We start from the raw sequence: 71,798 nt of genomic DNA on the forward strand, positions 1-71,798 counted from the left end.
TCCTGGTTGCCCCCGACGACCAACATCTGGATGGTTTTAACCACCAGAGGGAGGTGGTTGCCCCCGACGACCAACATCTGGATAGTTTTAACCACCGGAGGGAGGTGGTCGCCCCTGACGACCGACATCTGGATGGTTTTAACCACCAGAGGGAGGTGGTTGCCCCCGACGACCAACATCTGGATGGTTTTAACCACCAGAGGGAGGTGGTTGCCCCCGACGACCAACATCTGGATGGTTTTAACCACCAGAGGGAGGTGGTCGCCCCTGACGACCGACATCTGGATGGTTTTAACCACCAGAGGGAGGTGGTTGCCCCCGACGACCAACATCTGGATGGTTTTAACCACCAGAGGGAGGTGGTCGCCCCTGACGACCGACATCTGGATAGTTTTAACCACCGGAGGGAGGTGGTCGCCCCTGACGACCAACATCCGGATGGTTTTAACCACCAGAGGGAGGTGGTCGCCCCTGACGACCAGACCAGAACATTTAGATAAAATAATAAAATCAGATGAAACTGAGTTGAGTCTTTTATCAGATAAACATGATGAAACCAGCCAGTGGCCAGACCATAATAATCCAACCAAGGTTTCCTGTTCTCCTGATCAAACTGTTAAAGAAGCTTCAGCTGGAGGTCAGAGGTCAAAGGTCCTTGTTTTAAATCCATGTGAACTACTGTCGACCATCAAATAGGACCACAATGGAAACAAACCTTTGGGCTTTATTGTGTTTTTAATCCTTTTGAACACTTGTTGTAATGTTGTTCAATAAAGTTTTATATTGTTCAATAAAGTTTTATATTGTTCAATAACGTTTCAGTCAGTCAATCAATCAAAGACTCTGTCACACTGCAGCTTCTCCTCCTCCTCTTCCTCTTCTCTTCTCCTCCTCCTCTTCTCTTCTCCTCCTCCTCCATGTTGGTTGGTCTATCTTATTGACTGTGTTCTGGCCAACAGACAGCAGTAATATTAGGTATATATATATATTATAATATTATATTAGGTATATATACATAAGGTATTATGGTCTGGAGGCAGCAGCACCCTCTGTTGGCAAGAAACTGAACTTCTGTTGAACTTCGACTCCAAACTGAGGGTCGAGAGTCGATGTCGTTGCAGTTTCTCTCCGTTGGTTCGACTCGTTTCTCTGAACTCTTGAGTTTAACTCTGGTCAAACAGTTCAGAAGCTTCTTCTCTCTCCAGAAACACTAACTAAACTCCGTCCTCACATCAACAGTCAGTTTACCCAGAATGCACCGTGTCTCAGTCTGAGTCCAGAGCTTCATCACTATAGTTACTATGGTTACTATGGTTACTGGACCAGTTTACTGTCTAGATACAGATACAACTGTGTTTAAAACTGGATTTTTCACTGGACCGGCTCACCTCCTACTTCACCAACAGACAACAGCTCGTCTCGCTCTCTGGCCACACATCTCCCGTACTGCACCCCGACTCTGGAACTCTCTCCCCCCATCTGTCCGCGACTCACCCTCACTCCCCACATTCAAGTCCCGTTTAAAAACACCTCTTCTCCCAAGCCTACGACCTCCCCTACCCATAGCCGGTCTCTCCATCACCTCGCTCATCACTGTGTACTGTCTCTCCCTCGTCTCCCCCTGTACGTCTCTACCCTGTTTCTTTTGTGTCTTTGTAAGTGTCTTTGGGTTATTGAAAAGCGCTATATAAATTAAATGAATTATTATTATTATTATTATTATTTTACAGTGAGAGCCTACAGGGAACACAAACTACTGTTATTCACATGTAAAGTCTATACAGTCAAAAGACGATGTAAACATCATCATACACTGTTATATAAACATAAACAAAAACAAGGAAGATGAAGTAGCTACAGTCTGTAAATAAATACTACGTGGTTGTCATGGTTTTATGTTCTAGACCAGCGGTACTCAATAGGCGGCCCGCCGAACCTTCCAATCAGACCCGCGACTGAGTTCTACTAGTTTACACTGTATACTGTATTTCTCGGGCTCCGTGCGCCTGTAAGTCAAAGCGCTGGGACATGGAGACACGTGCGGAGCGTTTGTGTGTGCCTGTGAGGCGCTGCACTGGGATACAGAAACGCCGACGAAACCGGGCTGGACTGCAGGGTTTTCCCTGCCTGTCTGCAGAGACCGTGGGTGATTTTCACCACCGTCTTGGTTCAACTGTGTGTGCATCATGCATGGGGGGCCGTTCAGATGAAGCGTCTTTTGCGCGCGCTCAAACCCATTCAATGTAGCCGCGCGTCATGCACGTTCACAACTCAACAGCCGTAGCTGCGCGCATTTGATGAGACGCAATTGTTTTTTCGTGCACGTCAGCGGTGCACAGCTGCACGACCTGCTTCTCCCCCGCTGTTGTGTCCCGGTTCCCTCGGCCTGTGTCTCTCCTACTGTTTCCCACTGAGCTCTGCCTCGTTTGAAAGGTGAAGGAAGCCCGTGTGTGGAAAGACGTCGCCTCCGAGATGTAGAATGTGTGTTATAGAAGAGAAACACACATTTCAGGACCAATGACTTGTATCCTCAGAACAGAGTCAGACATGTCCTGTGATGGTCAGGTCATATTTAAGCTGAAAATCACAGGGCATGTCTGAGGATACAAGTCAGCAGTGTAAAGCTCCAGCATGATATGTAAATGATGATATGATAATGTCAAGATTTTTCATTTTATATCATACAAAACACCATGAAGTGTATAAATAAAAATTATGTGCTTACAAGTAAAATAAAAATAAATTATTAGACGAAAAAGGTGAATTTAATTTCAATCTAGGCCTATTTGAATGTGCGGCCCCCAAGGTGTCTGTTAAGAAAATTTCTGGCCCTTCGACAAATGTATTTGAGTACCCCTGCTCTAGACTCATTTAGACTCTGAACTGTTTCTTCATGTGATGGATGAAATGAAGCCACGTGTTGTAGAGAAAACAACCGTCAGTTTAGATCAATAAGATCAGCAGCTGCAATGTATTCTCTATTATTATTATTATTATTATTATTATTAGTAGTAGTAGTAGTAGTAGTAGTAGTACAATGATGATCATGAACTTCAGAACAAACTCAACATTTGATTCAGAAATAGTTTTTAATCAGGTTTGACATTAGACACAGTTTGTAAAGAACAGACTAAAGTCAGATGTACTGCAGTATCAGTATATAGTACTCTACTCTGCAGTACTCTGCAGTACTGTGAAGTACTATGCAGTAGTTATGAAGTACAGAGCGCGTATCCTTCAGCTCGTCTGGAGATTTCTTTTCTTAGTGAATCGACGGTTTCCAACAACTCAGAGACTTCGGCTGATTTCTCCTCGTTCCTCTGGATGAGAAGCTGAATCCTCTGCTGCACCTCTACACACACACACACACACAGAGATACACACACACACATACACACACACAGAGATACACACACACACACACACACACACACACACACACACAACCAAGATGAGTTCCAACACAGCCAACAGACCAAACCCAACAGCTTCAGAAGGTCTAGTATTGTAGATATTATGTGTGAATGTTTGTGGCCAGTTTGTCTGAAATAATGGAGTTATAGTTACTATGTGTGAATGTTTATGGTTCGTGTGCAGTAATAATCAGTCAGGATGCGGCTGTGTAAAACCTGCAGTGTTTGAGTGAGACCGGCAACAAAAACGTGAATATGGATGATAGAATATTTAGTTGCTATAATATGTGGTATGTGGTAATATCTGATGCAATACACCTGGCACTTTAAACTGATGTGCACTTTAGGGCACCGTGCAACACAACTTGGTACCCATGATGCACTGCTGCACTTTTGCACCTGTCACTTTATCTCTTAGACTGTTTAGATTCCACTACTGGTCTGATTATCTGACCTGTTTGTTATCTTGTTGTCTGCTTTGTCATGTCGCGTATATAACTGTGTTCTCCTGTCACTGGACTGTTTTTATGTTCTGGGACTCTGGATGGAAATGAGCAGCTGCTGCTATAATCTGGCACATTGACATGTTTTTATATGTTCATTGATGTCACTGTCCCACTCAAATAAACACATAAAGTAAAGTAAAGTAAAGATTGAGATGGGAGCGTGTCCTTGGCTCTGACCTTGGATCTTCTTGAGTTTGTCCTCCACTCGTCTCTTCGTCTCCTCTGCCTCCTTCACGATGCGTCTCAGTTTGTCTTCAGCTTCGCTCTGCTGCGTCTGACTCGACTGGTTCTGCTTCAACTCCTCAAACAGCCTCATCACCTCGTTCAGCTCCTGTTAGAGAAACAAACCTTTGTGATTCTCCGTCTGTGTGTTTGATCGGTGTCTCTAACTGGGTTTCCATCCAGATGTATCGGATTTAAGAGCAGATTTTGTGAAAATGTGCAAAAAGCAAATGCGAATTTATGCCCGTTTCCATTCGTTAGTGTTTTGCGATTAGGAGGAGTGCGCCGTGAGATTACGTCAAAAGAGAATGTGAATGTATCCATGACAACAGCTGACACTCAGCTGACACTCAACATCATGGACAATTTACGTACTTTCCGGACTATAGACGCACCTGTATAAGCCGCACCAGCTACATTTTACAGTAAAAGGAAATACTGTACATATAGGCTGCACTTGAATCTAAGCGTCAGGTTTTCATGTTGTAACATGAGATGTTTCCACAGAAAGACAGTAGAACTGTGACAGTCTGTTGTGGTTAAGCTCCTCTCCTCCATGTGCATCTGTTGACAACGAAGCCGGTGAAACATCAATAAATGGAGCGGTGGAAAACGTTACATAACGATGTTATGACGTGTGTTTGTGTCGTCTGAACCGTCATGAACAAAATATTACTGGTTACGGAGCGTTTGTGTTGCGCTGCAGAGAGGAGAGCTGGGAGACCGGGGCGTCGCTGGGTGAAGTCCAGCAGCTTCACCACAAACTCTGCCTCAATTCACATCATCTGTTTCCATCACAATAAGTCGCATTTTCATTTAATCGATACGCTGACATCCATCCCCCCAAAGCGTAAAAACTTTTATGTTCATTTACTGCCTTTTTTCAAATTTCTGGCGTTTCCATCCAAGTATTAATTGCAATTTTTGAAAATGCGAATAAAAAAAGGTGGATGGAAACGCAACTTGTGTCAGTAGTTGTGATGTGAGTCGTCTCACCGTTCCCATGTCCGTAGCGTTGAGCGCCGACTGCGCTGCTTCCCGGGCGTCTCGGGCCATCACTCGGTTCGCTTCACTCTTGTTCTTCAGAGCTTCAACCTGGTTCTTCAGGTCTTCGGCTCGAGGACTCTGCAGCTTCGTCTCCACGTCGTCCAGTTTCTCTCTGATCTGGAACATGAGGACGACAGAGCTGAGCTGAGCTGAGTGTAATGGTCTCCAATGGTCTGTAATGGTCTCCAATGGTCTGTAATGGTCTGTAATGGTCTGTAATGGTCTCCAATGGTCTGTAATGGTCTGTAATGGTCTGTAATGGTCTCCAATGGTCTGTAATGGTCTCCAATGGTCTGTAATGGTCTCCAATGGTCTGTAATGGTCTGTAATGGTCTGTAATGGTCTGTAATGGTCTCCAATGGTCTGTAATGGTCTCCAATGGTCTGTAATGGTCTCCAATGGTCTGTAATGGTCTGTAGTGGTCTGTGCTGGTCTGTACTGGTCGGTACTGGTCTGTACTGGTCTCTGACTGAACTGACTGAGACATGTGAAGACGTTTATTTACTTGGAGGATTTTCTCTTTGCTCGAGTCTCCGTCCTGACTTGCAGCTTCCAGGTCGTTGTTGGCTTTGTCCTGAAGTCGCTCTGCTTCGTAAATGTCTCTGCTGATCTCAGACACGTCGATGTCCTTCGTCCGCCGCCTACAACACAAACAACATGTCAACACTTTACTGTAATAGGTATTCACATAACACTGTCATAACCATGACATAACAGCTGTCATAAACATCAATGAATACTTCTGACAGCTGTGGTTAAGTGTCATTCGGTAAGTTATGTCACTTTTGATGCAAAGTTGACATTGTTTGAGATGTTTTTGTTCTGACAACTTGACATCATTTTTTAAAGTTTGTCCATTAGGTCTGCTATGACAGTTTAAATTGTCTTTATGTCAAGTTCTCATAACAAAAACATCTCAAACAATGTCAACTTTGCATCAAAAGTGACATAACTTACCGAATGACACTTAACCACAGCTGTCAGAAGTATTCATTGATGGTTATGACAGTTTCATGTCAATCTGATGAATACCTATTACAGTAAAGTGTTACCAAACAGACATGTCAACATGCAGAGCAGCACTACGGCCACCATGGTTTGATTCAGGTTTAGTGTTAGTTAGTTAGTTCAATAGTGAGTGAGTGAGTGAGTTAGTTAGTGAGTTAGTTAGTTAGTTAGTTAGTTAGTGAGTGAGTGAGTGAGTTAGTTAGTTAGTTAGTTAGTTAGTTAGTTAGTTAGTTCGTTAGTTCGTTCGTTCGTTCGTTCGTTCGTTCGTTAGTTAGTTCAATAGTGAGTTAGTTAGTTAGTTAGTTAGTTGGTTAGTCTTTATCTGACTGACTTGAGGTCCTCAGCTTCCTGCAGCAGCCGCTCCGAGACCTCGGTCTGCTCCTCCAGGTTCTTCAGGTCGTCATGGAAACGCGTGGCGTTGGACAGCAGGTTATTGATCTCGTCGATCATGGTCTGGATCTGCTCAGGAGACTGAGGCAGCCGGATGCTCAGCACGGCTCGGGACATCTTCTCTATGTCTTCTGGAGGAACCATCTCATCTGTCAGGAAGAAACAGATTCAAATGTTGATGCTGAAACTCTCCAGAGTCGAGTCTTTACTTCATCTAAGGCCCTGTTTCCATGGCAACGCTCGCGGATGAAAACGGCAAAATAGCACCAAAAATGGAGGATTGGGTCGAGGTAACGCTCAATATTTATAGAATGGAGAAGCTGACTTTCTCAACAAGACTAAAAACAGAGACTACTGGGAAAACTGGGTTAATGTTGTGTCTCCACTGAGAACAGACTTTGTGCAGTAAGGACAATGTGTATGGTAGATTACTGATCCCCTTGGTTCAGGCTACAACTTTGTTCATTGTTCATATGTTTTTTTGACACTTTCTTTTTATTGTTTTTCTTTAGCATTGCATAAACATTATACAACAACAATACAAACAAATAAAAATAAAATAAAATAAAAATAAAATATTGTTCATATGTTTATTATATTGTTTACCCTCTAACAGGAGAAAAGGGACGATGGAAGAGAGATGTGAAAATAAGGACAGGAGTGAAAAAGTGTTTCTTTTATTTCTTCAGATTTACTCTACGGTAACTTTCTGTGAGAATGTATGTTTATATGTCTCTGCTCCCTGGCGGAGAAGTTGTTGTATACTGTTGGAAAATTCTATATGTGAAATGTTAAATATTGATATGTGGAATCAATAAAAAACGTTAATAAAAAAAAAAAGAAAACGGCAAAATACTTCATGGGATGTGCCTTTAGTTTAGACGACGACGGCGTTTTTGGGGCTTGAAAACACTAAAAAGTGAAACCACCTCTCTACTCACCTATCAGGTAAATGGTCTGTATAAAGGTGTATAAAGTATAAAGGACCAGAGTTTCTCACCTATCAGGTATTATGGTCTGTATAAAGTATAAAGTTTCTCTACTAACCTATCAGATAGTCTTTGACCTGCTTGATGAGCTCTCTGGTTCTGTTCTTCTCCCTCTCGAAGGCGGCCATGTTGCCGTTGATCCGGTCCTGCAGGTCTTTGGCCTGGTCTTTGGTTTCCTGAGCCGCTTGTTTGGCAGAGTTGATCTGATGCAGAATAAACACAACAACATTAAAATGTGTCAGCGTTTTAGTTCCTACTAAACTAACTAACTACTAACTACATCAGTGGAATCACACAGAAATACAAATCACGTTCTGATTCCCCTTGATCCCCGGGAAGTTCATCTGTACCAACAGAACCGGTACCAACCGGTCCGGTGTGAACCTGCCTTGTTGGTGGACTCCTCCAGCCTGGATGGGAACGTGGCCAGCTGCTCTCTGGTCTTCCTCACTATAACTAACTAACTAACTAACTAACTAACTAACTAACCAGTCAGTGTGAACCTGCCTTGTTCATGGACTCCTCCAGTCTGGATGGGAACGTGGCCAGCTGCTCTCTGGTCTTCCTCACTATAACTAACTAACTAACTAACTAACTAACTAACTAACCAGTCAGTGTGAACCTGCCTTGTTGACGGACTCCTCCAGTCTGGATGGGAACGTGGCCAGCTGCTCTCTGGTCTTCTCAGCTGTTCCTGCAGCTTCCTGACTGGAGGGAACTGCTCCATCACAGGACGGACCTCCACACTTCCTGGTTCCCTGATCCAGAACACACAGCGCTCCACCGCATCCAGAGCAGTCGTCTAGACCCGGTTCACCACAGACCTGCAACACAACACAACATCCGAACACGGCTCTCACATGTTATATCACTATTATAAAATGTAAAGGTGAAATCCAGCGATCTGATTGGTTGTTAACTGTGGTATAATGAGCAGTTACCACAGCTACTATTCTAAAGCCTTATCACAGCGTAGGCTATCACTCCGCCTCAGGCACGTATGACTGGTATGAATGGAAGTTGTTGTCATGTATCCATGACAACGGACTGTTGCAGTCCGTAGCAACAGACAGTCGATGTTTTTAGGATGTTAAAAATGTAGTAAAGTAGTGTAATTGACATGTTGAAGGTGAACTTTGACCTCCAGAGGGTTAACAATGGTAGAGGGGACTGAGCAGTGACAGAGCTACTAGGAGCTAACGTCTGGACAGCTGGGAACAGCTTTTTATTCTGCTTGAAGAAAACTACATGTCCTCTTTCATATTGTCATTATTGGTAACCGTTTTATAAAACCAATATATCACTCCAGTCCGTGGTATTATACCAGTCTAAGGGGCGTTGTTTGGCCCGACGTGAAGTCAATATAAGATATGTAGAACAATAAGGCAGAGGTTCAGAGATCACATGATAAGTCTGGATTCAATATCAACCAATAACTGGAAGTGTAATGGTTTGATGTGAGACAGCTCAGGCTCAGGGGAAACCGACCCCCCCACTATCCAGGTGACACTCACCTGTCGGTTGAGTTGGACCACGCTGAGTTCTTTGAGCTTCTTCTCCAGCGGCGTCACGTCTCCCTTTCCTTTGCCGCATGTGCTCAGTTTGTGTTTGATTTGCTGTCGGGTGTCCATGGAGTCCTCCAGACCTTTACCGGCGGTTTTTACCTTCTTCTCATCCAGCATGAAGTCTCTGTGCAGCTTCTGGATCTCATCCTGCAGCTCTGAGACGGACCAGATAAGAGACAAGGTGAAACAGCAGCACCAACGTCTGGTTCAGACCTTAGAAACCTCCCCATTTCTGTTCAACCAGGAGCATCGGAGATAAATCCAGATGCTCAAGACTTATAAAATGACCTTGGTACTTCTGACCAACAGGCTTACGTATCGATAGGCTAACAGGCTAACAGGCTAACAGATTCTAATAGGCCAACAGACCAACATAGAGAAACAGCAGAAATGTTGGTGCCGTTGGCGAGCAGCACAAACTAACGAGAAGAGCAGCAGTCAGACGACCTTCCAGCTTCTTACAGTGCAAAAACTCAAAATCTTACCAAGAATATTTGTCTTATTTCTAGTCAAAATGTCATTTCTAGTCAAAACAAAAATCACATGAAAAGCAGCTTGTTTTTAGACACTTTTTACTTCTTTCAAGCAGATTTTCACTTGAAATAAGTAGAAAAATCTGATAGTGGAGCAAGTTTTTCTTTCTTATTACAAACACAAAAAACTTACTTTCACTGGCAGATTTTTCTACTTATTTCAAGTGAAAATTAGTTTGAAACAAGTGAAAATGATCTAAAAACAAGTTCATTTTTAGGTGATGAGTCTTATTTTAAGTGAAAAGAGATTAGTTTAGACTAGAAATGAGACATTTTGACAAGAAATACGACAAATATTCTTGGTAAGATTTTGAGTTTTTGCAGTGTAGATGTTGGTGGGTGTGTTTATATTCTTTACCTTCCAGGTCTTCACCACCATCTTCATCATCTGGATCCTCGATGACTTTGTTCTTCAGTTTGTTCAGTAGCTTCTTGAACTCCAGTTGAATGTTGTCGATCTCAGTGTTGAGGAGTGGAGACGGGTCGATCAGGATCGTGTTTGGGTCGATGGCGTCTTTCGACTTCCTGTGAGATGAGATGTCAGATGTTTCAAGATGTTTCAAGATGTTTCATTTCTTTACCGAGTGAAACACTTGGTGTAAAGGTAGATCTACGAACTTCTGTAACTTTGTGAGGTCACAACAAGCAATCACCAAGTTCCGCCCACCTGGACCCACTATCCTACCTGGTTGTGCTTTTGCTGTTTTAAATTTATTAAAGGGATAGTTCAACTAAAATTGAAATTTCATTATTCTCATTATCTCCTCCCCCCCATGTGGACTAAGGGCTGGGAGAAGTTTCAGAGTCCTCCGTGGCTTCTCTGAGTTACAGGGGGTCTCGGCGTAGCAGTGCATGTCCATATGACGGTTGCAAATGGATACCAACTGTCTTCGTAACAAAAAGACACACCAAAAAACATCCAGATACCTCCATGCTGCTCGTATGTAATGTCCCTCTGGTATTGAAGCCCCGAAAAGAGGAGCTTCGAGAAGCTTCCACTACAAAACAAGCTTGAAATATAGACTTATTTAATATTTTTTGGGATAATTTCTCATGTCGCTTCAATACGAGCAGCATGGAGGTATTTGGATGTTTTTTGGTGTGTCTTTTTGCAACCATCATATGGACATGCACTGCTACGCCGGGTGAAATATCCCTTTAACAGCTCACAGTCAACAATATTCCTGTTGCTAAGGAACATCATTCTGTGACGTCTTGAGGTGAACTTACTTGATCTTCGCCCAGAGTTTCTCCACCTTCTCCAGCGTCGGTGCAGTCGGTCCCAACAGGCTCATGGTGATGTTGTCCAGCTTCTCGTGCATCTCCAGCATCTGTTGCCGGTGGCGACTGTCTCCGGGGCGCGTGTCGTCGCCGTCGCCGTGGCGAGGGATGAAGGTCCTCATCCTCTGCGTGGCTCGCTGGACGTCCGTGACGTTCCGGGCCCAGAGCGCGGTGCAGGCGTGGCATTCCTCGCAGGCCGGGAACTCGGCGCTGAAGCCCGGAGCGCATTCGTCACAGAAGATCCCGGTGACGCCGGTTCTACAGAGACACTCGCCGGTCTCGGGGTCGCACGACGGCGGCTCGGTGCCCTCCACGTTACAGTCACACGCTGAGGAACAGAAACAACAACCAGCGTGTGTCTTCTTCTGACGGCTGAAATACACTGGGAACGGCCGCGATGCGAAACGTATGTCGTAGCTCCTCCACCGGCCATGTGAGCCAGCGGCCGTCGCACGGCGTTTCTCTTCTTTTTCGCGCCGGGTCTATTTTATTTCCTGGTGGCGTGGCTACGCGGCCCTCCAACAGATAGAAAACTACAGAGAACTGTGTATAAAACAAATATATATCGTTTAAAAGTGATTAAAATAAATGTCTCAAGTACCAGAGGCAACGTGTCGCGTTGCGTCCGTGCCTGGTGTAGCAGCTAAAAAACTCCGCTCCGCCCCGCTTACGTATCGCGTCGCGGCCGTTCCCAGTGTATTCCTGGCGTCAGACTGATCTGACCAAGACCCACGTCATAAAATCAAAGTGTGTGTGTTGTGTTGCTCACAGATGCACTGCAGGTCTGGATTCCCAAAGTGGTTTTCTCCACATTCGTCACATTGTTTCCCTCCGAACTCCGGACGACAAGGACACTGTCCCGTCAGCTGTTGAGTTGAGTTGAGTTTACTTTATTTATCCCATAGGGCAATTCTGTTTCTACAGCAGCTGACCACCGCACCACAATCACATACACAAGCAGACATACCTGAGCACATCACAACCGTCTGTTACCATCACAACCGTCTGTTACTATCACAGTCTCTGAGACGTCAATACACATTCAGACTGAACAGAAAGGCTTCGAGCAGAGTAGAAACACTAAACAACAAGGTTCACCTGAACTCACCATAACAATCTGTTATTATGAAGGTGTGTTTATCCAGAGTTAAATATTAAGAATCACACTAACGTTGAACTTTGACCTTTACCCTTAAATCAAATCACTACATCCCTGAGTACAAGTGACCAATTGTGCCAAAACTGAAATGCATTAAGTCCTTATGGAGCTTTACCTTAAATGGTCTTTTTCTTTTTCATTCTCAATTTCTTTTCTTGTAAACATTTATTTCAGAAATGTGTGTATGGGGCGGTGCGTGGCACAGTGGTTAAAGCGGCCGCCCCATGTAGAGGCTACAGTCCTCAACGCAGGCGTCCCCGTTTCGAATCCCGTGTCGGGCAGACCCTGTCATTCCCCCTCTCTCTGCCTCCCCCTTTCCCGTCTATCTATACTGTGTGCTATCAAATAAAGGCAAAAACGCCAAAAAATATACTTAAAAAAAGAATAAAAAGAAATGTGTGTGTTCACAGGAATCCACTGAAAACACTGAAAACAATCACTAAAACACTCGGGTCTTGCCTTGTTGCAGACGTTGGACAGCGAGTTCGCGGCGTCGCAGCTGCAGGGCTGACATCCCGACGGTCCGTCCAGATTCCAGTATCCGTCCTCACACTCGTCACAGAGGACGCCGGCGCCGCCGCTCCGGCACGGACACTGTCCCGTCGTCGCATCACAGAAACACGGACTTCCCAGAGGACACAGCGTCACCGCCGTGCCGCGTCGGTCACACGAGCATTCTGAGGTTAACACCAAGTAGTCAGTTCATGCATTCATAGAAACAAAGAGCCTTTACACACACACACACACACACATTCAACCATGTTGTGATTCACCACTATGTGTGACACCTGTCATAAGTAAAATAATGTTATGTCAAAATGTAAAAAAGCAAAAAGCTTCTCCCACTTTCCCTGTCGGCCATGTGTATTGTATTATTGAAGATGAAGTGTGATGATGATGATGTAAATTGACATGCCCGAAATAAACAAATTGGTTGATTGACACCTGTGATGTATCTGATGTCATCATCTGATCTCGACTGGGATCACTTCTGTCCCTGTCAGAGTTTGTCTTGTTTGCCTGTCGTATGTACTATGTATGTAAATGTACTATGTATGTAACTGTGCTGCTTGACAACGTGTATCTGTACCTTTGCAGTCTTGGGCCAGGGCGTTGCCGTAGTAACCAGGTTTGCAGCTCTGGCAGCGCGGCCCCGTCGTGTTGTGGCGGCAGCGGAGACATTCGCCCGTCTGGACGTCGCAGGCGTTGCGGTCGTCAGGGTCGATGTTGTTGTTGCAGGGACACGGCTCACAGCCGGCGCCGAGCTCCGTCAGGTCGCCATAGAAACCTGGGCTGCATCTGTCACAGCGTGGGCCTGCAACAGACCATAATTCATCTCAGACGCTGGCCCCTGACCTGAACCCTGGACAGTGTAGTAGTGGGGCGGATTAGCTGAACAATCGTTCACTTTGTGATAAAAACATGTGTTGGTGAATATGTTTCAGACAGATCTGGATATTGGGCCACCTCCAAAGCGCCCCCTAGTGGCCGTGGCAGCCATTTGTTATGCGAATAAATGAATGATGAATAAAAACTGCCCTTTTAATAATACCAACTATGTATTATAGTGTCATAATTATTGGAAAAAGTGTGTTCATTTGTCTTTGTATGATGTCTGATTTAGGAGTTATGAAAATTGGCCTTTTCGCCATTCGTGCGGACATAAATTCAAAATGGCCACCGAAAAAACCCCCATGGGACATTAGTTGACCCGGGCAACAAGCAAAAATCTTAAGTAGACATCTTAAGGGTCCTTAAAAACCATGTTTCCACCAAATGTTGTGCTTCTGTCACAAAATAAACAATTCTTGTGATTCATTGAGCTAATCCATCACCAGCTGGTATTATTAAAAGGGCAGTTTATATTCATCATTCATTTATTCGCATAAGAAATGGCTGCCACGGCCACTATGGGGCGCTTTGGAGGTGGCCCAATATCCAGATTTGTTTGAAACATATTCACCAACACATCCACCAAATTTCATGCTTTTATCACAAAGTGAACGATTGTTTAGCTAATCCGCGCCACTATAGTGTATTTTCTACCTCCTAATATGCTAAGTAATTTACCCTGAGGGACTTTTGTGTTTAGTACATAATCCACTTTAAATTCTTGACTTTTATCTTTAGAATTGTTTTTCATCTCCAGCTGTGTTAATTCTTTATTTGCCTGAAGGTAAATGACCGGTATCACATGACCAAAGGCTTTGTTCGGACTGAAGGCTAAACTGTATATACCAGAGGTTACGTCACTTCTCCTGTATACCTGTATTTGGTTTGTTTCATGTATGTTTACGTTAGCCTAAAGGTAACTGACTGGTCAAGATGGTGATGTTAGGTATTGTTGTCTTACATTGTTCTGTTTAGAGAGGTGGAGTTTTAGAAACTTATATAAGGTTTGGACCTTCGGCCAAGAGAGAGAGGTCTCATATTTGGCTCCAGAGGCTTCTCGAGGATTCGGCTTTTTGACACTACATCTTTTTTGTAATAAAATCTTTCCTGCCACATGCCATCACACTGTATAATAACAGCTGAAAAACTCTGGTTACAACTTACAGTCCCTATGCACTTCAGTTTTCTACATACAGTAACACACATTGCACATTTTCTACTTTGCACTAAAGTCACTGCTGCCAATTTGTTGTTGTATATACTTTTGTACATCACATTTTATTTTATTTGCTATTTCTATTTTATTATGTATAGTTTGTTCTTTATATTCTTATTCTTTATATTCTTATACTATATGTTGTTATCGTCACTGTGTGTCTGTGTAATGCTGCTGCTGCACTGTCATTTCCCAGCTTGGGATCAATAAAGTCTATCTATCTATCTATCTGTCTGTCTGTCTGTCTGTCTGTCTGTCTGTCTGTCTGTCTGTCTGTCTGTCTGTCTGTCTGTCTGTCTATCTATCTATCTATCTATCTATCTATCTATCTTTACCATTTACAAAGAAGACGTGTCAGAGTGGTCATCTTTTCATCAGCATCAACATCTAAATATACCACAACAGGAAGTCAGCGGAGGTTTGTACCTGTGTGGCCCGTCCTGCAGCTGCAGGTGAAACCAGAGGATTGTGGGTCGTTGTGACAGGAAGTGGCGAAGAACCGGCCGCTCCCCTGAACGTCTGGACACGAGCACGGCTGACAGGGCTGTCTGGAGGCGGGGTTACCATGGTAACCCTCCACACACCTGCATCAGCACCATGAAAGCTTCATGAGAACAAGGTCATAAGGTCACAAGGCCATAAAAGAAGATGAACATTCAGTGTGTGTGTGTGTGTGTGTGTGTGTAAATACCAGTGAACTACTGCCATCTAGTGGCCGGTGAGCGGCGTATAAAAGGGAGGAGACCTTACTGCGAAGCCAGTTTAGTGGGTCAGCGAGGTATGTAGAGTCTAAAGCCAGGCTCTCCTGTACTACAAAGGTGGCTCTCTTTTAACCCGGCTAGATCACCATGGTAACTGATGCTTAGCTCATAACCTGGTCCCGACCAGGTTATGTTCAGAGTTTAATCATAAAACCGGCTATAAAAGCGCCGCTGTTTCACTATTTAACTCATTTTCAGCTGCGTCACCTTTACTTTGAAAGTCCAGTGGAGCTGGATCAGAACGGAGCGTTTGATTCGCTGCTGTTGACTTTCTCTCTGAGCGTCTCCGCTGAGAGTTGTCTCCGCCTACGGATGTTCTCCTCACCCTCTCATTATATATTAGGCTATAGTCTATATTTTACTTTTATATACACTTAGTCACGACTGATAGAAGTTGTTCGCTCGCAGCAGGACAGATAATCAGATGGATAATCTGTAAAGTTAATAATTTCACTTAATGTGGCCATGAATAAATTAATTCCGATGTGTCGCCTGTTATATTTCAGTGTTGCCCAAACGCAAATCTTGAATAAGTATCCGCTGTTTTCACATTTAAAAAGGTCTTTGTTTATGAGATTTGCGTGTAGCTACAGCACCTAAAAAAAAACCTCACTATCCAGCCTCGCTTCCAATAAAACACACACTCGCGTTATAATTGCGATCAGTGAAATATAACAATATAAAACACAATTTAAAATGACAGTTGATGTTGCTCTAGTTTATTTAGTTTAAATGGATAAAGCTTCATATTTAAAAGTAGCGCAGACCTGTCAGAAATAAAAGGCAACCTCCTCTCTTGTTGTATTAGCAGCAACACTGTTGCTTCAGGCTGCGATTGTGCTTTTTTTTTTTATATCGCTCATACTCTCTCCATTAAAACAATTGCACTCCTCTGGGCTGAAATCAGCCCGTTGTGGATCAATTTCGTGCAGAAGTTGAATCATATGACGCCAAACACCCTTTGATGTGAACGCGCACAGATCATAAAGCTGAGAGCCGGACTTAACAAACCAAGTTGATAACCAGCTTCGTAGTACCGTGTTAACCCGGCCGGGACTTGAGGTTTTGTTGAGCTGGAAGATGAACACAAAGCCTGGCCATGTTGAGCCTCCTTCGCAGTACAGGCCTCTAGTCACCTTCAGCTGCTCCTGTGTGTCTATGTGCTCAGCTGTCTGCATCTCCATCTTCCCTTCCTTTGTTCTCGTCTGGCTGTTTGTGCTGCTGGCCTTTTGTTACGACCATGTTCGTGGCACTTTGAGTGAGTTTCTTTGGAGAATTATTTACAATCTTTGTGTTGGTGCGGGTCTCCTCATAGTTTGGTCTTGTTTTATTGTTATTAGGAGAAAGACATTAGAGACAGCACCCTCCATCCTGCATTAGCTCCCTTGGTTTGTGGAACAAGGTATGTCAATTTTGGGCTATTACTTTATTTTTGATGTCTTGTTTTATTTCTTGTTTTGGGTGATGCCGCTCACATTATATTTTAATTCCTTAATCAGGTTTTAGTGATATTGTAATGGTTTAATAAAATGTAGTTTTTTTTGTTTGTTTTTTGGATGCTGATAAGTTTGGTGCATTTTGAATCTGTGTTGGGAAATTCTAAGTGAAGTGTTTAATGTGTTAAACTTTTTCTTCTTGTGTTTTTTTTGTATATTTCTCTATTTCATAGTTTTCACGGTGCTACACTGACGGCAATAAACTTCTGCACCTGTATGGAACCAAGGGTCCGCTACAGTGTGGTCCGGTGCTGTGTGTGTGTGTTGTATAAACCTGTCACAGTGTGTGTGTGTGTGTGTGTGTGTGTGTGTGTGTGTGTGTGTGTGTGTGTGTGTGTGTGTGTGTGTGTGTGCGTGTGTGTGTGTGTGTGTGTGTGTGTGTTGTACCTGTCACAGTGTGGTCCGGTGCTGTGTGTGTGTGTGTGTGTTGTACCTGTCACAGTGCGGTCCGGTGCTGTGCTCTCGACAGTTCAAACACTCTCCAGTGTTTTGGTCACAAGCCTCTGAGAGTCCGTTACAGTCACAGGCTCGACAGAGAGGAAACTCCCAGAATCCCGTCTGGCAGCGGTCGCAGCGGCGCCCGGTCACGTGGCGGCTGCACGCACACTGACCTCTGACCTGGTCGCACAGCGCCGCCACCGAGCCGCGGCCGTCGCACTCACAGGCTGAGGAGGAGTCAGAGTGACATCACAGTGACATCACAGTGACATCACAGTGACATCACAGGGTGCACTGCAAAAACTCAAAATCTTTCCAAGAATATTTGTCTTATTTCTTGTCAAAATGTCTCATTTCTAGTCAAAACTAATCTCGTTCCACTTAAAATAAGACTCATCACCTAAAAATGAACTTGTTTTTAGATCATTTTCACTTGTTTCAAACTAATTTTCACTTGAAATAAGTAGAAAAATCTGCCAGTGAAAGCAAGTTTTTTGTGCTTTTTAATGTGATGAGTCTTATTTTAAGTAAAATGAGACTAGAAATGACATATTGACTAGAAATAAGACAAATATTCTTGGTAAGATTTTGAGTTTTTGCAGTGTGACATCACAGAGTGACAACGAGACGTAAACGCCCCCGATGGCCAGACAGTGGAGAGGAAGTGAAGACATGTCGGCCATCTTTACATACAATAGAGAGATAGATAAATATTCTTCTTGTGTGAATGTGAGTTTCTTACGTTTGCAGCCGTCGGCTCCAAAACCAAACGTCATTGGTGCACAGGCGTCACAGCAACGGCCAATCACGTTGGGTTTACATTCACAGACTCCGCCCAGTTTACTGCACGACGGCCCGAGAGCGCCGACGACGTTGCACCTGCAAACTGAAACAGGAAACGTTCTGAAACAGGAAGTCCTGTGAAGGACGTGTGACCTTCAGGGGTGTGACGGTACACACAAGTCACGGTTCGGTACGGTTTCGGTACAACAGACACTAATGAATGTATAAAACTAAAATCTGTCTTGTGTTATAAAAGTTAAAAAAAAACAAAAAACAAAGAATATACAATTAAACAAGTGCATTAGGAGTGTTATCATGCCATTCATTAATTCTAGAGGGAAAAAAACTTGCACTTGACAACTGACAACTATTATAAAAAAAACAAAACAAGAAACTAACATCAATGTTGGTTTACACAGTTAATTGAGACTAGATGCCAGTTGCTATGGTGATGTTTCTGGTGTCTGTTCATGTCAAGAGGCTTAAAAGCAGCGGGATAAGTTGTTGCACACAACTTGTCTTTTTGTGTCTGAGTCTCGATGTGCTGAACTCACCGACGGCTCCGTTGTGAAGTTTTGCCGACAGACTCTTGATGAGTTCCTCGCAGTTCTCCGGCAGCGACTCCGGCGAGTCGACCTCAGCGGCCAATCCCACGCAGCGGAAGTGACGGAACGAGTCGAGGTCGCTCTGGGAACAGAAGTTCTGGACCGACTCGATTCTGGGAATCAGACCCATCTGCAGAACCAGATGTTAGTCATCAACAAGGCAAGGCAGTTTTATTAGTATAGCCCGTTTTTACCACCAGTTTGTCTCAAAGGGCTTTACATCCCATCATAACAACATCCTCTGACCTTAGACCCTCACATCCATCTGGACTGGACTGTTGCTGTGAGTGGGAGGAGTTTAGTAAACGAGTCAGAACGAGTTTCATGTGAGAATAAGAAGTCTTAGGGTTAGGTTAGGTTAGGTTAGGGTTAATATGGGTTAGAGTTAACCCTCTCCTCACCGAGTCGACCAGGATGTATGAAGACCCATCGGGTCCCGGCTGTTTGTTAAAGACGATGTCCACAAAGTACCGACCGCCTGCGTTCAGACACACAACAGAGTCCAGAACCTGAGATCTACAAGCAAACAAACAAACAAACAAACAAGCAAACAAACAAACAAACAAACAAACAAACAGACAGTTGGTTACAAAACAACAACAACAAACAGATGTAAGACAGAAGTAAACAGACATGGTCTCACCTGGAGCGTCCAGAAAGAACCACGGTGAAACTTCCTGTCGGGTTCTGGGAGCAGCCGCCGTCGCCCGGCGACAGCGTGATGATGCTGACTGAAGCCGACCAATCAGACGGAGTCTAGAGACAAAGGGTTAAGGGTTAAACACGGCCGACTGAAGCCGACCAATCAGACGGAGTCTAGAGATGAAGGGTTAAGGGTTAAACACGGCCGACTGAAGCCGACCAATCAGACGGCGTCTAGAGACAAAGGGTTAAGGGTTAAACACGGCCGACTGAAGCCGACCAATCAGACGGCGTCTAGAGACGAAGGGTTATAGGGTTAAACACGGCCGACTGAAACCGACCAATCAGACGGTGTCTAGAGAGGAAGGGTTAAACACAGCAACTAAGACTTTATGAAGCAGCAGAAGAGGAAGTGAATGGATGAATTCACCTCTGGCTCGTAGCGAATCAGCAGCTGGTATTCCATCGACGACGGCAGATTGTCGACGGTGAAGCGAAGCCCCGCCCCCGTCAGCGCTCTGACCAATCCCAGGCCGGTCCAGCTGATTGGCCGACCGGGCGTCCGCTGGCGGGGAACGAGCTGCAGCGGCTGACCCGGGAACAGAGGAATGCTGCTCTGCTGCTCAACGCAAAGACAACAAGCTGATTGGCTCAACACATAGAAAACAAGACCACTATTATCTGAGAAACCAAAGACTCGAACTACTGTAAAAAATCCCTGTCTTTCTGTTAGAGCGGTTAACATCTGGAATAATTGTCCTGAAAATATTAAATTCTGCTGTACTCTAGTCAGCTTTAAAAGACTTTAGAAGAACAACATAATTTCTCGTTACAGTATGGAAAATTAAGTTAAATGATTTTGTACTATTTTGGGTTATGCGCTGTGTACAATTCTTTATTTTGTTGTGATCAGAAATGTAAGAGTACTTTCAAATGTCTGCGATCTGATCCTTTTGTATTAATGCGTATCATTTTTTTTTTTTTTTTTTTAAGGTAAAAGGGGTCGGGGTATATAAGCTTTGGCTTCAACCTACACCCTTTCAGTTATATAAGCCTATACCGAAATAAATAATATTAATTCCTTCATTCCTTCATTCCTTCATTCATTCATTCACTCATTCGTCTCACCTGCCCCTGTCTCCGTCTCCGTTGCCGGGCAGACCGACGAGTCCTTCGAACCAGAACGATTCGTCCGTTAGAGAAGTCGAAGTCGAAGCCTCGTTCCCTGTAGTACTTCTCACACTGTGGTAATACTACTGGCTTCAACTGGAAATACACAGGAATACTGCATGTAAAGACACAGTAATACTGCAATACGAAGCCTCGTTCCCTGTAGTACTTCTCACACTGTGGTAATACTACTGGCTTCAACTGGAAATACACAGGAATACTGCATGTAAAGACAGTGACTGCGTTTACATGTACTTCAGTACCCTGATTCCCGATCCCAGAAATTGGGATAAGCTCATGGAGAACTCAGAGAGAAACCAGGATACTGGAGCGTGTTAACACCGTAACGTTACCCCGATATCTGAAAGCTGCTCAGCCAGCTGACGTAACCGTTACCATAGATACGTTACGTAACAAAATGGCGGCGACAACGAGAACGCTTTTCTGGAGCAACGAGGAGACTATTAAGTTTTAATATGTTTTCATGCGAGGAAGTAGCTGTTTAGGTCCCCAGTGTGCGGTCGGTTGATCCAAACGACGGCTGTTTAGAAGTTTGCTCCGATGTTTTTCAGAGAAGTGAAGCTCTGCAGCGACCGGGACATCACAGAGACAGCAGCCGGTCTGCAGAGCTGCTCGGCCGGCCAACCTCCGTCGTCATCCCGGGGGAGAAAACCATCGCTAATTAACTTACCCACAGGTTTTTAGAGGTTTACCACCGGCTGGTTAAAGTATTTCTAGGAGATAAATGTTGGTCTCAGTGATGAAATCTAACAGCTGTATCAGTAGCATTAGTTAGTCTGAATGTAAAGTGAAGCTTCCTGTGTGTATTGTTAGTTAGTTTCATTTGGACAGAGCAGTGCTGCCTCGGGGCTCTGTCGCCTATTGGTGTACAGAAATCACCACTTTTACATCAATAAATGCATGTTTTACAATGAACCGATCAGTCTGCATTAAATTTTCTTATATAACATGGCAGCATTTTTAATTTGTAAATTTTCTGACCTACATATTTCCTGGTAGTTGCGCTTCCTGTTGTAAACAACACGCATAGGCTATACGCAGTAATCAGAAACCGAGATACTGTATTTATCATGTATTTATCATGTATACAGGGAAACTGAATAACAGGGTTTCTCTAAGTTCATGTAAACACCATAGCTACCCCCAATTTGATCAAAAAACAGGTTAAAAAACCTGATTAAAACCGGGGAAGTGAAGTACTGTTGTGTTGTTGTACTGTTGTTGTGTTGTAGTGTTGTAGTGTTGTAGTGTTGTAGTGTTGTATTGTAGTGTTGTAGTATTGTGTTGTTGTACTGTAACTCACCAGAGAAGCAGATGAAGGTGTCTCGGTGAGAGGAGAACTGTCCTCGTCCTCGTCTCGGTCCAGCGGAGCGGCTGTTGTAGTTTTGTAGTGTTGTGTTGTTGGGTTGTAGTGTTGTTGTGTAGTTGTGTTGTTGTGTTGTTGCAGCGGCGCGGCGAGCTCCGCCTCGTACAGGAAGTAGTCCAGATGAGGCAGGAAGTACCCGGGGGCGGGGTCAGAGCAGCGCCGACCAATCATGTTGGGTCGACAGGGACATCGTCCGTCTTCTGGAGAACAGCTGAGGAGACAGAAGACCAGAAGACGTTTCTGCAGCGACTCGACTAACTGATCGGTTTCATCGTGTAGTGTATTTTCTACCTCCTAATATGTTAAGTAATTTACCCTGAGGGTTAATTGTGAGGGCGGACGTTATCACACATGCTGGACACCTACTACTGAGCCTTGACTGCATGACAGTTACAGATAAACAGTTCAAGGTACATAAACTACCATTGTCTGAAAAGGAGGTCCAAAGTAGCTGATGACGTCAGCTACTGTACCACTCAGTGTGGCAGCTGACTCTTATTGATTAAATAATCATTCCTTCTGTTTAGAGAGGTGGAGTTTTAGAGAACATACTATATAAGGTCAGGACTTTTGGCTAAGACCCAGAGGTCTCATATTTGGCTCTGGAGACTTCTCAAAGATTCGGCTTTTTGACACTGTATTTTTTTTGTAATAAACCATTTTTTACCATCTGCAAAGAAGACGTGTCAGAGTGGTCATCAAAATATACCACAATCGCTTTGACCGCTTTGATCAGCTCGATCAGTTCATGTGTTTGATAGAATAGAATAGAATTCTTCTGCTGTGACACAAACATTAAATAAAAACATAAATTATGACCTAACGTTGACCCTAGTAGCAACAATAACTGAAGTGTTGGAGGTCAAAGGTCACAGGTGAACGCCACAGTGTGTAGTTTTAACTGACTGCTGCCATGGCAACCAGAGACATACGTGCTGCTGTGAGCTCCGCCCTCGTCACAGTCACAGGCTGAACATCTGGACGCTGAGTCTCCTAGACCCCAGAACCCTGTCTGAACACACACACACACACACACACACACACACACACACACACACACACACACACACACACACACACAGTTTAGTTTCTGTGGGTTTTTCTCTGTGACTTTAAGTTTCTTGTTCTTGTTTCCTCCACCAGAGGTCAGTAGAGGTCACACAACACAACAACACAACACAACACAACACAACAACACAACACAACACAACAACACACTAACTCACCACACAGCGGTCGCACAACGGCCCGCTGGCCAGACCGACACACTCACAACTTCCTGTCTGCTGATCACACGACCCGACGCTTCCCACGGCGTGACACCTGCAGGCTGACACACACACACACACACACACACACACACACACATGAGGCATCATTGAAGAAAAGTTCTTTTAAAGGCTCATGCTGTGCACTTTTCTCTGGGTTTATTTCCCTAACAAGATGTATCATTGGTTTTGACCTGTGATCTTCTTCATATCGTTTCTACTGCCCCTTTCTGTTGCCTCTTTCTGGAGCTCTAGCAGGCATTCATCCACATTAATGTGAGACTTTTTTATAACCAAATACAAACTCCTCGTTGTCCCTTTAACACTTTTTCTGAGAAATTTTACCAGATTTTTCAAAAGAAAAAAAAAGTACCACTTTTTTCTAAAATTTTTAAACTTTTTGTTTATTTTTTGGTGAGAATTTTTACCAGTGTTTTCTAGAAATGTTTCAACTTTTTTTGGAGAAATTGTAGCCTACCACTTTTTTTTTCCAGAAATTTCTCTATAATCTTTCAAAAATGTAGCTACGCCTAATTTAAACGTACATTGATAGTTTGTGTATTTCTGGTGTTTTGTCCAATGGGGGTCCGTGGTCTAGTTTGTGTCAGTTTTGGGTCCTTGATATAAAACAGTTAGAGAAGCAGCGTCTATGTGATACAAGTATGAACAGTTTACCACCTAGAAAGCAGTTTACCCACTACAACACATTAGACTACACCACTGGTTGCTAGGTAACAGCAGTTTACCCACTACAAAACACTAGACTACACCGCTGGTTGCTAGGTAACAGCAGTTTACCCACTACAAAACACTAGACTACACCGCTGGTTGCTAGGTAACAGCAGTTTACCCACTACAAAACACTAGACTACACCGCTGGTTGCTAGGTAACAGCAGTTTACCCACTACAAAACACTAGACTACACCGCTGGTTGCTAGGTAACAGCAGTTTACCCACTACAACACATTAGACTACACCGCTGGTTGCTAGGTAACAGCAGTTTACCCACTACAACACATTAGACTACACCAGCTGGTTGCTAGGTAACAGCAGTTTACCCACTACAACACATTAGACTACACCGCTGGTTGCTAGGTAACAGCAGTTTACCCACTACAAAACACTAGACTACACCGCTGGTTGCTAGGTAACAGCAGTTTACCCACTACAACACATTAGACTACACCGCTGGTTGCTAGGTAACAGCAGTTTACCCACTACAAAACACTAGACTACACCGCTGGTTGCTAGGTAACAGCAGTTTACCCACTACAAAACACTAGACTACACCGCTGGTTGCTAGGTAACAGCAGTTTACCCACTACAACACATTAGACTACACCACTGGTTGCTAGGTAACAGCAGTTTACCCACTACAAAACACTAGACTACACCGCTGGTTGCTAGGTAACAGCAGTTTACCCACTACAACACATTAAGGCTCATTTATGCTCCACGTACGGACGTAATTGTATGCGTCCGTTTCAAACGTTGTTACCGTCACTGCTCACATACTTCCATGCGTCCTTAACGTTGGCATGGATGTTATCCAACACATCCACTAGGGGGCAGCTCAGAGTCAAAAGTTTATGACAACAAACATGGCGACTACGGAGGCGATCTTGATAATGTACATAATAAAAGAAGAAACGGACTCGTTATGTGATGCGGTGGTCGGTAAGGCCGTTAAATTAATCACAGCTGGAGGAGGAGAATTTTTTTTCTCTCATTCAGCTGTCGTGTCTTCTTCTTCTTCTGTCTCACACTGGCTCTAGGCTCCGTATCGGGTAGTGACAGCAACAGCGCCCCCACGGTTTCCGGTGGTACTGCTCCGTTTGGTGCGTATCCGTAAGCTTTGTGGAAACGGACGAAAAACGGACGAAATGAACGCAGAGTACGGACGAAAGGCTCCGTCCGTATCCGTATGCGTATTTAACGTTGAGCATAAATGGGCCTTTAGACTACACCGCTGGTTGCTAGGTAACAGCAGTTTACCCACTACAAAACACTAGACTACACCGCTGGTTGCTAGGTAACAGCAGTTTACCCACTACAAAACACTAGACTACACCACTGGTTGCTAGGTAACAGCAGTTTACCCACTACAAAACACTAGACTACACCGCTGGTTGCTAGGTAACAGCAGTTTACCCACTACAACACATTAGACTACACCACTGGTTGCTAGGTAACAGCAGTTTACCCACTACAAAACACTAGACTACACCGCTGGTTGCTAGGTAACAGCAGTTTACCCACTACAACACATTAGACTACACCGCTGGTTGCTAGGTAACAGCAGTTTACCCACTACAAAACACTAGACTACACCGCTGGTTGCTAGGTAACAGCAGTTTACCCACTACAAAACACTAGACTACACCACTGGTTGCTAGGTAACAGCAGTTTACCCACTACAACACATTAGACTACACCGCTGGTTGCTAGGTAACAGCAGTTTACCCACTACAACACATTAGACTACACCGCTGGTTGCTAGGTAACAGCAGTTTACCCACTACAACACATTAGACTACACCGCTGGTTGCTAGGTAACAGCAGTTTACCCACTACAACACATTAGACTACACCACTGGTTGCTAGGTAACAGCAGTTTACCCACTACAACACATTAGACTACACCGCTGGTTGCTAGGTAACAGCAGTTTACCCACTACAACACATTAGACTACACCGCTGGTTGCTAGGTAACAGCAGTTTACCCACTACAACACATTAGACTACACCACTGGTTGCTAGGTAACAGCAGTTTACCCACTACAACACATTTGGCCAATCAGAAGAGAGAATGAGAACCTCTCCTCTGATTGGCTCACTGTTTTTGAGTGGCATGTGGTCGGGCCAATCACAGGCAAGTAACTGAAACCTAAGCTGCATTCATAGAAATTGAAAAAAGAAAACTGGTCACGGTGGGCGGAGTTACCTTGTGTGTGACATCACAGAAAGGAGGAAGTGCTATCTGCTCGTCTTAAAGAGACAGTTCCTACAAATGGGCGGTGTGTGTTTCTCCGTTTATGACCAGTTTGATGCATGGGGCAGTATATACGTCTATCTATATACATCTATATCATCTATATACGTGGCCCAGAGACCCCCCCCAAGCACCACAAAATAACCACAATCACATTTCTCATGCCATATGGGCCTTTAAATGAAATGGAGGTTGTTGTTACCTTGACAACCGGCGGGGTCGTCCGGTCTCAGACCGAAGAAGCCGTGTTTGCAGCGGTCGCAGCGTTGACCCCCCACGTTGTCTTTACACCGACACTGACCGGTCACAGCGTCGCAGAGGCCGTCGCCATGGGAACCGGCCGCGTCACAGTCACATGCTGAAAAACAGGAAGAAGCAGCTGCATCATCATCGCATCACATCACACGACGTCATGACGATGAAACCGTGGAACCATGGAAACCGTCAGTCGGTCCGTTTGGACTCATGTTCAGTTCCAGCAGGGCCAGTGGGCAATGCTCGAATTTTAAATTTTTTTAATTTCTATTATTTTCCCAGCCTGACGCACCAGACTACATCACTAACATGTCTAGTCTGGCAACGAGACCTCGGCTCAATCCTTTCAAACTGCCTCTGCACCAATAGGGTAGCGCTACGACCAATCAGAGCAAAGAGCAGGATGACGTTAGCCTGACAAGCCAATTAAAATGTATGTCGTCATGGCGTTAAGCCGCCCAATGACTCTCTAAACAGATAGAGCTCTGTGATTGGTCAACACAAACGGTGTTGGAGACTCAAAAAGTTCCTGTGGCTCGTTTCTAGACCCACCTACGGAGCAAAGAGATTTGCTGCTGCTAGTATGTTGCATGTACGACTCTGACCACTAGGTGGAGCTGTGAGGGGGGGGGGGGGGGGGGGGGGGGGGCTGTGTGTGGGTGAGAGGAGCAGGGAGACTAGGGGGCATTAGCTGACTGGGCAACGGCATCAATTTCACATGCTACTCTGCTTTTCTGGGGACGACACAAGTAGCAGACGATGCTTCTCAACCAGAGTAGCTACCAGTACCAGTAACTTTGCTTTGTTTTAACAGCAGCTCCAGACTAACAGTTTTCACTAGGAGCACAGTGGCCCCTAACTTAAACTTTTAGGAGAGCAAGCAGGAAATTTAGGGGCACACACTTGTAAATTGATTTGCAGGGCCAATTCACAATACTCACACACACTGACCTGCCACCTGTAATTACAAACATCAGATTTTTTTGAGTTTCTCCTTTCATGTTTCACCAGCGTTACAAAACAAAAGACAAAAAGGCAAATTCACTGGTTGCACATGTGCACAAGTAGATGAAACATTTAATTGCACTGTCCCAAATTTTAGGGGCAAAACACCCCCATTTAGGGGCAGTCTGGAGCCCTGTTTAACAGTGAAGCACAATAATCAATAGTGTTAGCTATTTAAAAAACACTTTGTATGAGTGTTTATTTTGCACAATTAACCTATGTTATAGACATATTTAATTAGAATGTTTAGTTTTGAAGAATCTGGGCCCTAACCCCGAGTTCCAGTAACACGTACGTATGCAGGCCTGTGCGTCGTCGGCCGCTTGCTGTGGGTCCTGGTAGAGAAACGGTCGACAGCGTTCACACTGAGGCCCCGCCCTGTCATGGCGACAGTCGTCACACACGCCGCCGCTCACGCCGCCGGTGGCGTCGAAGCGAGCGGCGTCAAAGTGACACGAGTCCGAGTGTCCGTGGCAGTTACATCCTGAGGGAAGGAGAAGGAGGACCGGGAGGTTAAACAACATCGACTGCATGTTATGGAGATGAGTCAGATAAAAAATACAATAAATAAAATATTTAATATAATGAAGAGTTTTACTCCTGCAGACGTCGGCTGTTCCTCCTCCCGGCCTCCAGGGGGAGTCGTGGTGAAAGTCCCGACACCGCTCACAGTTGTGTCCGACCGTGTTGTGCTGACAAACACAACGGCCGTGAACCTGAGGGGCAGAGGACACGTTTACCTCAAGGGTTTATGTGATGGGATCGGTTCGCCTTAAAGGATAATTACCGTTTTTTACAACCTGGACCTTATTTCTAGCATAGAATACGATAATTTCCTCACCCAGATAACTTTGGTGTCATCTGGAGTTGTTTTGACGAAATGAGCCCCAGTGGAGAGGCGCGTATATCCGTATAATGGAGTCTACAGGGTCTAAATAACACATTATCTGCAGAGAAACTCCTTCATTTCACCAATATTTAGTTCTGATAGGCTAGTGCTATTCCCCTCTGAGTCCGGGGTTAGCTGTTATCAACATCCGGGGTCTGTAGGTTGACCTACTGACCTCTGACCTGGATGATGTCATCTCTGAGCGCCGCGCGACTCATTCTGATAATAATCATTCTGCTTCTGCATTCGGGTCCATTTTTATCTCAACTAGCCGGAGCTTTAGTGAGTCCAGGTTGAGGAGAGGAAGCCTGTGGAACACGCAGAAACGGACCATAGCATTAGCGGTAGCAACAAGCCGCGCCGCACCACGGTCGGAGATGACATCATCCAGGTCAGAGGGTAGTAGGTCAACCTACAGACCCCAGATGTTGATAACATGCCACCCCGGACTCAGAGGGGAATAGCACTAGTGTATCATAACAAAATATTGGCGAAATGAACGAGTTTTGCGGCGGATAATGTGTTCTTTAGAGGCTGCATTGCGCTGCCCCGTGTTCTTGCATCATACGGATATACGCGCCGCTCCACTGGGGCTAATTTCGTCAAAACAACTCCAAATGACACCAAAGTTATCTGGGTGAGTAAAATGATCGTATTTGATGCTAGAAATAAGGTCCCGGTTGTAAAAAACGGAAATTATCCTTTAAGGTCCAGTGATATTTATTGTTTGAACATTCCTCGAGTGCGGACTGAATTAGGGAAGAAAGCGTTTAGTTTCGCCGCTCCATCAACATGGAACAACCTCCAGGCTGAACTGAAATTGTCTGAACTCGTTTCTTTTAATGTTTTTTGTCACTTCTTAAAGGTCCGACAACAAAAATCAATTGAGCGGTGCCTTTGCTGACCAACCTTGTCACCATGACAACCTTGCTCCTTGCACTTTTGTTTTAACCTCTATTGTACTATGGCCCTATTTATTATAATGTAATATTGTAATGTATTTTGTATTTTATGGTATTGTTGACGACGTGTGCTGCTGCCCTCTTGGCCAGGTCGCCCTTGAAAATGAGATCTCGATCTCAACGGGTCTTTTTATCTGGTTAAAGGTACAGTATGTAAGAAATGTAAAGCAACTGGCCGTAAAATCCTCCTAATATGTCACAGAGACTCAGGAATAATGTTCATATAACATGATGAACTCACCAACAACAATAGTACAGCCAGAGTATTCACATTAAAAATCTTTTTTTGCAGACTGCAAATCATGTTTATGTTTTGAATTTAGGTGTTAACATGTGGCGCCACCTAGCGCTCTCTCACAGTCATGCAGCGTCAGTGGCGTTTCAGCCTCAGTCTGGTCCACTGAGCTGCTGCTACGGCTGGGAGGAAAAAACAGATCACTGTGTTTTGATTTTGACTGCAGTAACCGTTTTTGGCCACATTCTTACATACTGTACCTTTAAATAAAGGCTAAATAGAAAAAAAATAAAAATGTGAGCAGCAGACTGATCCAGTCTGAGCCGGTCCTCACCATGCCGGGCTGCGTGAAGACATCTCCTCGTCCCCCGTCCACCGGCGTGCACTGGGCGGCGTGGCCGTGGCAGAAGCAGCTTCCTCTCACCACCATGTTGTACAGAGCGTAGTAATACTTGTCCTGAGGGTTCCTCCGTCTGCGGCTCAGCAGCGTGTCGCCCAGCGTGAAGAGGCGCGAGAAGTTCACCCGGATGTTGGTCACAGTGATCAGATCTGAGGACCAGAACATACGAGACACAATGTTTCACAATGTTTCACAATGTTTCACACAATCTGAAACACTGAGAGGAGAACTCTGAACAAACTTCTGGCCGTCATGATGCCAGTCACCCTCTGCACACTGTCATCAGCTCACAGAGAAGCCGCATCAGTGAAGGCTGCTTCTCCCCAGGACCAAAACTAACAGACTTAAGGACTCTTTTGTCCCTCGAGCTATCAAGCTCTATAACTCTGGACTGGGGGGGAGGGGGAGGGGTGGTGGTGGGAGAGGGGATGGGGAAACAATTTAGATTAGGATTGATGTATTTATATGTATTTATTACTGTTGTTCTAGCCCTGACTGCACTTTATATTTTATATTTTTATATTTATTTTTATATTCTATATCTATCTGTGCCTTTTTAATGTATGATCAGTGCTGTGCTGCTGCTGGAACCTCAGTTTCCCTGAGGGTAACCTCCCAAGGGATTAATAAAGTACTATCTATCTATCTATCTATCTATCTATCTATCTATCTATCTATCTATCTATCTATCTATCTGTCTGTCTGTCTGTCTGTCTGTCTGTCTGTCTGTCTGTCTGTCTGTCTGTCTGTCTGTCTGTCTGTCTGTCTGTCTGTCTGTCTGTCTGTCTGTCTGTCTGTCTGTCTGTCTGTCTGTCTATCTATCTATCTATCTATCTATCTATCTATCATCTATCTATCTACTTACTATCTATCTATCTATCTATCTGTCTGTCTGTCTGTCTGTCTGTCTGTCTGTCTGTCTATCTATCTATCTATCGTTCTATCTATCTATCGTTCTATCGTTCTATCTATCTATCTATCTATCTATCTATCTATCTATCTATCTATCTATCTATCTACCTATCTACCTATCTACCTATCTATCTATCTATCTATCTATCTATCTATCTATCTATCTATCTACCTATCTACCTATCTATCTATCTATCTATCTATCTATCTACTTCTTCAGACTCGACCAATCAGGCGGCAGGATTCTCTGACCCGACCAATCAGGGGGCAGGATGATTCTCTGACCTTGGATCTTCGGTGCGTACGGGTCCTGGATTCCAAAGATGGGATCTAGAGCTTTGAGCACCACCTGGTGGAGAAACAGAAGAAAGACAACTTCATGTTTTAAAGACCCAATGAAAGATGTTTATTGTTCCTTTATGTGTTGATATCTGTTATTATGGTCTGGACATGTGACGACTCATCCTGGCTTCACCAGTAGATGGAGAGATTCATTTGTCCGTGCAGAAACCAGGCTTTTAAATGACCTATGTTGAATGTTTTTTGGGGATTTTTTTGGATTTATTTTATTTTATTTATTTATTTAAAAAGGACAGTGTGCAGTGACATTAATTATTGAGAAAAATAAAAAGATGGCTGCACCAGATTTAGTGGAGCCACTAATTTCCATCTGTAGTCCTCTGGGGAAATGGGGTAACAACGGGTACTTAAATAAATAAAACAAGGATTTTGACAAACAAACTGCGACAAACATGGCAATTAGTATAAATACACAACAACATGACAGTTTGAAAGCCTATACCTGAAGTACTCTAAGATGTTTCTAAGTAATTAAATGAGTAGAGTATTCAAGTGAAATAAATAAGTAATCAAGTGCATGGGTTTTACATGAAGTGCAGAATATTCAAGTACACAAGATATCACAAAGTGCTCATTGTGCAAAGTGCGCTACAGGTGCATCAAGTCAAAAACAGATTCAAGAACAGTTTCTTGTGTGAAGTGTTTTTATATTGTATTTTTATGGTATTGCTTGTTTTGCACTGAAAGGGGGGCTCTAATTTCGTTATACCGCAAGTATAATGACAAATAAAGGCATTCTGATTCTGATTCTGATTCTGATTCTGATTCATTGATCAGTGCAATTAAAGTGTGAGGAAGAAGAGGAGCTCCACAGGGATGGAGCGACCCACGAGGGTGGTAGCTATGTATGTATGTTTGCTACTCGTGTAACGGATGTGCACTCACTCCACCCATAAAAGACGTGCTAACCAACTCGCCAAGTGGTTGTCAACCTCTTGGCGAAGAGATTAGCATCGTCGCCTCCGGAGCGGGAGATCGTGGGATTGAACCCCACCTAGGGCAGAGGGCCGTGAGAAACACAACGGCTACACTCGCTGTGAAACAAACTGCCCCTAGGGGACAATAAAGACTCTTGAACCTTGAACCTGAAGGGTCGGGGGGTAATAAAGACTCTTGAACCTTGAACCTGAAGGGTCGGGGGGTAATAAAGACTCTTGAACCTTGAACCTGAAGGGTCGGGGGGTAATAAAGACTCTTGAACCTTGAACCTGAAGGGTCGGGACCTCCGGCTCTACAGGTCTACAGGTGTGAATCCTCCACAGCAGCAGGCAGTCTCACGGTCTCACATACCTCTTTTCCACCAAACTGGTTCCAGTTCTAGTTCGGTGCTTAACTGGTTCAACTCTGGTTCCTCCAAAGAACCACTTTGCTTTTCCACTGATCAGGAACCAAGTCAGAGCCTCATCCCCATCCAGGAGCTGCTCTGTCTCTGCTGCTGCTACAGTTATTTTTATTTATTTATTTATTTATTTTGCCTGCTACAGTTATAAACGGACCAGAACATTAAAACCTGGTCCGACCTGCGGGTGTTGAACACCGGACCCAACGTGGAATCACAGACTAGGCTTTTAATTAACGATAACTCGCCGTGATCGCCCGCGACCGGCAACTACGTTTTGACGGCGATATGTTTTGATATGAGCGCTAGCTGCTGTAAGCCACCGCCTGTAGCTCAGCTAGTTAGCTTCAACTGTGTTTACATCGATAAACAAACTTAAAGCAGAAGTAAGTGATATTTTTGTGTTAATATAAGTCTTAAATAGTTCCGACAGCAATCACTTACAGTGATACAGTGTTTGGTCTGAAACACGGGTCTGTCAGTCACTCTGCTCTGCTCTGAGCCCAGGAGAAAACTTTCCTTGTATCCTACAACCTTTATCCAATGAGGAGAGAGAACGGCATAAAGGGGCAGTCCTCTCTGTGTGTGCAGCCAAGGGATGCGCCTGAATGTGGTGACGTAGGAACGAGGACCAATAGATCCATGACGAGGGCGGGGGCTGCTAACTCCATCTGCTGACAAGATGTTATGGTGCGTTCAAGGCAACCCGTAACTCGTGTTTTTCCGACCTGTGAAGTCGTACCAGTTCGATCTGGTACGACTTCAGTGTATCGTTAATGTATCGTATCGGTGGCAGCGTATCGAGATGCGTATCGAATCGGCCTCAGTGGTGGAGATATACAACCCTAGTCTGTATATCTTAGCGCTGGTCTTGTTGCTATGGTAACCCTGCTGCCAGCCCCTGGAAGAACCGGTTCTTAGCTCTGGCCCAGCAAGGAGTTGGTGCTGGTCTGGAACCAGTTAGTAAGAACCAAGAACCGGTGCTAAGCTAAGGAACTAGCTCTGAACCAGAACCAGAACCAGCTCGGTGGAAAAGAGGTAACAGTCTCACAGCTGCTGTTTAACAACATTCAGTCTGATTGGCTGATAATCAATATACAGTATGTGATGTGTCCCTCCCTCGCTTTGTGGAAACATATAAGAATGGGGAGCTGTACACACACACACACACACACACACACACACACACACACACACACACACCTCTCCGTCAGTGGACGGCTCTGATCCAGAGTATCTGCTGTCACAGATGACGTCATCGATGCTGTCGGCCGGCTCATCGGACACCGACGGGAAGTGAAGCGTGCAATCTTCTGCGAAGTAACGAAAAACTTTCCAAGTTTGTCCAAAGTCCTTGGATCGCTCCACCAACATGGCCGCCGGACGGAAACTCTGCAGGGGCAGGTGATGTCACTGTTACACCTTCAACTATTATATGTTTAAAGCTGAATACAAATGTATGAATGTGTATAACCTGTTTATTAATGTGTATAAACCTGTTTATTAATGTGTTATACCTGTATATAAATGTGTTTGTGTGTGTTACCTTGAAGGTGAGGACCAGGTGGCTGAACTGGAACACGGTCTCTAGGTCTAGCCTGAGGCTCACCTGGTGAACTCCTGCACAGGTGAGGAAAGATATGGTCATATTATAGACCTGGTAACAAAGATATGGTTATATTAGACACTTCATTAAAGACGTAGTTGTGTTATAGACTGATCAGCCAAAACACTACCACCTCCTGCCTCTCATTTCCATTTATTCCATTCATGGTGTACATACTATTGCACATATACATGATGGACACATAATCACCATAAATTAAAAGGACCAGGATGAAGAAACAATGTTGAAAGAGAAATAGCTTTAGCTTCACAACGACTCTGGATTGGCCACCTCGAACAACACGGTGAATGTGTTAGAGAACAACACGGTGAATGGGTTACAGAACAACACGGTGAATGTGTTAGAGAACAACACGGTGAATGTGTTAGAGAACAACACGGTGAATGTGTTACAGAACAACACGGTGAATGTGTTAGAGAACAACACGGTGAATGTGTTAGAGAACAACACGGTGAATGTGTTAGAGAACAACACGGTGAATGGGTTACAGGGATGATTAAAGGCCTTCATGAAAAACTCCAGAATGATTGTAGCTTATGACATGACAAGAATAGGCTAAGTGGGATAGTGTTGCTTCTTCACTTCTTCACTTAATATATTGGGATGACACTTTCTGCTGGAGGGAGAATAGTGGAGTCTATGTACTAGTACTAGTGTACTAATAGTGGAGTCTGTGTACTTTTACCTTGAATTGTATCAAATTATGTCTTGCATTGATTGAGCTCATGGATGTTCTTACTACATTTATAAAACGGAAAGGTGAAATCCAGCAATCTGATTGGTTGTTAACCGTGGTATAATGAGCATAGACCACGGCTACTATTCTAAAGCCTTATCACAGCGTAGGCTATCACTCCGCCTCAGGCACGTATGACTGGTATGAATGGAAGTTGTTGTCATGTATCCATGACAACGGACTGTTGCAGTCCGTAGCCAAAGACAGTTGATGTTTTTACGATGTTAAAAATGTAGTAAAGTAGTGTAATTGACATGTTGAAGGTGAACTTTGACCTCCAGAGGGTTAACAATGGTAGAGGGGACTGAGACCAGATGCAGAGCTACTTGGAGCTAACGTCTGGACAGCTGGGAACAGCTTTTTATTCTGCTTGAATAAAACTACATGAAATTGATGTGTATCCCTCTTTCATATTGTCATTATTGGTAACCGTTTTATAAAAGCTATATATCACTCCAGGCCGTGGTCTATGCACATTATACCACTCTAAGGGGGAACAACGCCCCTTAGAGTGGTAGAATGAGCAGAGACCACGGCCTGGAGTGATATATTGCTTAAATATATAATCCTCCAGGCCTCTTTACGTCGGTCTGACAATGTGTTATTCACATTCTGTTTTATTCCACAGAGTTTTGATTGGACAGTTTCTGTTGTGACTTTCCAACTCACCGTTCTCTGACTGCCACCACTTCATTTTTCTCTCGGGGTCGAAGGTGGAGATGATATTCTCGACGGGGTGGCTGTCTGGGTTGCCGTAGCGATCGTACGGCAGACGAGAGTCACATGTGAAACATTTCTGCCCCTCCTGGTGGACGGAGATACACACAGATCAATCTATATTAGAGGTGAAAGGGTTAATATCAGAGGTGAACGGGTTAATATCAGAGGGTGAAAGACAGGAGTCAGTGGTGGTTGATCTGCAGTCACTTTCCTTCAGGTTTGTTTCTGGGTCGAAGAACTTCAACATGAAGCAAAACAACAAACTATTTTAAGCCGGTGCATATTCTCATTTGTCCAGGTCATAGTATCTCAAAGGAGTTTTAAATCGAAAGCAACTGGACTTAGTTTTTTGTCTAGAAGACGTTTCACCTTCATCAGTTCATGTAGCATCTGACCAGGCTGGGACTGGTCCAACTATCTGGTGTGGAGACTCACTATTTAACCTCGTGTGGGCGTTCACAAGGGTGATGATGTCACTGGTTCCCTTTTGTGCTCCAAGTGCCAACAACAGTCGTTTAAATGACTGTCTTTGATGGAAAGTTGGTTTCGACTAGAGCTCTGTAAAAGAGAGTAAGGACAGCATTGATCCAATGGAAGCGCCTCCTGGTGGAGGAATATGGGTTTTGCAAAAGCGCCCAAGAACTGACATCTCTGCATTGTTGGTGAATGAGCAGTGTGGTGTTTTCAATAATTTAAGGACATTTATAGATCACCCACGTTAATAGCATCATTGAGGATCCTTTACAGATAAATATTAACACATAGGCAAGTAAAAAAAAAAAAAAAAATTGTCTACATTAAAGGTTGAATATGTAGAATATTTATTAAAAGCTATATTTTTTCAAAAATAATACATCCATGGGGCCTTTAGAGGGGTACAGAATGAAAGTATTGCTTTTCCATAAAAAAATTTTTTTTAGTCTGAATTATTATTTTTAATTTTTTTGACGGGCTCGACAATGACTTTCTGTCAACGTTCTGTTTACATTCGTACCTGCCTGTAGCCGACATGTGGCTCAGTTCTCCGCTGTTTTCCTGCCTCCTCCCGGTCGGATGTGTTTGTTTCCAACCAAGCCTTTTTAATAATCAATCGGTGGATCAATGGATTATCATATACTTGTTAGGATGGGTGTATTTGTGTAGTCTTATCTGTCATAAACACGTTTATCGTCGCGGACTTTCGGTGCCACGGAGCTCCTTTTTTTTTTTTTTTTCCAACTTGACGAGAGCAGTGACAGCGGAGGCTCTGAGGCTCTGAGGCTCTGAGCAGCAGCGGTGTGGAAGCAGAGAGCCTCCACTCTCCCTGTAACAAGCTACAAGTCATTTATTATGCTGTTAATGACGGTAAAAATGAAACATAAGGTAAATATCCTGCTTAGCTCTCCTCCTCTGCTGTCCTCTGTTCAGAGCGGAGTCCCTAGCAACGGCCCGTTTTGCCTAGCAACGGTCTGGCAATCGACTGCTGGAATTCTTTTTCTGTTGTTTTTCTTGTAATTCTACATAGTCAACCTTTAATGTTTCAATCTACATTTTGTAATAAACAAATTATAAGTATAATTTGATATGACCAAGACACCTAAAAACAAAAACACGGCCGTTTTCATCAATTTAGCAGCAAGTGGGCAACACACATACATTGGAGTGAATGGGTTTTCTGGGCGCTTTTGCAATACCCACATCCTGCCACTAGGGGCGCAAAACCCTTACCACAGGCGTCAATGGTGGTGTCCTTACTCTCTCTTCCAGTGCTCTAGTTTCGACTTCGTTAATGCCCTATGACAGTCGTTGGAGTCACTTGCCATTTGTGAACAGTTGTTGTTCTTTGAGATTAGATTGTTGAATCTCCTGGGAAGGGATGAAAGGGCAGCATTGTAAATTGGAGATAGGTGGTGTCTGAGACCTCCTCCTCTGTTTAGGGATGGTTTCTCTACTTTTACATAGATGGCTTCTTTTAGGCCCAATCCCATTTCTCTTTTTTACCCCTACCCCTTGCCCCTCGCCCCTTGAAACGGAGCTACAAGGGGTAGGGGTAGAAAGTCAACCCCTACGAATTGGGACACCACTTCAACAATCACATACGTCATCACGTAGTCTCACTGGCTTTTACGTAAGCTGATGCGGCGAGCTTTTGCCAGAAATCAAATATCCGTGTACCATATAACTTAATAAAATAAGATAAAACTTAATGCAGGCTGATCGGTTAATTGTAAAACATTTATTTACTGCTGTAAATGTGGTGATTTCTGTACGTACAGAGCCCAGAGGCAGCGCTGCCTGCTCCTCTGTCTGATACACACATGAAGCTTCACTTTTCATTCAAATAAACTAATGCTACTGCCACAATTGTCAGATTTCATCAATGAGACCAACATTTAAATGCTAAAAATAATTTAACCAGCCGGTGGTAAACCTCTAAAAACCTGCGGGTAAGTTAATCAGCGATCGCCTTCTCTCCTGGGATGACGACGTAGTTTGGCCGGCCGAGCATCTCTGCAGACCGGCTGCTGTCTCTGTGAGGAGCCGCTCCTCCTGGAGCTTCACTTCTCCCAAAAAACGTCAGAGCAAACTTCTAACCCGCCGTCATTTGGGTAAACTAACCGCACATTTGGGACCTAAACAGTTACTTTCTCACATGAGTGACGTAATAACAGTGCTACAGCGAGAAATAAAACAGCTTTTCGTTTTACAGCCACCGCTGCCGGCTGCCGCAAGATGCATTCTGGGAAACTTTTCATACCCCTCCGTTTGGAGTGTGGCTCTTGGAGGGGTATGTAGCCCGACCACTTCCCCCTACCCCGACACGTGAACGTGCAAAACGGAGGGGTAGGGGTAAGTGGTAGGGCCAAGGGGGGAAATGGGATTGGGCCTAACTCCTCTTTCAAACCATCTGTCCTCTCTGTCTAGGATGTGGACGTTGCTGTCCTCAAAGGAGTGGGCTTTCTCCTTGAGATGTAAATGGACAGCAGAGTCCAGGCCTGATGAGTTAGTAAGTAAGTAGTAAGTAAGTAAGTTTAATTTATATAGCACTTTTCATAGATAAAATCACAAAGTGCTTTACAACAAGGACTTAGCTCTCCTGTGTTGGGCCATGCGTTTATGCAGTGGTTGTTTTGTGTCTCCAATGTAGAGGTCTTTGCATTCCTCGTTGCATTGGACTGCATACACCAGATTGCTTTTGTGGGTGTGTGGTGTTGTGTCTTTGGGATGTACCAGTCTCTGTCTGAGTGTGTTGCTCTTGGATGAAGGTGAAACGTCTTCTAGACAAATAACTAAGTCCAGTTGCTTTCGGTTTCACCTCCTTTGAAACAAACTATTTTCATTCTTTGTTTTTGTTTTTTTCACTGAACGAGAGAATCAAGATCCTGAAGAACGAGGAAAAGTTCAGTAACAAAGAGACGAGAACAGATCAGGACACGTTTCAGTATGAAGCCAGAAGCACACACACACACACACACACCACACACACACACACACACACACTCACATCACACACACACACACACTGCAACATTTAATTGTGAAGTTGTGATCCTGCTGCAGCCTGCAGCCTGAATGAGTCACTGTGTGAGTGTGTGTGTGATGTGTGTGATGTGAGTGTGTGTGTGGTGTGTGTGTGTGGTGTGTGTGGTGTGTGTGATGTGTGTGTGGTGTGTGTGATGTGTGTGTGTGTGTGTGTGTGTGTGTGTGTGTGTGTGTGTGTGTGTGAGTGTGTGTGTGTGTGTGTGTGTGTGTGATGTGTGTGTGGTGTGTGTGATGTGTGTGTGTGTGTGTGTGTGTGTGTGTGTGTGTGTGTGTGAGTGTGTGTGTGTGTGTGATGTGTGTGTGGTGTGTGTGATGTGTGTGTGTGTGTGATGTGTGTGTGTGTGTGTGTGTGGTGTGTACCTCCAAGTATCCGATGATGCAGTACTTCTCCGGTCCGTTCCGGCCGCAGGTCGACGAGGCCGAGAGCTGAGCAGCTCGACCCACCATCAGGTCCCCGAGGGGGGGGCTGCAGGACCCGCCAGACCCCCCAGAGCACTGGTCCTGGTCTGGGGGATCATGGTGGTCTGGGGGGGCCAGAGGGTCCTGGTGGACCTGAGGGTCCTGGTGGTCTGGGGGGGCCAGAGGGTCCTGGTGGCCCCATGGGTCCCATGGGGCCTGGTGGTCTGGGGGATATAGAGGGTCCTGGTGGTTCTGAGGGTCCTGAGGGTCCTGTCGGTTCTGGGGATCAAGGGGGTCCCATCGGTCCCGTGGGTCCTGAGGGTCCTGGCGGTTCTGGGGATCATGGGGGTCCTGAGGGTCCTGTGGGTCCTGGCGGTTCTGGGGATCATGGGGGTCCTGAGGGTCCTGGTGGTTCTGGGGATCATAGGGGTCCCATCGGTCCCGTGGGTCCTGAGGGTCCTGGTGGTTCTGGGGATCATGGGGGTCCTGAGGGTCCTGTGGGTCCTGGCGGTTCTGGGGATCATGGGGGTCCTGAGGGTCCTGGTGGTTCTGGGGATCATAGGGGTCCCATCGATCCCGTGGGTCCTGAGGGTCCTGGCGATTCTGGGGATCATGGGGGTCCTGAGGGTCCTGGTGGTTCTGGGGATCATGGGGGTCCTGAGGGTCCTGGTGGTTCTGAGGGTCCTGGCGGTTCTGGGGATCATGGGGGTCCCATCGGTCCCGTGGGTCCTGAGGGTCCTGGCGGTTCTGGGGATGATGGGGGTCCTGAGGGTCCTGGTGGTTCTGAGGGTCCTGGCGGTTCTGGGGATCATGGGGGTCCCATCGGTCCCGTGGGTCCTGGCGGTTCTGGGGATCATGGGGGTCCTGAGGGTCCTGGTGGTTCTGAGGGTCCTGAGGGTCCTGGCGGTTCTGGGGATCATGGGGGTCCCATCGGTCCCGTGGGTCCTGAGGGTCCTGGCGGTTCTGGGGATGATGGGGGTCCTGAGGGTCCTGGTGGTTCTGAGGGTCCTGGCGGTTCTGGGGATCATGGGGGTCCCATCGGTCCCGTGGGTTCTGGCGGTTCTGGGGATCATGGGGGTCCTGAGGGTCCTGGTGGTTCTGAGGGTCCTGAGGGTCCTGTCGGTTCTGGGGATCATGGGGGTCCCATCGGTCCCGTGGGTCCTGAGGGTCCTGGCGGTTCTGGGGATCATGGGGGTCCTGAGGGTCCTGGTGGTTCTGGGGATCATGGGGGTCCCATCGGTCCTGTGGGTCCTGGCGGTTCTGGGGATCATGGGGGTCCTGAGGGTCCTGGTGGTTCTGGGGATCATGGGGGTCCCATCGGTCCCGTGGGTCCTGAGGGTCCTGGCGGTTCTGGGGATCATGGGGGTCCTGAGGGTCCTGGTGGTTCTGAGGGTCCTGGCGGTTCTGGGGATCATGGGGGTCCCATCGGTCCCGTGGGTCCTGAGGGTCCTGGCGGTTCTGGGGATGATGGGGGTCCTGAGGGTCCTGGTGGTTCTGAGGGTCCTGGCGGTTCTGGGGATCATGGGGGTCCCATCGGTCCCGTGGGTTCTGAGGGTCCTGGTAGTTCTGGGGATCATGGGGGTCCTGAGGGTCCTGGTGGTTCTGAGGGTCCTGAGGGTCCTGGTGGTTCTGGGGATCATGGGGGTCCAATCGGTCCCGTGGGTCCTGAGGGTCCTGGCGGTTCTGGGGATCATGGGGGTCCTGAGGGTCATGGTGATTCTGGGGAACATGGGGGTCCCATCGGTCCCGTGGGTCCTGAGGGTCCTGAGGGTCCTGGTGGTTCTGGCGGTTCTGAGGGTCTTGGGGGTCCAATCGCACCCGTGGGTCCTGGTGGTCCGGAGGGTCCTGAGGGTCTTGGTGGTTCTGGTGGTTATGGCGGTCCCATCGTTCCTGAAGGACCTGAAGGTCCTGGTGGTTCTGGTGGTTCTGGAGATCATTGGGGTCTTGGGGGTTCTGGAGATCATGGGGGTCCCATGGGTCCAGGTGGTTCTGAGGGTCCCATCGGTCCTCAGGGACCCGTGGGTCTGGAGGGTCCTGGTGGTTCTGGAGGTCATAGGGGTTCTGAGGGTCTTGGGGGTCCTGAGGGTCCCATGGTTCCCATCGGTCTTGAGGGACCCGTGGGTCCGGAAGGTCCTGGTGGTTCTGGAGATCATGGGGGTCTTGGGGGTCCTGAGGGACCCGCGGGTCCTGCAGGTCTTGGGGGTCTTGGGGGTACCATGGGTCCAGGTCTTGTTGCTGAGCTGCAGGAAGAAGAACTGCAGAGACAGAAGGAAACTTCATGTTTATCAGAACTCAGTTTATATACACACAAGATACACACAGTCATTGGTTCATACAGACTGAAGGCCCCTCCCATTGGTTCATACAGATTGAAGGCCCCTCCCATTGGTTCATACAGACTGAAGGCCCCTCCCATTGGTTCATACAGATTGAAGGCCCTTCCCATTGGTCCATACAGACTGAAGGCCCCTCCCACATACAGATTGAAGGCCCTTCTCATTGGTCCATACATATTGAAGGCCCCTCCCATTGGTCCATACATATTGAAGGCCCCTCCCACATACAGATTGAAGGCCCTTCCCATTGGTCCATACATATTGAAGGCCCCTTCCATTGGTTGATACAGACTGAAGGCCCCTCCCATTGGTTCATACAGATTGAAGGCCCCTCCCACATACAGATTGAAGGCCCCTCCCATTGGTTCATACAGACTGAAGGCCCCTCCCATTGGTTCATACAGATTGAAGGCCCCTCCCATTGGTTCATACAGATTGAAGGCCCCTCCCACATACAGACTGAAGGCCCCTCCCATTGGTTCAAACAGACTGAAGGCCCCTCCCATTGGTTCATACAGACTGAAGGCCCCTCCCATTGGTTCATACAGATTGAAGGCCCCTCCCACATACAGACTGAAGGCCCCTCCCATTGGTTCATACAGATTGAAGGCCCCTCCCACATACAGATTGAAGGCCCCTCCCATTGGTTCATACAGATTGAAGGCCCCTCCCACATACAGACTGAAGGCCCCTCCCATTGGTTCAAACAGACTGAAGGCCCCTCCCATTGGTTCAAACAGACTGAAGGCCCCTCCCATTGGTTCATACAGACTGAAGGCCCCTCCCATTGGTTCAAACAGACTGAAGGCCCCTCCCATTGGTTCATACAGACTGAAGGCCCCTCCCATTGGTTCATACAGATTGAAGGCCCTTCTCATTGGTCCATACATATTGAAGGCCCCTCCCATTGGTCCATACATATTGAAGGCCCCTCCCACATACAGATTGAAGGCCCTTCCCATTGGTCCATACATATTGAAGGCCCCTTCCATTGGTTGATACAGACTGAAGGCCCCTCCCATTGGTTCATACAGATTGAAGGCCCCTCCCACATACAGATTGAAGGCCCCTCCCATTGGTTCATACAGACTGAAGGCCCCTCCCATTGGTTCATACAGACTGAAGGCCCCTCCCATTGGTTCATACAGATTGAAGGCCCCTCCCATTGGTTCATACAGATTGAAGGCCCCTCCCACATACAGACTGAAGGCCCCTCCCATTGGTTCAAACAGACTGAAGGCCCCTCCCATTGGTTCATACAGACTGAAGGCCCCTCCCATTGGTTCATACAGATTGAAGGCCCCTCCCATTGGTTCATACAGATTGAAGGCCCCTCCCACATACAGATTGAAGGCCCCTCCCATTGGTTCATACAGATTGAAGGCCCCTCCCACATACAGACTGAAGGCCCCTCCCATTGGTTCAAACAGACTGAAGGCCCCTCCCATTGGTTCATACAGACTGAAGGCCCCTCCCATTGGTTCAAACAGACTGAAGGCCCCTCCCATTGGTTCATACAGACTGAAGGCCCCTCCCATTGGTTCATACAGATTTAAGGCCCTTCCCATTGGTTCATACAGACTGAAGGCCCCTCCCATTGGTTCAAACAGACTGAAGGCCCCTCCCATTGGTTCATACAGATTGAAGGCCCCTCCCATTGGTTCATACAGACTGAAGGCCCCTCCCATTGGTTCATACAGATTGAAGGCCCCTCCCATTGGTCCATACAGATTTAAGGCCCCTCCCATTGGTTCATACAGACTGAAGGAGATGAGATGAACTCACCGGTGAAGATGATGATGAAGATCATGATCAGACGTGAGAGACACCTGAAGTGTCTGAAGGTCTGATGGACCTGGTCTGTGTTGGACCTGTTGAACTAATGAGAACGATCAGTTATTCACCTCACAACATCACCTGTGTGTGTGTGTGTGTGTATGTGTGTGTGTGTGTGTGTGTGTGTGTGAGAGAGAGAGAGAGAGAGAGAGAGAGAACAGGAATGTTTCCTTGCAGCTTTATGACGCCACAAACTGTCATTTTCTATTGAAAGTCAAATTTAGCCGTTATTATCACTGTTGGCGTGAAGCTTCATCTGACAACTCTGATCATCCAGCTTTAATAGTTTCATGATTTATGTTAAATGAAGCGAACCGGACCAGACCTGGTGTGTGTGGCTCTGTACTTCAGAGATGATGGTGGCTGGTGAAGCTAGTTGAGCTACAATAAACACTCGAGGAGCTTTACACAGTGTACGGACTTCACTCTTTTCCTCTCAGGCTGGTGAAGCTCCTCATGCAACAACAAAATGAAGCCTGAAGGGACTGATGAACTTTAAGGGGAATGTTTGGGCCCCAGCTGTAATTGTGGGGGATTTACTGACTTCAGAGTTCCTGCATGAACAAACTATCATGATGGGCGTTGACGCTCTGTGCAGCACTAACTTTGTTTCATTGCTCAGAGAAAAAAAAACATACAAGCTACAAGCAGAAGTAGAGATGGAATGCCGACGTTCTTCCTGACACAGTTTCCAGCCGTAAAGCTGAGCTCTTCCCTCAGGTCGTCACCTGCTTCTCCCAGTGAAATCCCAACACTCTCAACACGACCATGAAATACTGACCAACAACTCTTAGCAACCACAACAACCTCATCAGTTGCCCCTGGAAACTGATTAGCAGCAGAATCCACCATTATTATATATACATATATACATTATATACATTATAAACATATATTATTATTATAGTGAATCCACCATTATTATATATACATTATATACATTATATACATAGCCTATATTATTATTATAGTGAGGTTTCCAGGTTTCAAAAGTTCTGTTCTGTAATTTATTCTCATGTGAATTAGAGAACCATTTTTTAAAAACTCTGAAGAATCAGGAGGCAATGTGGGAAAACTGTTCCAATGTGGGAAAACTGTTCCAATATTAGCACAAAAACTCTTCCACGTCCACAAGAACTAGGAGAACCTCAGCAACTACCACTAGATCTTCAGCAACTACCACTAGATCTTCAGCAACTACCACTAGATCTTCAGCAACTACCACTAGATCTTCAGCAACTAGATCTTCAGCAACTACCACTAGATCCTCACCAACTACCACTAGATCTTCAGTAACTACCACTAGATCTTCAGCAACTACCACTAGATCTTCAGCAACTACCACTAGATCTTCACCAACTACCACTAGATCTTCACCAACTACCACTAGAACCTCACCAACTACCACTAGAACCTCACCAACTACCACTGGATCTTCAGCAACTACCACTGGATCTTCAGCAACTACCACTAGATCTTCAGCAACTACCACTAGATCTTCAGCAACTACCACTGGATCTTCAGCAACTACCACTAGATCTTCACCAACTACCACTTGATCTTCACCAACTACCACTAGATCCTCACCAACTACCACTAGATCTTCAGCAACTACTACTGGATCTTCAGCAACTACCACTGGATCTTCAGCAACTACCACTGGATCTTCAGCAACTACCACTAGATCTTCAGCAACTACCACTAGATCTTCAGCAACTACCACTGGATCTTCAGCAACTACCACTAGATCTTCAGCAACTACCACTAGATCTTCAGCAACTACCACTGGATCTTCAGCAACTACCACTAGATCTTCACCAACTACCACTTGATCTTCACCAACTACCACTAGATCCTCACCAACTACCACTAGATCTTCAGCAACTACCACTAGATCCTCACCAACTACCACTAGATCTTCAGCAACTACCACTAGATCTTCACTAACTACCAACTAATAGCAACTAATAAATGTGTTAACTTAGCCTAGAGTTAGAGTTAGAGTTAGTGTGGTAACCCTAACTCAGGTTAACTCACTAGAGTAACCTAGTTACCTAGTTACCTAGTTACCTAGCTACCTAGTTACCTAGTTACCTAGTTACCTAGCTACCTAGCTACCTAGTTACCTAGTTGCCTAGTTGCCTAGTCACCTAGCTACCTAGTTACCTGGTAAAGCTGCTTAACTTACTGATAAAACATGGTGTGAGTTTGTCTCACTGTGATTATTTCATACTCTCCATAGTTGAATTCCTTTCAGTCTCGTTTTCATGAAGTAGCAGTAATAATATTCACCTGTGTCACCATGACGATGAAAAGACAGGTGGCTGGTCAGTACTCTGAGTCTGAACACAGCTGATGAGCTCAGCTCGTCGTCTCTGAGTTGAACAGACTTTTATATCTAAAGCAAATTCTACACAAACTGATTTGATTTGCATCCAGTTACAGGATTAAAAAGCAGCAGTGTTGATTTAAAGTGAGAGATGAGTGAAGGAGAAGGAGAACCTACCGTCTCTGCTGCAGCGAAGGAATGAACATATCTGGGCAGGTAACAGCACACCTGAGAAAAACACACCCTCAGGCTGAACATGTCAATCTGGAGGGGTGGGGGTGGGGGGAGGCAGCGACAGAGACAGAGAAAGAGAAAGAGAGACAGAAAGAGAGAAAGAGATAATAAGGAATAAGGTCACACACTAAACGAACTCCTTCAACCTCCGGAGAAACCTGAACAAAGAAAAGAAACAAAAAGAAAAGAAAAGAAAAATGAGCTCTGTGACTCTCAGGGAATCAGATGGAGGAAAATGTGTTGCCACGGAGACAGAACAAAGCAGCAGAAGATCCTGCTCCCCGGATCAAATCTGGAACCCTGATCCTGATGCTGACCCTGACCCTGGACCCCGACACATCAACACAGAGGTCAAAGGTCAAAGGTCAAAGTGAGTTCTGGCCATATCAACCTGTGTGACTGGAAAACGTTTTGATGTACATAGTCGAGGGGGGGGGTAGTTATTATGTCTTAGAGGAGGGGGCAATGACCCCCCCCCCAAGGTTTTATTTTTTTTTTGAAGCTTCACTTCTCAGACCGACAACTGCCCCTTGATGTGAACCAACACCACGACAACTGCCCCTTGATGTGAACCAACACCACGACCAAGAAGAAGAAACGCTCCGACCTGATGAGTCTCAGTTTGATCTGAATGAGATTTGTAAAGAAGCAGCGTTGGCTCAGAGTGAACGGGTTAAAAACAACGTGTAGACGATGGCAGCGTTGGCTCAGAGTGAACGGGTTAAAAACAACGTGTAGACGACGGCGGCAGCGTTGGCTCAGAGTGAACGGGTTAAAAACAACGTGTAGACGACGGCAGCAGGCCTCACGCTCATTGTTAACCCTTTCACAAAGAGGCTTTGTGTGTGTGTGTGTGTGTGTGTGTGTGTGTGTGTGTGTGTGCGTGTGCACGCTGACTCAGCGCTCTGACACACACAAAGCAGTGACTGTGTATAAAAGCTGTGAACTCACACAGGTGAGAAGGCAGAACACCTCCGCAACACCTCAGCAACACGCCAACAACACGCCAACATGTCCACCACTGACATGAACATGATGAGCAGAGTAAGTCCCAGCATGCATCACTTCACACGTACACAACTGTGGCATTATCAAGTTAGGCCTGTGTGGCTACATAACTGATCTAAAAAGATCAATCATTGGTAAGAACAAGAATATTGAACTTTAGGGATTATTGATGGTTATTGATCATTGGGCCTAATCCCCCACTCATATTATACAGACATTGATCAGGATGAAACAGCAGATATTAACTGAAGATAGAACCTCAGATCTTTTATTGTTGACACTCAAACTTGCTGAGAGTCGGTGAGTGTTTTGAGACAGGTGTCCCATCATGCACTGGGACCTGAGTGAACAGAAACGGAACCAGCTGCAGTGGTGTTATTGAACGCTAGCGATCAGCTCTAGTCTCGAGTCTCTAATCCCCTGTGATGTCCTTCAGATCGTCTTCTACGAGGACAGGAACTTCCAGGGCCGTTCCTATGAGTGCAGCAGCGACTGCGCTGACATGTCGTCCTACCTGAGCCGCTGCCACTCCTGCAGAGTGGAGAGAGGCTGCTTCATGGTCTACGACCGCACCAACTTCATGGGCAACCAGTACTTCATGAGGAGGGGCGAGTACTCTGACTACATGAGCATGATGGGAATGAACGACTGCATCAGATCCTGCCGCATGATCCCCATGGTAACCACACAACACATCACTTTATTTTGAAACGGCCACCTCTTTACTTGAATCCTAACCCCCGAACACACGTTTGATTTACAGTCATACACATTGACCTCACAGGAGTGGGTCCTTTTTCTCACTCTGTGAACTGTGACTAATGATGATGTGATGCTGATGTGTTGCAGCACCGTGGCTCCTACAGAATGAAGATCTATGAGAGGGAGAACTTCGGAGGTCAGATGCACGAGATGATGGACGACTGCGAGAACGTCATGGATCGTTACCGCATGTCCAACTGCATGTCCTGCAACGTGATGGACGGACACTGGCTGATGTACGAGCAGCCCAACTACAGAGGCAGGATGATGTACATGAGGCCCGGAGAGTACAGGAGCTTCATGAACATGGGCATGGGCAACATGAGGTTCATGAGCATGAGACGCATCATGGACTCCTGCTACTAGACACTGTCAACATGCTAACAATCAATAAAGAGCTGTTTGAATAAATAACACTGCCTGTTCTTCATCGACAATATCATAATTAAAGAGGAACTGAGCAGGATTTCTCCCGTGGCTCTGCTACATTTTAACCTTCATTAAAAAGCTCCGGAGTAATTGTGATCGTTAACTACATGACTTGTGACTTGTTACCGTAACAACGGAGGCTCTCTGACTTCACCTGCCGTCTCACGGATGAAAACCAACCTTCAACATCCGTGTAGTTACTCAGTCGCCGCCCCGGTGTCCCAGCTCTCGTCTCTGCACACTACGACACAAACGCTGTCCGTAACCCGTAATCTTTTGTTTATGACGGTTAAGACGACACAAACACACACGCTGTAACATCGTATATGTTATGTAACGTTATCCATCGCTCCATGTATAGATTTTTCGCCGGATTCGTTGTAAACAAATGCACATGGGCGAGAGGAGGGTTAGCAAAATAGTGGAAAAGCGATCAGACTTGCATAGTTTCCCTTTAAGAAGTGATCAAAACGCGGTGTTGGATTCACAGAATGTGTTTGACACGACAGACCTCAGATCTGTCAGCTGTGGCTAACAATGGCAGAGACATTGCTAATAACTAACAGGACCTTTCACCCAATGTGTGAAATACCTGTCAATATTCGGGGCGGTCCCCATCTCCCGATTGTTGCACAAACCCCCCAGAGTAAGTCTCAATCTGGTCTCCTATTATGGGCAGGTCCGGCTCCAAATTTCAGCAAATAAAAGGCAAGACAAGGCAATTTTATTAGTATAGCCCGTTTTACCACCAGTTTGTCTCAAGGGGCTTTACATCCCATCATAACAACATCCTCTGCCCTTAGACCCTCACATCCACTGAGGAAAAACTCCATGGAAAACCCTTTTAACAGGGAAAACCAGGAGAAAGCTCAGGGTGAGCAACAGAGGAGGGATCCCTCACCCAGGACGGACAGACGGGACAGAGATGTTGTTACAGACAAGAAAACAGTTTCATATATAAAAGCCAGTCTCCTATAGAAGCCGGATCCATTTCTATTTTCTGCAAGTTCTTGTGAATATGAAAAACTCTCATAGCCGATGATCGCCTGTTTACAAAGTTTCTAAGCTGCTTCGTTCGTGCCAGAGTTTTCAAACACCCAGACCAGTCCGGTCCGCAGATGTAGAAGCCTGGACCCGATGCGACTGGACTCACAAGCATTAATTCTCAGCTGGTCTGTGGCAAAAAAAATAGATAAATAAAATAAGTCCATAGTTCTGTTCAATTCAATTCAATTCAATTCAAATAACTTTATTTTTCCGTTAGGAACTTCATTTGTGTAAAAGCGTCAGTGCAGGTTTAAAATAGAGACGTTGACGGGTGAGGTGCGACACACTGGTGACCAGCTGTTTTTGCGTGTCTGCATTTCTTCATTTTCATGTGCGGATCGAGATTTTATGGTTGCCGACCGACAAAAACTGAAACAAGACAGTTGAAGAGAGGGAAAACACAGAATATACAGAAGTTTATGTCTTTATGTCCAAGAGACGTCAGGACGTGAACGAAGGAGGATGGGATGGTAGCTCAGTTTGAGTGAAACTGTCGGCTGCACATCTGTCAGCAGCTGCTTCAAACACACACGTCACAAACTTTCATTTGAAGGGACAGACAGATGTTGATTGATTTTGTTAACAGTGACTTTGTTGCCCATAAACATTTCCATATACTTCATATCTGTCGGCTGCTGTCTTATTAGAATTTGAGACCCCCTTCAAAATTTGTTTTCGAGGCTTTCAGGGGGTCTCATGGATTAATGGGGGGGGGTCGGACCCCCCTGTATTTCGCACACTGCTTTCACCTCTGTGGCTGTAACAATGATAATAACAAGCTTACAAAGGAAAAGGCATTAAACTGGAGAAAAAGATGTTTTAGTGCAGAAGGAACCAGAGAGTGACAGAAAGACATGAAAAAGCCCTTTGTCAGACATAATACCAATGTCATTTAACTTATATAAATAAAAATCAATAAGCATACTAAACTTATCAAGACGTGTGATAAAGTTTCTTGCACATATCATCCAACCCAAAAGGAAGTGCACCACTTTAATTTATCTGTTTTTACAATTTTCGGTCAATGGAAATTAACAAGTAGCTCCAAGAACAATCATCTTCTTTTCTGATGATACTTTAAGTTAGAAAAGTCACAACAATAACAAGGATAAACAGGGGTTTGCTTTATTTAAATAGAAATTGTTGAGTCCATCCCAAAGTACACAAAGTCTAGTCACAACACCACCTAGTGAAAACAGGAAGCAGTGTCTAGGTAACAGTCATTTTATTACAATCACATGAGGTGGTCTGAGATACAGACACTTTCTGCTCTATGGCTCCATCTGGTGGATGAAACTGAAGACATAAGGAATCTCTACAGTGGCTGCAACTCCACATAAATGTATGTTCAAATCAATTCCACATGTCTGATGGAAGTCTCACACTAAATAAATCTGCACGTTAAGTCACATTGTGACCTTTTGAAAACCAGAAAAAACAATGTTATTCTGCCTTTGCATGCGAAGGTAGACCATACAGTATTTCTATCTTAATTTCTATTGCTTTGGCTGTTAATACCTCAGAAACGTAGTACTTCGATTTTTTTTTTAAACTCTACTTCTTATTCCTCAGTCTGTTTGCCTATTGGCTGCCAAGGGACTGCGGATGTAAATTAGCAGGCTTGCTAACTCCGTCACATTTACATTTGTATACACATACTGACGTGTATTGTCCCTTTCAAAAAAAACAAAAAAACATTATGGGATGATGCACAGACTGTGGATTGCATCATCAGCAACATAAGAAACATCCTGCGTCAGGAAGAAGATAAGAAAGCAGTCTGTACATTTGGTCCTCTGGAGTGGACCACTGTGGATAATAAACTTTCAGCTGGTTCTAAATGACTTCTGTGTTACTTCATTGGCTCCCACCCTTCACCTGCACAAACATTACTACTCATAGTTCACTACCATCCAATCAAAGCACTCCGCTGTCTAACTGCAGCTCTACTCATGGTTTGACTCTCAGAGTAGAAAGGCAGGTGGATCCTTCAACTAAGCGGTTTCTCTCCTGTAAAAGCAGCTTCCTGGTGTCAGAAGGCCTCGGCCTAGAAGAGAAGTGGAAATCATCTATATACCCATAATGAGAAATGTCCTGATGCAGATGTCTGGAAATCACAACACCCACCATCACATTCATTGTGGATCAGGGATATATTAATGTTTTCAAAACTTGTAAAGATTCTACACTTAAAGAGGCTTCTTCATCTAAATGTAATGAAATAAGGCAGCCATTCTGCATGTAGAGGGTCTTTACTTACAACCTCCTTTGTAATGTTTACTGTACAGTACATCTTACATCTACTATATGACTGTGAACTTCCTCATCTAACTGCTCTGGAATCTGTTTTGACCTAACAACGTGACACTCCCAGAAACATGAAAACATACAGTAGTTTGTTGTTCCAACATTTTACAAGGTGTTGTATATTGCAATGTGTGGCGAGGTGAATGTGTGGCTGGAGGCCACCAGAATCTGACCCAAACAACGCCACCTGGGGAGTTTCACCCCAGGAAATATCTTATGAGACTCTGAATAGGACCTCAATACTTTCACAGACAACACAAGTTCGTATACTAAGACAAGACAGAGACGTGGTTTCCAAATAAAGACAAATTTATTTGTTTCAATTGAATTAATTAATAACTGGAGATATCTGTAAAGAAGGGGATTAGTGGCACAAAAAAGATGAATCAAATTAAGAAAGTATAACAAATTTTATTAACAGGGGATTCTTTTATAAAAACACTAAAATTACTATTTTGGTGACACTTATTCTGAAATTAACAAAAAGGAGTGGACAGAAGCCAACTACAGGGAGGCAGCCTACCTAAGGATGTGTTCCAGAGGTGCAACAACTTACCCACCACGTCCTCACGGCAAATCACTGCAAATGGTGCACACTGCAACTGTGTCCCGGTGCGCTTTAACACTACAAACGGTGAAGGGAACCACTCTATTGTGACTAGCCTCCGCTATAAGCCGACTAATGCCACTAAAAGAAATAAAGCAAAACAAACATTAACACAAGCAACAAAAACACCAGTTGGTCCAGACTAACAATAATCAACAATGAAGGCAACACTAAAAGCAAGGCAAAACAGCAGCCGACAATGACCTTAATAAAAAGGTGCACTGGCTAACCCAGGTACCAGCTAATGAGTACCCACATTGGAGAACTCCATTCATTCATTAGTAGATGCAGACACCAGTAAGACCAGGGGAGAGAGGGAGAGGAGAGCTCAGAGTCAGAGGAAGCCCACACAGCAGCCAGAGAGAGACAAAGAGAGAGCCAAGAGGTCACAGGTGACTTAAATGCCCTCAGTCTAATCAGGAGGCAGTAGAAAGGGGTTGGCCTGAACACAAGGGTGTGTTCAAGAACCAACTGCAACTCTGGTTTCCCCATCACAATCGCATAAGGGGTCAAAAATAATTATAGTAACTAAAAAGATTTTTTCACAGTATCACATTATAAAATTACAGGATGGTTGTGTTTTCACTTGGTTCTGACTGTAAACAATACATATTACAGTTAAACACTCTTAATAGAAGGCCGTTGGATTTGAAAGAGGACATGACATGGTGGATGCAGTGAGCATCCACTCAATAAAGTCTAAGTAATACTTTATTATTAGTCTATGAAATTGAAATGTGGTTCAAGTAGTAATTTCATGCCATATAATTTGACCGTGTATCAGTTTGGTTTGCATGTCTCAAAATAAAGGTAGCTCAAGAATATTTTTTCAAACAAGTAATCCCAGGCGCAGCGTTGAATTGAATATGTCCTGTGTTCATTGTTTTTCACGGGACCGCGGACCCTCATAGATGAATTGACCAGACACGGTCAGACACACGGGGGCAACTGGTGTACCAAGAGGAGGTGTCGAGCACACTGGAGTTCATCCAAAGGTATGTGCTTGAAGGAGATGCTAGTGGATTATTTTGTTTTATTTTCCATTATGAATAACTTATGATGTTATTTTGGTTCAACTCCAACTCCAAAATTTTCTTTTGCAGTTTGAGTTCTGCTGTCTCTTGTAAACAATGTATTTCATTAAGTGTCCTTAAGTGGCTTCATCGGGATCAGTCCAACCTCTGGCACAACGACGACAACGTGGATCAGTCCAAGAAGTGGGAAAGGTGCATGAGAAGAGGAACATCAATGTTAGCCTTCATGTCTCACTGTATTGAGTCTTAATAAACGTTTTGTTTTGTTGCAGCACTGACTCTTGTTTTATTTAACAGCTGAAGATAATCTAATTTAGTATTGATAGATTTTGGATTATCACCAATCACAGTGTGCCTAATTAGCTAAAAGTGACAAACAAAGATTAACTGTAAAAACATTATCCAGTAAGATATTGAATTATGAATAAGTAACAGCTATTTACTGGCAACATTATTTGCCAGGTAACTCATGTAGTTTGAATGGAGCACAAGATAATATTGTAAACTACAATCCAATTAATGGTTGTTTCTAATATAAAACAACAATACATTGATGTAATTTATATACAGCAACAAACTGTAAAGAGTATACAGTAATATACTGTAATATACTGTTTTAAAGTAATTAACAGCACTTTTTGCCTGCTATTTACTGTAAATTCTACAGGAAATTTGTTACAGTGTAATTATTGAATATGACTTTCAGATTTAGGAATTCATTGAATATAAGATCAGATGAGTTACAGGTGACACACTAATTTCTATACACTGATAATAAAGTTTCTCTGAAGATTGATTTAAATCTAAATTCATATAGTTTACTGTTACTGTTACTGTTACTGTTACTGTTTTGAATATGGTAAATGTTAGACAGGAACCAGACATCTTTATATTGAATTACTATTCATTTTATGTTATTTTTGAAGATGAATGTTTTGACCTGTGCCTGTGAATGTGACGTATTCACAGTCTTTGTTCCAGAAACTGGTCCCCACAGTGAACAGAGGCCTGAAGGAGACACACAGCTGCTGTCTGTAGCTCTTTGTCTGTTGTTTCTAAGAGAAATGCCGAACACTGAGCGTCTCTTTATGGCAAGCTGCTGGCTCAGGCTCTTTACACAAAAGGCTTCAGCTGCTCAGGTGCTATAAAGAGCAGCAGCTGCTCCACAGGTAACAGGACGAGCACAGCAGCGACTGCAACCACAGCAACCACCAGCCCAGCTCCGCTACAGCCAACATGACCTCCAGCAGCATGAACATGGGCAGGGTGAGCACATCCCGTCTTTACTCTGGTGCTGGTTCAACATCAACACAAACACAAACCTGAGAGTCTGTCAGGAAGACAAATGACCAGGTTTCCAGCTTAAACTGAATCTGTGCTTTTTAATAAATAGAGTAGAAGATAATATGTTTTTGAAATTTGCTTGTAAAACTTTCAGACAGTGACATCCTCTTGACCAGAGTTTAGCTGTGAAAAGTTATAATTTGAACTCACAAAATGAGCCACATCACAACTGTGGCCTCTCCCTTTGAGGATTAGTGTCTGAGGTTTTTAAAGTGAAGCAGCTAGCAGTTGGAGGCCTAGGATCCCAAGATCTTCATTACTGTGGCCCACAGCGCCCCCTGCAGACACATAAAGATAAACTCTTGTTCTTTACAGTGATCAGGAAAGATGTGAAAACGAAGAAATACCAGCACGCATTTTCTGTTTGTTGGATTGGTGTTGTCTTGGTTGTGACATGTACGACACGATGAAGAAACTCATTGACAGACATTTCTCTGTTTGACCCTGTGATGTCCTCAGATCGTCTTCTACGAGGACAGGAACTTCCAGGGCCGTTCCTATGAGTGCAGCAGCGACTGCGCTGACATGTCGTCCTACCTGAGCCGCTGCCACTCCTGCAGAGTGGAGAGAGGCTGCTTCATGGTCTACGACCGCACCAACTTCATGGGCAACCAGTACTTCATGAGGAGGGGCGAGTACTCCGACTACATGAGCATGATGGGAATGAACGACTGCATCAGATCCTGCCGCATGATCCCCATGGTAACCACACCACACATCACATCACTTTATTGTGAGACAAAACCACTGGAACTCTTCACAGATTCAGTCAGAATGACTGAATGTGAAAGTGAAGTCAGTGAACTCTGAGTATTGTTTGATTATTTAACTGTGACTAATGATGATGTGATGCTGATGTGTTGCAGCACCGTGGCTCCTACAGAATGAAGATCTATGAGAGGGAGAACTTCGGAGGTCAGATGCACGAGATGATGGACGACTGCGAGAACGTCATGGATCGTTACCGCATGTCCAACTGCATGTCCTGCAATGTGATGGACGGACACTGGCTGATGTACGAGCAGCCCAACTACAGAGGCAGGATGATGTACATGAGGCCCGGAGAGTACAGGAGCTTCATGAACATGGGCATGGGCAACATGAGGTTCATGAGCATGAGACGCATCATGGACTCTTACTATTAGAGTCTGCATGGAAAAACTGAACAACATCAATAAAGTTTAACATAAGTGAATAAGCCTTTCTGTCTGGTGTATTGATTAAAAGGCTGAACTGTCACTGATCATCATGATAAAACTCGATCTAAAGGTTTTAGGAAAAGCAAACAGCCAAACTGTAGGTTTCATGTGAGAAAGTAGATCACTGATTTAACATAAAAACTAACTTGCTTACCTTGAGCTCCATGTCACAGAAATGGTTCAAGTATTGCATTGCAGCAGACCGCATCGCACTTTCAACATTCCTGTGCATGAGGCCACACACGGTAACAAGCCCACTCACCGGATGGCGCACCAGCTTGGTCATGTGCGTGTGGGCAGAATCCGTGTGAACTTGGAGGAAGTTTAACTTCCCTGACTCTCCTGCCCACGACACACAACATTAAGCAGGAGCATGCGCACATCCGGTGGCCTGCCATCCAGAGCAGACTGGAAGTTGGCGCATTGACTGAGGCTCAGGACCAGAAACAGGCCTCCTCCTGTCATCCACTTTGTCGAATGCACCAATGTACATGCAGCATGAAATGACACCTGCTCTATGCCTCTTACATCCACCAAGTCTGCCAGATCAAGAGGGTCGGGGCTTTTCTGTCCAAACTTCGTTAGAAACAGCATGACAGACAGATCTGGGTGTGTCCCAACTACACGAATAGCCTTGTCCAACACCCCCAAGATGAACAGCTGATCCTGTTGAAGGATGTTGAACTTTGAGGGGTTGGACAGGCTATTCTTCTGGACTGAGTCACGGCCCATGTCTTCCATATCCAGGTTTCTCAGGAGATGGGTGAATCCAGCCCTGACTCTGTTGAGTAGGACTGCTGCTTGATAACGGGTCGTGGACTCACCACCCCGACAGATGGTCTGGTCAGGGCTGTGCAGTGGGATCAGCATTATGTTTATAAAGTACCATGTGCCGTCTGCCCCAGGGTCATGCCACAGCTGTGTGCCCACCCCAACCGCTGGCCAGGGGAGGGTTAGGAGTAGGGGAAATATAAAACTGGACTCCTTGGACCTAAGGCCAGGAGCCAGTGAGTGCACGGTCCTTCAAAAGGACTCCCCAGCAGAGCCTCTCCAGCTCTAGTTTTCCCTTTGTTTGGTTTTGTTAGCACACATATTTAGTTTACAGTTTTATATAATTTACACTTTATTTAGTTTACATTTACAACTTATTTGTTCTTTATTTCCCATCATAAAATGTTGGGAGTTCAAAAAATTAGACTTAGAGCCTTAATATCGATCAGCATATCGATCAGCAATGCGCTACGTTTCGGCTATCTCAGCCCTCCTCAGGCGCGCTGATCGCTGGCGAAGTGAGCGCGGCCTGTTTGCCTTTGAGCCACTTTATAGCCGTCGGCGTTACCCTGTTGTCACTCCTCCCTCTTTTGTATCTTTTTAGATCTTTAATTTATTTTACATGATTTATTTTAACCATGCAGCATCCAACTTGGACGTCTTAGGTTAGTAGGGTAAAAACTACCTGACAAGAGCCCCTGACAAGACGTTTTTGGTGAATAACTTTTGGTAGGAAGGTCGTAGAGAGACAGTGTTGGCACCTTTGCTAGGGGGAGAGTTAGCATCTTCCCTGGGCGCAAGCCCTGGAAGAGGAAGTGCACGGGCCCCCAGAGGTCCCAAGACAGTCCCCCCGCTTCAATAATTACCACCATAAGGTGGTGGGTGTTCAAAAAATTAGACTATCCAAGCCTATTGTGAGCATCGGTCTTAGCGCTACGTTTCGGCCTTGTACGGCCTTCTTCAGGCGCACCGAGCTACAGGGAGTGTGGCTGCAATTGAGTGCCTTAGACCACACTGCTGGCCCTGCTACTCAATCCCTTCTTCCTCTATCTTTTCCTTTCCTCTGCTCCTCTTTTCTTTTCTTCATGTGTTGTGTTAATTTGTTGTCAAATTGTTTCCCTTGTAAGGTTTTTATGTATTGTTGTCTGTTAAGACTTTCTTTCCCCACTAAGTGTTTGTCTTTTAAGTTATATAATTGTTTTCCCCTTATCCAATGTGTATGTGTGTCTATTATGACTTTACTTTAAAGTGTTTGTCCCCATATGTTGTCAAATTGTTTAACCTGTAAAGGTTTTATGTATTTTTGTGTCTATTGTGAATAATAATAGCTATGTTACAAAATGACATGTGCATAACAGAATGTACCAGAAAGAGCAGAACTGAGAGTCACCATGACCTTAAGATAGCTACACACAGAATTTCACTACACATAGATCATGTGACCATAGGCCTGCACATCAGCACACGTCAGAGCTCACATAGACCAATCACAGTAGTACAGGCCTTGCACGCTGGGAGGGACCAAACCCACAGTGTGTAAGACTGAACAGAAACATACACAGATCAGATCATGCTCAGCTCTTCCTGGTAACACTGTCTTTGTTACTGTATGATCTCCGCTCTCTGCAGACTGCGATTAAATACTTCTTTGATTCAACCTTCGCCTCCTCCACTTTTTGTCTTGCCTCCCGACCCGGGGGAGATCCACACGAGTGGATCTCAACAAATGGGGGCTCGTCCGTGGGGGGAGCAAGGACAAGTGGATGGACCATTCGACATAAAAGCTTTTCTTCATGGACAGAGGATAAGGACACAAGCCGGCACATAAAAGGTACGCAGAAAACCTGTTATAACGAATTCTGCATATTGACTATCACTAGAACTGTGTCCTGTCCAATGTACATGTAAGTAAAGTAGCAAAAGAATCAGAAAAGTATTTTAAAACTTAAAGACAAAGGTAAAGAAAATAGAGACATAAAACAGCAGACGATAAAACCTTGAGAGTGGCGTAACTCCACCTGACGGCCCGACGGGGTCCAGGGGCGGTTGATACCGCGGCTGGGTTGGAGTCCCGGGGGTGAGGTCCCTAAATACTACTTGTTAAATACTGTCTCCTGAGAGTACATTTAACATTTAAACTAGGTTGAAGGCCTTAGTATCTTATGGGAAGATACTTAAATTATCCATTTGGCTAATACTACGGTACAAAATAGAGACATAAAACAGCAGACGATAAAACCTTGAGAGTGGCGTAACTCCACCTGACGGCCCGACGGGGTCCAGGAGCGGTTGATACCGCGGCTGGGTTGGAGTCCCGGGGGTGAGGTCCCTAAATACTACTTGTTAAATACTGTCTCCTGAGAGTACATTTAACATTTAAACTAGGTTGAAGGCCTTAGTATCTTATGGGAAGATACTTAAATTATCCATTTGGCTCATACTACGGTACAGGGTGAAAGGCCCGGGGAGGAAGAACAGGCTTCCAAACCAAGCACGTCTGTCTGTCTAAAATTAAAGGGTGAGAGGCCCGCAAGGAATATCAAATAATTTCTTACAAGCACTTTTGAAACAGGCAAAGTCTGAAATGAGCTCGTGTAAATATTAAAATGTATAAATGTTGTGTGTAAAAAGTTCTAACTTGTCTGTGTTGTTGGAGTTATTGTGAGCAATATATGGGTGGGGAAGAATAAGACTCTGAGAAAACTCGTTGTGTGAATATCCATTTCGCTCAGCGTCAGCAGTGTATGGTCTCAGTGGCGGGGTAACCTAGCGGTGTTAACAAACGCCACCAGTTCACTGTTGTTTAGGGCAGCGAGTGCGTAAAAGCCGCTCTGCAGCCCAGCTGTGCGCCTTGGAGGCTAAAACACCCAGTTGATAAACGGTGTGGGGTACGAGTGTAAACTTTGCAAAATCCTTGTGATTAGAACACCCAGAGTGAGACCGGGTCACTATAGAGTGATCTAGAAGCTTGTCTCCTGAGGATTTGCAAGGGGCTAACGCAGCTATCACTTGATTCCCTGCAAACGTACCAGCTGTGGAGCTCAGAGTCTAGATAAAATATGGATGGAGAATTTGATACAGAAATGAATGACAGTGGTTGGGGTCCCTGGCAGACCCTCTTAGTCCAAGTAGACACCACTGCAGACGCCCTAGGCGCCCTCACAAAACAGGACAGTAGAGAAAAGAAGGTTGAAAAAGCCAAACAAAAGATGCATACATTAATCACTGATATGGGGAAAACATTGCAACATGAAGAACCTTTACATACTCTCTTAGTAGCTAAAGTAAAAGCAGCAACAGCAAAAAAGAAAGAGGCTGTAGAGCAGGGAAAGACAGCAAATTGGTTTCACAGGAATGGGTGGAAAAAGAAGGAGGACGAGTGGGAGGAGGAGTGTCGAGGTTGGTCTGAGTTGGCTATCTGCTGGCAAGGGATGAAACACAAACACAGGAGTCCAACTCCCTCCAAAATGGTAACTGCACCTGACACCCTCTCATGCTCACCTACATGTCCACCTCCATATGCACTAAACCCACCTGGCATGTTTCCCACATATAGGATTGGTAAAGGCACCATGCATATTATGCCCGTAGGTGGGCCCACATTAGAAGACGAGTTAGATGACGCCGACCAACAACGCACGGGGACGGCCCAGTTATACCCCACTGCTGAGTTGCATGCACACCAGGCCGTACACACTAACCCCTTCACGTCCGCCCATCCACCGGCTGCGCCATTACACACACAGTCGGCTCCGCCCTCCGTCTTTACCTCCGCCTTTAACTCGTCTCCACCGTCCATCACCGCGTCGGCTGCACCCACCGCCGTCTACCCATCATCGATTGCACCCTCCCAGGCGTCATCAGCCGGTTCACAGCCCCCACCGTTTCAAGATAGGGTAGACAGAGCAGAAGTAGAACGAGAGCAGAAGGTGCTATTGGAGGCAGAACAGACAGAACACTATGAAATGCTGATGGAACACGCAGCTAAGCTACAGGCTACGGCTTCAGAGCTGTTAGAAAGAGAGGTTGAGGAAGCTAGGCTAAGGACCCCTTCAGGAGCAGCTTCAGGGCAGTTAGCTAGCCAGTGCTCCCCCTCAGTCCGCAGACCAGTCGAGGAACTATCCCCTAATGGTAAGAGGAGTGTTTTGAGGTCACAGCCAGCTCAGGAAAATGCACCTGGTGTACCCCACACAATCACAATGGCAGCCGAAGTCCAGAGAGATGACGACCCTAACAAGTTCGGCATGCTCCTTGAATTAGAAGCTGAATACTCAAAATTAGAAGAGGAATCGGTGAATGACCTCGAGGCCCGTGATTACTTTGAAAAATTACTGATAAAAGACCATCAGAACGTACAACGGGCTAATGAATGCCTTGATGCTCAGCGGTTAGAGCGTCAAGCTGCAAGAAAAAAATTAATGAAGTCCCTGTCCCCCGCCAGAGATAGAATATTGCAATATGTTCCCGATGCCCAGCGTGGCGCTACGCGTTCAGGCATGCTCTATACCCTACCCCCTCCTCCTCCTCATACCATTCTACCTTTAACCACGGTCCCGGGGAGTCAACAACTGAAATACAAGTCGTTCTCGTTCGGTGATCTTCAGGCTCTGGTCGACAAACTGCCCCCTGTTACAGATGGAGGCAGTTTGTGGCTCAGCAAATTGGACTCCCTGACAGCAGGACAAACATTGGCCTTAGGTGATTTCCGCGCGGTTGCCGGTAGATGCATGACCTTAAGTAACAAACGAGACATAGAAATGGACGCTAAAACCATCGGGCACCCAGACGACTCCCCACTCACCAACCACATAAATAGCATAGGCACAGCTATGCGCGCGCAATTCCCTCTGCCTAACTCTACAAAATTCGTTGGGATCCTAAACAAAATCCACGTCAATTCCTGAACGCCGCTAAAGACATGTGGACGAACCAGACAGGACATTGTCCTAAGAATTCGGGCTCCCAAACTGAGTGGTACCGACAGGCTGTATTGAACGGCCTCCCTGAGTCTGTGCAAAACACCATGAAAAATAACCCTGACATGTTAGGATGTGATTCTTCCACGTGGGAGAAGCACCTCGTGCACCACCTCACTATCTTTCAAGATAAAACACAGAAACAGGAGGAAGAACATTCTGACCTCCAAGCTCAGCTACTTAAACTGCAACTAGCCAAGGCCAGGGATGACGTCAATGATAAGAAAAAGAAAAAGGAGCAAGTTAAAGTAATGATGCAGTCAGCACAGGGACCGGAATGGGATGATCATTTTGTTTTTCCTGACATGAATCCTATTCCCCCGTGGGAGTCACAGCCGCACCAGAGGGGAGGTAATAACATGCGTAGGGGAAGGGGAGGCTCACGGGGTGGGGGCCTGAGAGGAGCTTACAGGGGGAGGTCACAGAGAAGAGACCTTGCTTGTTTCCTATGTGGAGATCCGTCCCACTGGGCGAGAGAATGTCCACAAAACAATGACAACCAGCAAAGGGGCGGCCGTCAGCAGAGGGGAGGCTTTCAAAACAGAGGAGGCAGGGGTAGACATGATCCCCAACCCACCACAGGGGGAGCTACTGGGCAGTTCCCCCAGCTATTTGAAGAGTGACACACCCCACAGAGAAGTCCTGAGCAACACTTAACGGCAGAACCAGTGTTGCCAGTGGCGGTCAACCACGACATGCTGCCATTTTTAGTGGATACAGGTGCTACTGTCTCCACTATACAGACTGTACAAAAGAACTTGCTCTCATCTGAAGTCATCACAGTCATGGGTTTCTCTGGGGTTCCTACTACTCTGCCATATACCAAGCCTCTTACCACGCAGCTGGGGAACCAGACTGTGCTGCACCCCTTCGTGGTCTCTCCTGATGTCCCTTCAAACCTACTGGGCCGAGATTTGTTGACCAGACTGGGAGCTAACATTCTATGCTCCCCTGATGGTCTAACTGTCTCGTTCCCTGATGGTACCCAGATGAACTGCAACAGCACCAACACTGCTCTGTCTGGACAATATCTCATGTCTCCAGTAGTGGACATGGCGGCAGACATCTACTGGGGCTTACTACATAGTGAAACACGAGAGCATGGCGGGATCCTGTCGGCCTACCTACAATGGAAGCCCTGGATAGCCCAGCTACACCCCTACGTGGCCCCTCCTGATCCTCCGCATGTTACATTGTTTTATGATAGACAAAACACAGAGTGGTATGAAGAACAGTTCAGCAGTCAGATAGAAGGTACTGATTGGAGTATAGCCACAGACAGCATCTATGTTGCTCCCATAGGTGTAGTAGCCGGTGTTAACCTACTACCTGCACAGTTACAATGGTACATGATGGAGGATGAGGCAGCACCACACGTCTCCCTCGCTCTCCATCCTGACCACCAAGCTAAAGAATTAGGTTCTATTGTAAAAACTGCAAAACAACAAACAGATTGGAAACAGCTGACGCCACAAATAATGTATTCCTCTACTGCTAAAACATATAAAATACAGGTTTCTTGCACAGATCAGGCACTCATGGAACATGTTCAGATCTCCCGCCATCACGGCCGCGAAAAGACAGATCACCCAGATTCCGCCGCCATGTTGGACTCTCTCCCAAACTCTCTGTGGGCCACTGGTCCCACTGATGTGGGTTTGGTAGACTGCCCACCTGTCACATTTTCTTTGAACACCACGGATCCCATCTGGCTTCCTCAATATCCGCATAAATTACAGGCCGAACTCGGTATTGCAGACACCATTGAGGGGTTGTACAAAAAGGGGGTGTTGATTGACTCACATTCTCAATGGAACACACCCATCTTACCTACGGAAAAGAAAGGTACCGGCAAATATCGGATGGTTCACGACCTGCGTTCCATTAATAGTGCATTACGTACCGCTACGACACCTGTCCCAAACCCCTACGTTGCTCTCACCAATCTTGACCCCCGGCACCAGTGGTTCACCTGCATTGACCTGGCTAATGCCTTTTTCTGTCTTCCTCTAGCTGAAGATTGCAGAGACATCTTCTCATTCACCTATCGCGGTAGACAGCTGACGTACTCGCGTATGCCCCACTACTCCAGCACTTTCTACCTTGATGTTTCTGGAACACCACACTGTGTTAACGGGGTGTTGTTCCAGAAAAAAGGGGGAGAGAGGAAAGTATTAATGTACATAATATGATGATGATCTGTCCAGAGAAAGACATTGACACAGACACAAATGAACATGCTGAAATCGAACATATAAAAACTGAGCAAAGAAAAGCCTCACCACAAGAGAAATCTATGTGGAAAAGTAGGGGTTGCACAGAAACAGAAGGTTTGTGGCGAGGTCCTGATGGAAGGATCATTTTACCGCCAGGAATCAGAGAAATAGCACTAAAAGAGGCACATGGGGTGGGGCATGTCGGAGCAGCACAGATGGTGAGAAATTTGGAAAATTGGTGGCATCCTTTTATGAAGCAAATGTGTAAATATCATGTAAATACTTGTCCTGAATGTATGATGTACAACGCCAGACCAACGGTCAGACCCCACCCTGGACGTTACCCTCTGGAAACAAAAGCAGGAAGAGGGGGGGGCGCTAGAGAGCCCGAACAAGATGGCAGCATAGCGTGACAGCTCCCTGCAACTTCGCACAGAAAACTGCCCCGAACCTCTGTAAACCTGGTCAACTACATAAAACAAAGGATGTCTAAACCCCAAGCAGCAAAGGAGTGCGTAATCTTCTCGAACGCTCGCCAAACAAACACACGAAGCAGCACGAAGACGGCGACGGCGACTCCGACTCCAACTCCGGTCAAGAATGTTGTAGCTAGCAACACTGCTAATGTAGCCAGCAACATGGCTAATGTCGCCGACGTGCTATGTGAGCTCAGATCACTCCGCTCCGAGTTCAGTTCGAAGCTGGACGGAATTAACAACCAACTGGGGGAGCTGAAGCATTCTATGTCAGTGATGGAGAATAATTTAGGTGACATTAAACGAGATGTAACAGCTAATGAACAACGAATCGAGGAGGCCGAAGTCCGCATAGCCGCTACAGAGGACGCGCTGGACAAGACCGAGACGGCTCTGGCTAAAGCAACAAAGCGGCTCACATACCTGGAAGAAAAGACCGAGGACTTGGAAAACCGCGGGAGGAGGAAGAATATCCGGCTGTTTGGTCTTAAGGAGGGAGCTGAAGGTACGCGTCCTCTTTTGGACTTTATAAATGATATGCTACCCCAGTGGCGCGACACTGAAACCGACAGAGCATTTACGCTGGAAAGAGCCCACCGTACCCTGGCTCCAGCAGTTCCCAACCAGAACCGAGCCGTCCTCCTTCGCTTTCTCAACTACCAAGATAAGGAACACGTCCTACGCGCCACAAGACAGCGGGACATCACTCACGACGGATCCAAACTCGCATTCGTCCAGGATTTTTCAGCGGAGACGATCAGACGAAGACGGGAGTTCAACGCTGTAAAAAAACTGTTTGTTGACATGGGTACCTTCCGAGGATTTCACCTCCAACCGTGCAGGCTGAGAGTGCTACACAACGGGAGGATCCAGATGTTTTCCTCCCCACAAGAGCCTGAGGAATTCTACCGCAGAATCTCAGCCAAATAGCCTATACATGACCAGGTTTGAATCGCTTCCTATACATGGAGAGGGGTGAGTGCAGTGACTTTTGTGCAGAGAAATAGGCTCAGCACCGGGCTCGGCGGTGGTCACTTAAACCAATTTGCTCTACAACAGTGGGAAATATGAACAATTAACAGCAGGGACATACTGGTTATAACAAACAGAAACTTCTGTTTCATTCTCATTTTATTTTATATTATTTATTTACTCTTACGCGAACACTTGCAGTCTATGTATATGATTGTCACTTTATTTTGGATATGTGGAAAAAAAAAAAAAAAAAAAAAAAAAAAAGCATGAGAGGAACGGCATTAACACGGGAGCAGCATGTGTATAGGCTTCGATTTGAAGCACACACTGCCTTTTTTCTTTTCTTCCATAATATGTGTATAAAAACCATGCTATACTTATTATTTACTTAAATATTTTTATTTCATTTTTACCTGCATATTTGCTGTGAATTAAGTACCACCCAAGAAAGCTAAGTCTAAACTCTTTTCTGGCCTGCTCTCCTGCACAGAGATGCACTTTTTCTAAACAAGATGTGCGTTGTTGACGGATAATTGTTACTTGCCGGTCAACTTGACGGTGTTACCTGTTCCAGTGGGGTTGCCTTGTCGTTTGGGGACTAGGCTGGGGTTTTGGGGAGGTGGGGAGGGGGTAGGTAGAGGGGGCCCCTCATGCTCTACCTATGTTACATTCTCTTCTACTAGTTTGTTAGTTTTATGTTGTTCTTCCCTTTACTTTTACTGTACCATGGTCACACAAAACCAATATAACATGCAAAACCTGGTATGTCTAGTACACTTAATGTAATAACTTTCAATGTCAGAGGCCTTGGCCACCCAATTAAGCGGAAGAGAGTTCTTACATTCTTAAAAAAGGAAAAAGTAGACATAGCTTTCCTTCAGGAAACTCATCTGTCCAATGAGGAGCATAAAAAACTCAAGAGAGACTGGGTCGGGCAGGTTTATTTTTCTAGCTTTACCAGCAATAAAAGGGGAACAGCAGTACTCATTCATAAAAAAATACCTTTCATATTCAAGGAACAATATAGTGACAATGAGGGCAGACACATACTAATTCGGGGGATGCTATATGGACAAGAACTAACATTGCTGAATGTATACGCACCAAATGAGGACAACCCCAAATTCATGATGGATATGATCACCTTATTTAATCAATATAATACAGATTTAGGAATAGTTGCCGGAGATTTCAATTGTTGTATGGATAGTAATTTAGACAAATCCTCAACTATACTGTCTAATCCCAATGCTTCTAAAACTCTGAGGTTAGCCTCGGTTGATGTAGGCCTGATCGATATCTGGAGAGAACTTAATCCTACAATAAAAGACTATACTTTCTACTCGGCTAGACACAAATCATACTCTCGAATAGATTTATTTTTTTTACCTCAGGATCATCTCTCATCTGTAGTTTCATGTGATATAGGCCCCATTCTTATATCGGATCACTCACCAGTTTATCTGCGGTTATCCCTTCCCCAGCAGACATATCAAGCTAAACAATGGAGGTTCAATGCCTCACTCCTTACAAATTTTGAAGCTTGTGATAATATTAGAAAATGGCTAGAACAGTACAGACAGGACAATGCGTCCTCCCCAGTTACCGCGGCAGTGATGTGGGATGCAGCTAAAGCAGTAATTAGGGGCCAGCTGATCTCTTACACATCTGCAAAGAAAAAATCCATCATTAACCAAACAGAACAACTTAAGAAAGAGTTAATAAATTTGGAACAATGCCATAAACAATCCCCTACAGAGGAAAACTTGAAAAAACTAAATGCAGTCAGAACTAGTCTCAATCTCATTCAAACAGAGCATATAAAAAAACTTCTGTTCTTTACTAGACAGCAATATCATGAATATGGTAATAAGCCAAGTAGACTTCTAGCCTATCAACTCAAAAAAGAACGTACAGAAAATACAATAAAGTGTACACGCAATGCAGCAGGCCAGTTGAAATATGATACACAATCAATTAAGTCCTCATTTCTTGATTTTTATACACAGCTCTATGCGTCAGAAAATCCCTCCGAAACGGATATTCAGAGATTTTTGGAAAGAGTATCCCTACCCTCTATTTCAGAGGACGAAAAGGAACAATTGAGTGCTCCATTCACCCCAGAAGAGGTACTACAAGCAATTAAGTCAATGCCCTCTGGAAAAACCCCAGGTTTAGATGGGTATTCTATAGAATTCTATAAGGCTTTTTGGCCACAAATCCAGCCACTTTTTATGCCCATGGTAACAGATTTTTTTGAAAATGGCGTTCTTCCTGACACTATGAAGACAGCAATAATATCATTAATACATAAGAAGGACAAAGATGCTGCTGAATGCGCATCATTTCGCCCAATTTCATTACTTTCAGTTGACTTTAAGATATTGTCAAAATTAATTGCACACAGGCTAGAAGACTTGTTGCCCCAGATTATTAACTCCGACCAGTCCGGCTTTGTGAAAGCACGCTATGCATCTGACAATATCCGGAGGCTATTAAACATAATTGACCACTCGACCCTACACAACACAACAGCCCTACTACTTTCGCTTGACGCAGAAAAAGCGTTTGATAGGGTCGAGTGGTCATATTTGTTTGCTGTTCTGGAGAAATTTAACCTTGGTGAAAAATGTATTGGGTGGGTTAGAACTATGTATAGCGGGGCGGAGTTTAGCTCAGTTGGTAGAGCACCCGCCCCATGTGTTGAGGCTATAGTCCTCGCTGCAGGCGGCCCCGGTTCGAGTCCCGTGTCGGACGGCCCTATCCTGCATGTCATTCCCCCCATCTCTGCCTCCCATTTCCTGTCACACTCTCAACTGTCCTATCGAATAAAGGCATGAAAAGCCAAAAAAAAAAAATACTTAGAACTATGTATAGCGATCCGCAAGCCCAAATATGTATAAACGGTACCCTTACTGAAAAATTTAATCTGTTTAGAGGATGTCGCCAGGGATGCCCTTTATCTCCATTTTTATTTAATTTGGCAATTGAACCACTAGCGGAAGCTATACGGGCTGATGAAGAAATTGTTGGTATCAATATTGGGAAAACAAAGAACAAAATTTCACTATATGCCGATGATATAATTCTTTACTTAACCAGTCCAGAACAATCAATCCCAGCGGTCCTAGACCTTATTACTGAATTTGGAACAATATCAGGCTATAAAGTCAATTTGACAAAATCCAATGCTTTATTAATTAATTCATCAGTTTCCAACAGACTCAAGGCCATCTCACCGTTCACCTGGGCTCAAAACAGTTTTAAATATCTTGGGGTGAATGTGGCTTTAAAACTTAAAAATCTTTACCTAATAAATTATGTTCCATTGCTTAAAAAGGTTAAGGAAGAATTAGAACATTGGAAAATGCTCCCTATCTCATTTCTCGGACGAATCAATGTAATTAAAATGAATGTCCTGCCCCGCTTTAGTTATTTATTTCAGTCACTGCCCTGTTACTTGGATAAAACATTCTTTAAATCTATAAACAAAATTTTGACCTCTTTTATCTGGAAAAATTCCTTGCCAAGAATAGCTTTTAAAACTTTAACAAAGTCCAGAGAGAAAGGGGGACTGGTATTACCAGACTTGCAGTTGTACTACTGGGCCGCCCAGACAAAGGACTTGATTAGCTGGGTGCAAAGACGTAACAATGCACACTGGATAGACATAGAAGAAGAACTTTGTGCTCCCATTTCTACAACCTTGCTACCATTCATTAACAATATAAATGCACAACACCAAATAACAAAAACATATGTAGTTTACAACACTCTTCGGGCTTGGCAAGATGTAAATAAGTTCTGTGGGAATTTTGGCAAAATCTCCAGGCTCTCTCCCTTATCCTTAAACCCAGATCTGCCACCATCAATTGGTAGCTCCTTGTTTGCAAAGTGGAGAGACAATGGTATACGTCAATTCCAACATTTGTTTGCTGAGGACACACTCAAGTCCTTTATAGATTTAATGTCAGAATACGGAATCCCGAAACAGGACCTTTATAAATACTTACAAATTCGCCATCTAATAAACACTCTAAAAAAGGAAAAACGCCTGTCTTTGGGGCTGACAAATCTTGAGGAGATTTTGGTGAAATCCACATCATTAAAAGGAAAAATCTCTGTAATTTATAGTACTTTGTTGAACCATTACAGCTCTTCCTTGACCCCACTTAGGAATATATGGCAGAAGGATATGGGATGTGCATTTGATGAAGATCAATGGGATACCATATGTCAAAATGTTTTTTCCTCACTGTCGTGTAATAAAATAATCGAACAAAATTATAAATTCATGCACAGGATGTACCTTACTCCACTCCGCTTAAGTAAAATGTTTCCCAACTCATCCCCTAAATGTCATCGATGTAAAACATGTATAGGTTCAATTATGCATGTCTTTTGGGAATGCAAGGAATTAAAACATTTCTGGAAAGCGATACATGATCTAACTGTTAAGGTTGTGGAAACCCAGCTGGACCTTACACCAACACGGTACCTCTTTGGTACGGAATTGGACAAGACACTGGATATCACATGCAGGAAGAGGATTATCATAATGTCCTATATAGCAAAGAAGTGCATCTTGCTCAACTGGAATCAACAAAGACCCCCATCATTTAATCTGTTTAAACAAATCTTAAATGAAACTTTAAGACTGGAACAACGCACATACGCTCTAAAAAATAAGGGGGATGCCTTCCTGAGGATATGGGAACCGTTTATGGACCTCTGACACTATCATACCATAATAGGGTTTGACATGCCTACATAACATCCACAAGGATGAACTGTGAACTGTGACCATGGACTGATCTGATTTGATTTGCTGTATTTTGTTGTTATTGTTTATTTTGGCTGTTTGTTTTTCTTCCCTTATTTCTTTGTTTGTTTGATTGTCTGTTATGTCACTTAAATGTAAAAAAATAAATAAAAAGATAATTTAAAAAAAAAAAAAAAAAAAGCAGGAAGAGAAATTATCATTGATTAAACAGATATGGTAAACTCGGTTCAAGGTTGTAGATATATGTTGGTATGTGTTGATGCATATACAGGTTGGCCAGAGGTTCTTCCCACAAGGAGGGAAGACAGTAAGACGGTGATAAAGTTCCTCATTAATCAGTACATTCCAAGACATGGTTTTCCGGAACGAATTAGGTCTGACAATGGCACACACTTTAAAAACCATGATCTACAGAAGGTGGAGGAGGTACTGGGACTCAAACACAAATTTGGGTCTGTATATCATCCCCAGTCTCAGGGAAAGGTTGAAAGGATGAATCAGACCCTTAAAAGTAAAATAGCTAAAATCTGTGCCCAGACCAAGATGAACTGGCTGGATGCACTCCCACTGGCACTTATGTCGGTACGTAGCTCAGTGAATCAGAGTACAAGGTTCACCCCATTCGAGTTATCTACTGGAAGAATGTTTCCAGGGCCACAAACAAAGCTCGTGGGGTTAACTTTGAATGATCAGTCTCTAACCCCAAAACAGTACTTTCATGCTCTGCAGACTCTTGTTTCAGAATACGCAAAGCAGGTTGGTGAAAACACTGGAGGAGAAACAACAACAACTCCGGACTCCGAGTGGGTACTGCTGAAAGTGACCAAGAGAAAGTGGACAGAGCCACGCTGGACAGGTCCGTTCCAGGTAAAGGAGCGCACCTCACACGCCGTTCGGCTGAACGGCAAAGGAGACACGTGGTTCCACTGGAGCCAATGTGCAACAGCTGAAGCCCCCGCCAGAACCCTGGGGGAAATCCAAGAAACGCTGCGCGAGCAGAACAAAGGAGCAAAGTCCACCGATCAACAAGGGGCAGAATAATCCCCTGGTGGCAAAAGGGTGAGGTAGTCTAACCAATACCCCTAGGGAGGAAGTGAAATAGCGTTCCTCTCCAACAAGTGGTGTGCCAAACCACCAACCAGGATCGTCGAGGCGCCCAGGAGAACATGCCGCTCACCTTCTTCATCATCTGTTGGTTTGTGGTAATGTTGGTTTTTGCTTGGGGTCTCCACCACCTGTACACCACAGGAACAACTACATTATAATACTTATAGCATTACATCTTGATGGGTACATTTTATCTTCTTGTAATATTTTACCTTACTATGTTTTAAAAGTTCTAGGCATATTGCTAAAGAGTTGTGTGATACACTTTATTGTGTTGAACAGCAGGTTTGAAGCTGTCTCTGGGGTAAACCCACCAGAGATCTTGTAGAGATTCTCAGATCACAGAAAGTATTAAAAGCTTGCCACAATGTTACTGTATGGGAAATATAAACCTCTG

At 44.9% G+C, this 71,798-nt stretch overlaps 3 protein-coding genes and 1 long non-coding RNA gene across 4 annotated transcripts; 3 read left to right on the forward strand and 1 right to left on the reverse strand.

Annotated features, from left to right (window-relative positions):
• Positions 1-3,212: 3,212 nt before the first annotated feature.
• lamb4 (laminin, beta 4) lies at positions 3,213-43,679 on the reverse strand. Its single transcript, XM_085780531.1, has 35 exons — positions 41,966-43,679; positions 39,587-41,880; positions 35,654-35,789; positions 34,168-34,241; positions 33,825-34,013; positions 31,208-31,271; positions 29,945-30,159; positions 28,123-28,240; positions 27,820-28,008; positions 26,467-26,622; positions 23,230-23,333; positions 22,936-23,015; positions 22,062-22,214; positions 21,941-21,968; positions 20,575-20,712; positions 19,877-20,065; positions 19,448-19,560; positions 19,206-19,320; positions 18,754-18,934; positions 18,159-18,302; positions 17,412-17,643; positions 15,148-15,305; positions 13,204-13,428; positions 12,573-12,790; positions 11,724-11,820; positions 10,904-11,282; positions 10,032-10,198; positions 9,090-9,295; positions 8,202-8,399; positions 7,634-7,778; positions 6,528-6,735; positions 5,694-5,829; positions 5,138-5,305; positions 4,097-4,250; positions 3,213-3,352 (listed from the first exon to the last, which is right to left on the reverse strand). Exons 1-35 carry the CDS (start codon positions 43,677-43,679, stop codon positions 3,213-3,215), a joined length of 9,225 nt encoding a protein of 3,074 aa, XP_085636657.1.
• Positions 43,680-47,316: 3,637 nt separating this feature from the next.
• On the forward strand, positions 47,317-48,533 carry LOC146986686 (gamma-crystallin M2-like). The gene is made up of 3 exons (XM_085780333.1): positions 47,317-47,404; positions 47,805-48,047; positions 48,218-48,533. The coding sequence occupies exons 1-3, from the start codon at positions 47,372-47,374 to the stop codon at positions 48,494-48,496; spliced, it is 555 nt and encodes a 184-aa protein (XP_085636459.1). The 5' UTR covers positions 47,317-47,371; the 3' UTR covers positions 48,497-48,533.
• Positions 48,534-54,745: 6,212 nt separating this feature from the next.
• On the forward strand, positions 54,746-56,097 carry LOC146986687 (gamma-crystallin M2-like). Its single transcript, XM_085780334.1, has 3 exons — positions 54,746-54,820; positions 55,358-55,600; positions 55,765-56,097. The coding sequence occupies exons 1-3, from the start codon at positions 54,791-54,793 to the stop codon at positions 56,041-56,043; spliced, it is 552 nt and encodes a 183-aa protein (XP_085636460.1). The 5' UTR covers positions 54,746-54,790; the 3' UTR covers positions 56,044-56,097.
• A 12,295-nt stretch (positions 56,098-68,392) lies between these two features.
• Positions 68,393-69,005, forward strand: LOC146986688 (uncharacterized). Its single transcript, XR_015036083.1, has 2 exons — positions 68,393-68,722; positions 68,773-69,005. It is a non-coding gene; the product is annotated as an uncharacterized LOC146986688 (long non-coding RNA).
• The last annotated feature ends 2,793 nt before the right edge of the window (positions 69,006-71,798 follow it).

This window comes from Trachurus japonicus, chromosome 6, assembly GCF_045865225.1.
Source record: "Trachurus japonicus isolate A0001 chromosome 6, Traja_1.0".
In the NCBI taxonomy this organism is placed as follows: Eukaryota; Metazoa; Chordata; class Actinopteri; order Carangiformes; family Carangidae; genus Trachurus; species Trachurus japonicus.

What these genes read in the sequence shown, in the direction of transcription:
- lamb4 (XM_085780531.1), bottom strand. Translation starts at nt 43,679, where the DNA reads ATGGGAGGGGCCTTCAATCTGTATGAACCAATGGGAGGGGCCTTCAGT. An exon ending in ACTTCACAACGGAGCCGTCG is followed by an intron (nt 18,303 to 18,753) that starts GTGAGTTCAGCA and finishes TTCCTGTTTCAG; the next exon opens with TTTGCAGGTGCAACGTCGTC. An exon ending in TGTCCAACGTCTGCAACAAG is followed by an intron (nt 11,821 to 12,572) that starts GCAAGACCCGAG and finishes TCAACTCAACAG; the next exon opens with CTGACGGGACAGTGTCCTTG.
- LOC146986686 (XM_085780333.1), top strand. Translation starts at nt 47,372, where the DNA reads ATGTCCACCACTGACATGAACATGATGAGCAGA. An exon ending in ACATGAACATGATGAGCAGA is followed by an intron (nt 47,405 to 47,804) that starts GTAAGTCCCAGC and finishes GATGTCCTTCAG; the next exon opens with ATCGTCTTCTACGAGGACAG. An exon ending in CCTGCCGCATGATCCCCATG is followed by an intron (nt 48,048 to 48,217) that starts GTAACCACACAA and finishes GATGTGTTGCAG; the next exon opens with CACCGTGGCTCCTACAGAAT.
- LOC146986687 (XM_085780334.1), top strand. Translation starts at nt 54,791, where the DNA reads ATGACCTCCAGCAGCATGAACATGGGCAGG. An exon ending in GCAGCATGAACATGGGCAGG is followed by an intron (nt 54,821 to 55,357) that starts GTGAGCACATCC and finishes TGATGTCCTCAG; the next exon opens with ATCGTCTTCTACGAGGACAG. An exon ending in CCTGCCGCATGATCCCCATG is followed by an intron (nt 55,601 to 55,764) that starts GTAACCACACCA and finishes GATGTGTTGCAG; the next exon opens with CACCGTGGCTCCTACAGAAT.